The 72,089-nt window shown below is 37.1% G+C and overlaps 1 protein-coding gene and 2 long non-coding RNA genes across 5 annotated transcripts in view; all 3 read right to left on the bottom strand.

Annotated features, from left to right (window-relative positions):
• The window catches only part of LOC143689813 (uncharacterized), a 176,996-nt gene extending 159,126 nt beyond the window's left edge, over nucleotides 1–17,870 (bottom strand). Inside the window, exon 1 of the long non-coding RNA XR_013178922.1 lies at nucleotides 17,724–17,870. This is a non-coding gene — a long non-coding RNA (uncharacterized LOC143689813). The remainder of the gene's footprint in view (nucleotides 1–17,723) is intronic.
• Nucleotides 17,871–27,954: 10,084 nt separating this feature from the next.
• MGST1 (microsomal glutathione S-transferase 1) lies at nucleotides 27,955–42,926 on the bottom strand. 3 transcript variants are annotated; one of them, XM_077170214.1, is made up of 5 exons: nucleotides 42,783–42,926; nucleotides 42,633–42,673; nucleotides 37,590–37,740; nucleotides 35,280–35,374; nucleotides 27,955–28,571 (listed from the first exon to the last, which is right to left on the bottom strand). In XM_077170214.1, the coding sequence occupies exons 3-5, from the start codon at nucleotides 37,713–37,715 to the stop codon at nucleotides 28,325–28,327; spliced, it is 468 nt and encodes a 155-aa protein (XP_077026329.1). In that variant the 5' UTR covers nucleotides 37,716–37,740; nucleotides 42,633–42,673; nucleotides 42,783–42,926; the 3' UTR covers nucleotides 27,955–28,324. The 3 variants fall into 3 exon arrangements, with proteins under 3 accessions (XP_077026329.1, XP_077026330.1, XP_077026331.1); XM_077170215.1 differs by having other exon boundaries at nucleotides 42,633–42,699; nucleotides 42,783–42,919; XM_077170216.1 differs by lacking the exon at nucleotides 42,633–42,673 and having other exon boundaries at nucleotides 42,783–42,919.
• A 400-nt stretch (nucleotides 42,927–43,326) lies between these two features.
• On the bottom strand, nucleotides 43,327–58,182 carry LOC143689812 (uncharacterized). Its single transcript, XR_013178921.1, has 3 exons — nucleotides 58,025–58,182; nucleotides 46,869–46,958; nucleotides 43,327–43,454 (listed from the first exon to the last, which is right to left on the bottom strand). It is a non-coding gene; the product is annotated as an uncharacterized LOC143689812 (long non-coding RNA).
• Nucleotides 58,183–72,089: the final 13,907 nt, after the last annotated feature.

Genomic DNA, 72,089 nt, shown 5'->3' with positions numbered 1-72,089 from the left:
TCCTGTCTAGCTTCTGTCGGCTCTCTCAGCTCCTGGCATCTCTTAGGGCTTCTGCATTTCTAAACGTCTGTGTCTAGAGCTGCATCTGAGGTTTCCCCAAAATGTTTCCTCTTTTAAAGGATTCTAGTAAACTAATCAAGACCCACCTTGAATGGAAGAGGTCACACCTCCATCTAATCAACAGGTCACATCCACAATTGGGTGTGTCACTTCTCCATGGAAACAACCAAACCATTAGTTTCCACCCGAAACAACTGGTTTGGTCCCACAAAATTGGATCAGGATTGAAAACACAATCACTTTCCTGGGTACATAACAGTTTCAAACCAGTATACTTCCCTACCCCATCTTAAAGCATACATGTTCATTCCTAAGCATGATAGCTATCTGTACTAGAACAACTCCTGCTACATATCAGTAACTTCAAGGAGACATATTTAAGATCTTCCAATTAGCGACTTGAGCATGCTTTCCTTGTTCCTGCTCTATAGGGCCCCCTGTAACCTGCTGGGCAGCACGGAACACTACCCTGGACATCCTGCAATTGCCCAAGACCAGTTTCCTGGTCTGTAAGTTCCCTAATAAACTGTTACTATCTTGCTTTATGGAGTGGCCTGCTTCATTTTTTGGCCTTTAAACTCTGGCAGTACCTAGTTGGTAGGTTCACAGCCAGACAGTAAATAAAGTAAAGAGTAATAAGAAATAAGAGCTAACTTTATTTCAATAGTACAATTCCCTTGCTCTAAAAAAAAAAATCAGTATTTTTAATTGATAAAAAAATTTGAAAAATGATAGACTTTAAAGGACTATCCAAACACTTTCAGCTGCTTTTATCCAAACAATGTACTGGGATGAAACTAGGTTGAACTTAAAATACATTCAAACTTTGAATTGAAACTTGAAACTCCCTCTCCATTTCTCTACCAGATTCCTCACACCCAGGCTACTGACCGAGATTTTCACGTTTGAAAATCTTGGCATTCTTTAATGTTTAAAAAGTTGGTACAGAAAAACTTCAGGTGCCATAGAGGTGGGAATGAAAAGTATTTGGTAGAACTAAGGTTTCCAGAGGCAGAACAAAAATTACACCATGCAGGATATTACCCATATTGTTTATATGAGACCAGATGGTCATAGCTCTTATCAGGAAAACATCACAACACTTAGCTATTGATCCTATACTTTTCAGGAAACTTAAATCCACTCTGAGTTTTTTTTTTAAGTGTTTACAAGAAGAGTGCATACATATATTCACTCCTTTACTTTTAATTACTAAAAGTCTTCTATATGCCAAGAATCATATGCTGGAGATACCAAGGTTAAATAACACTATTAATTGCATAGCTCAGAAGTAGAAATAAATGTAAACAACTATTGTCAACACACTATGACAAGGTTTCTAGCATAGAAGATACACAGGCTTTCCTAAAAGGAGGTAATCAACATTTGCTGGGAATGTGGGGAAAGAATTAGCAGTTGAGAAGACATTTAGGGTGTTCCACAAGGAAATTTAAGAATTTATTTACCAAGCCTAGGGAGGGGGGTGAGAAATGATTTTTTCCATGTAATGGGTATTTCACCACCATCTTTACCCATCCAGATGTTGTTGCTGGGAGATTTTCTTCTCACCGAACTCTATACAACCACTGGACTGCTGTTGCCAGGTTTTACAAAGTGCCTGGGGCATTAAAAATTGGATGGTTTGTTTACAATAGGTTTGCTTGTAATGTAGCAAAAGGACAGTGGACAGGTGTCTTCTCTGCTGAGGAATCCATGGACCACCTGCAGGCAGCTATGTCTGTAAGGCTCTTCTTTGACAGCTACAGGCAGGTAATATGGCTCCTCAATACAAGGATTATGCAACGGTCACCCGTACGGCAAGAGAGCATCAGCTCAGCCCCCAACAGCAAACTGGTCTGGCAAAGGACAGTGATAATTGTTCTCTTGATGCTAATTTGCTAGCCTTGTCTACTCTCCTCTCTCCTCCTTTCTACCCAAGTGGCATTCATCTAGTCACCCCCAACTTCACCACCACCACCACCACCACCACTGCTATCAGGGGTGGGGGAGACTGAGGTGTTCCCTAGTCTCTTGCCAGTTTATCACTGTCGCCTACACTCTGCGCTCTGCTTCCTTCAGAGTCCTCCTTCTTGACTCTGAAGAACATTTTCTTCTCGCCATGAAAACTGGCTCTTCCAAATAAAAAACATTGTTTTCAAAATTACTGTTTTTGATGAGGGCTCTAAAAGCTATTTTGGAAGTCAAAACTGAAGCATTGATTGTTTCTTTCTCTAAATGTTTGCTATCCACAATTTCAATTTTCAAAACAATGGATGCATGCCTCTGACCAATTTCTAACTGGCATGAAAATTGAACAAAAATTACTATTTCAAAATACTATCTCATAACATTTGGCAGTATATAAAAATGGTGAAAAGGGAATGTTTATAATTTGAGTTTAGTATTTATATTATCTCCTATATTTGGTAAAAACAACTCTCTAAAGGTGTTATTATCCCCCACATTAGAAATATAATTGTTAAGATTCAGGTTGCGCCCATGATCACAGCAATTTCGATTCAAACCTAAACCTGATTTTGTGTATAGTGGGCTTTAAGTTTGATCTATAAAAGGAAACTAATCAAGAATAATACCATTCCTATTTCCATATTACAAGTGTATTTCCACATTGCAAGTGTTTGAATCAGAATTTGAAGAAGATCTGATTCCAAAGTCCATGCACTTAATGATTACACTACCTTTACAGTTCAAGAAAGTAAAATTCCAGTATGCCTCATCAGAAAGTACACATCATCAGAGAAGTCATTTGCCTTCTCTAGTTCTATCCTCTGTCACTAGTATTAGAAAACAACTCTGTTATGATGACAGTCATGCAAGGGAGTCCATGATCTAAATCACAGCATTTGTGTGTTCCCCTATCATGCCACATTAACTCTTACTGGAGCAAATTGCTTATGTTACATTATCCAAAGCATCATGTACTATTAAAGAAAACTAAAATTTTGAAAAACGTTTGTGGGCCCTTTAACTTGTAGCCATTGACTGCCCCAAAAGTCTGATAGAGTTAACACAAAAATATCTTAGGAAATATTCTCTATGTATCTTAAATTATTCCTTTGGCTATTTCACAAATGTATCATATGGTTATGCACTATACAAGAGTTCACCATTATAATATATGAGACTATTCAACATGTCTTGAAAATCCATTCTTTTATTTATTCAGTAACTGTTTTTTGAGTACCTACAATGAGCCAGGCACCAGTGTCAACTAGATCTTGAGGACTAGATAAATGCCAAATGGACATGTTCCTGCCCTCAGGACACTTAGAACCTGGAAAGGAACTGGACAGTAAATAAAAAGAGAAAAATATAAAATTATAACAGTGATTAGGTGCTCAAAAGAGACATTATATGCTGCTTTGAGGGTCTATAACTGAAGGTTTCGATGAGGGAAGGGATCTAAGAAAGTTTTGCTGAAGAAGTAACAATAGAACAGAGTGAAGTCTAAGTAGGTAGGAGTGAGGCAAGAGGAATAACACTGCAGCCAGAGGGAAAGGCACATGCAAAGGTTCTGTGCCAGGAAGGAGCTGAAAGCAGGCCGGCCTGACTGGGTTCAAAATAAAAAAGAAAGAGTGGATCTGGAGTGGCTTTAGAGAAAACAGGGCTACAACCAATAGGACTGCATGGTCTGTATCCTGTGAATAATGAGATGATGATATGGTCTTGGGGGAAGGAGGTTGGGCACATGACATGATTAGATTTATTAAAAACTTATTACTAGAGTGCGTAGAACTGGTTACATCATGTTTACTGATTTAGAAGGTGCAGCTAGGGGGCTATAGCAAAATTCACATGAGAGCTGGTGGAACTTAGACTAGAGAGATGGCAGAGGAAACAGGAAGAGAGCTGAGTACATTTGAGCAATATTAAGGAGATCTGTCCACAGGAATTCCAGAGATACTTTAGGCTTGGCCTTTCCACTAAACAATTAAAGTGACAAGTTAAAAATAATTTTAAATAAATTAAAATTTCAAAAGGCTAGAAAGATAAGCAAATCTCTGAATTAGAGAAACAGTGGTAGTCACCTTTATCCAGAAGATGTTTATTGAATATTTCAAACTTAAATTTTATTATTCAGAGTCTTGCCCATTTTAAACAGAGAAGGAAAAGCCCAGAGTTAAATCTGCCCCATTCAACCCTCACTCACCACCCACAAAATAATAAAATTTAGTTAGGCATTGAGAAGAGTGAAGGAGGGAGAGGGAACGGTTGCTGAGACATTAATAAACACTTGTTTTTATTTTCTCATTTAGATTTGCCAATATGCATTATCTAGGTGGTCCAAAGTATTTCAGACTCTTAATTCAATTTAAATGAGTTTAAATGGTTAGATTGGGTGTGCCTTCAGGCACCAGGTGGAAACAAAAATAAATAACCTCTGGAAGGACCCACCTGTTAGAAAACAACTTTCTATGAATACTTATATATTTCTGCATAGTCCAGGCTTTCTGAGCAAAGAGCAGTCACAAACCTGGTTAAGGGACAATTGAAGAGCATATGCTTTGGAAATGAGATAGAAGATTGTTCTGGAAAGGTTTAGAGACTTACCTCCCCAGGAGCCATTTGATTCCCTTCCAAGAAGGTTAAAATCTAAGGATATTCCCATCCTCTCTCATTCCCAGAAAAGGATTTATTTGTATTTCAGAGTAGAGGCCTCTCTCTCACTCTCTCCCTGGAGGAAAGGCGGAGCAGATATGTCAGCCACCCCATATAAACTCTGAATGTCATCGTTTCAGGGATCCTCTCCTCTGGTGCTACATATGGAGTAAGACCTAAAATTAAGGTTTGATATTGTGTGTTGCCTTGATATTTGGTAAAACTGAGAATGTGTTGGTCTGCCTAACTGCAAGTACCCTCCACACTCTTCTCCCATGGGTGAGGTCTCCTGGCCAAGCAAGCCTCCTTGCTGAGTGGACTAGACACCATTCCTACTTATCCCTGAGTAGCAATTCCCTGATATTCACTCCATGCCTCAAATAATTCCTACAAATAAATAAATTTTCCAATTATTTATTTATTGGAAAATCTATAATATTAAAAATCTACAAATAAAACATGCAGAAAAATAAGCAGTTTACATATTTTTTTGTAAACTGTTCAAAGAAGCGAGGCATCAGAAGCAAGAACTCAGAAAGAAAAATCATACCCACAAATATTTCAGACACAAATTACAAATACAGAATATATAATACTAATGTCTAGTTGATTAAAAAAAGAGAGACAAACTCAAAATGTGTTCAGAGAACAGAAAACTTTAGAGGATGTCAGTAGATTTCAGAAAGAAAAAATTCAAGTTCTAAAATGAGGAAACAATAATCACAATATAAAACTGAAGGGGGGTGTTTTAAAAATAATTGGACAAAATTGAAAAGAGAATTTGTAAATTGGAAATAGGTCAAAATAAATTACTAGAGTGCAGCACAAAAAATCAGAAAATATGAAAAAAAGGTGAAATGATATGAAAAATTGAGGAGATTGAGTAATAGTAAATAGAGACCCAGAAATAGGGAAAAGATAGAATTCAACAAAGACAATATTTGATAATATAATAGCTGAGCATTTTCAAGGACCAATAAAAGATACTGTGCTGGTTTGAAAGGATTGTGTACCCTAGAAAAGCTATGTTTTAATCCTAATCCAACTTGTGGAGACAGTCATTTCTTTTAATCCCTATTCAGCACTATAGTTTGGAAACTTAATTAATTATTCCCATGGAGATGTGACTCACCCAATTGTGGGTATTAACTTTTGGTTACATAGAGATGGAATCCACCCATCCCAGGTGGGTCTTGATTAGTTTAATGGAATCCTTTAAAAGAGGAAATATTTTTTTGAAAGAACAGCAGGGCCACGAGAACCACAAGACCCATGCAGGCAGAGACCTTTGGAGATGGAGAAGGAAAACTCCCCTGGGAAAGCTTCATGAAACAAGAAGTCTGGAGAGAAAGCTAGCAGACATCACCATGTTCACAGTATGGCTTTCCAGTTGAGAGAGAAACCCTGGAATTCATTGGGCTTCTTGAACTAAAGTATCTTTCCCTGGATGCCTTAGATTGGATATTTCTATAGTCTTGCTTTAATTTGGACATTTTTATAGACTTGCTTTAATTGGAACATTTTCATGGCCTTAGAACTGCAAATTTGCAACTTAATAAATTCCCCATTTTTGAAAGCCATTCTGTTCCTGGTATATCACATTCCAGCAGCTAGCAAACTAGAACAGAAATCAAACCACAAATGTAAAAATTTCAACAATTCCCAAGCAGGATAAAAATTCATGGTGAAACTGTAGAACGCCAAAATAAAAGAGGAGATTGTAAAAACAGTCAGATACAAAAAAAAAAAAATACTCTAAAGGAGTAACATTTAGATTGATAGCTTTCATCCCAACAACATTAACAAAAGTGAGAAGGTAATAGAATGATAGTTTTAACATGCTGAAAGAAAAACTTTGTGCTATAATTCTATATTCATCAAAATACCTTTCATGCACAAGAAAAACATTTTTCAAAAAAAACCTGAGTTTTTGCCACTAGTATATCCACACTAAAATCAGTTCTGTAATATGCACCTCAGACAAGACAAAATCAATCTTAGTTGGAAAAATTGAGACACATGAACAAATGAGGGGCAAATAAAGTGTTATATAAGGATATAAAGCTAGAAGACCATTGACTATTTAAAAGAGTAAAAAAAAAAAAAAAGAATTAAAAGAAATAGGAAAAACTGCGTAAGAGTAGGGAGAGGAAAAATAGAGTAACAGTTTCTGTGGTCCCTGAAATATCACAGAAAGTTAAAAGTATTGACTAAACTTGGACTTTCATAAGTTAAAGATGTCTAGAATAATTTACAGAATATTAAAAATATAAACAGAATGTATAACTTCCTAACTTATAGAGAGAAAAATTAATGAAGATGCAAAAAGAAAAACTGAAAATTAGGTATAAATACAAATATATCCATAGTTGCATTAACTATAAATGAACTAAATGCTTCAGTAAAAAGACAAAGATTTTCAGATTGAATTTTAATGGATAATTTGATTGTATGATTTCATTTAAAAAACAGATCTAATATATGAGGATTCAGATAAGTTAAAAGTAAAAGAATGCAGGTGCATGGGTGGTTCAGTGGTGGAATTCTCATTTTCCATGTGGGAGACCCAGGTTTGGTTTTGGGACCATGCACCCCCCCCAAAAAAAAGTAAAAGAATGTAAAAACATATCATGCAAACTGTGCTGTCTTGAAAGGATTATGTGCCCTAGAAAAGCTATGTTTTAATCCTGACCCCATCATGTGGAAGAAGTCATTTCTCTTTTGTTAAAATTTTTTTTATTGTATATCATATACAAAGCAAAGAAAGAAAAAGCAATAGTTTTCAAAGTACTCTTCACCAAGTAGTTACAGGACAAATCCCAGAGTTTGTCATGGGAAGGCAGCCATTTCTTTTAATCCCTATTCAGTACTGTAGGCTAGAAACTTGATTAAATTATCTCCACAGAGATGTGACTCACGCAATTGTTGGTATTAACCTTGATCAGAGGGAGATTGACTCCACCCATTTCAGGTAGGCCTTGGTTAGTTTGCTGGAATCCTTTAAAAGAGGAAGAATTTTGGAAAAGCCTTGAGATTCTGAGAGAGCAGAGCCATGACAGAGCTACAAGAATCACAAAGTCTACCAGCCAGCAATCTTTGGAGATGAAGAAGGAGACTGTCCCTAGGAGAGCTTCATGGAACACAGAGCCTGGAGAGAAAGCTAGCACAGCAAGCAGGCTTTGCAGCAGGCAGAACTCTCCTTCTTCTTCTTCTTCTGGTTTGACTGCCTCCTCTGTGGAAAATCCCCAACCCCCTTCTCCTAACCTCCAGGAATGGGTGAAACTGCAAGTAGGCAACATAAGACACATTCCTGGGAAAGGGACCCCCTCCCTTAATGACTCATCTGCTTCTGTAACCCAGCTTCATGCCCTTCTTGACTTAAACCAGCCAATCATTTACCTTGTCTTTAACATGTCATCCTGTCTATAAAAACTGATGTTAACCTTTTGTTCAGGTCTCAGACTTTCAGAGGCTACTTGGCTGAGCCCTATGGCCATAGACAATAAAACCTAATTCCTGAAACTTTGGAGCTTGGCTCTTGTTGGTTCTGTTTCTGTGTAACATTCCAGGAGGCTTGAAGTCTTTGTCCTGTTTCACACAACACTAACAGATGTCACCATGTCCACCATGTGCCTTTCCAGCTGAGAGAGAAACCCTGAACTTCATTGGCCTCTCTTGAGTGACGGTAACCTCTTGTTGGTGCCTTAATTTGGACATTTTTATAGACTTGCTTTAATTTGGACATTTTCACAATCTTAGAACTGTAAACTAGCAACTTAATAAATTCCCCTTTTTCAAAGCCATTCCATTTCTGGCATATCACATTCTGGCAGCTAGCAAACAAGAACACAAACACTAACTAAAAGGAAACTAATGTAGTTATATTACTATTATACAAAATGGACTTTAAGGTCAAAAGAATTGCTTGAAATAAAGTAACACTGTAAGGACTAAGGGTATAGCTCAAATATATATATTTTCATATACAATTTAGTACCCACTTAAAAACATGCCCTCAAAATACATGACACAAGTTGATAAAACTACAAGGAGAAATGGACAGCTCTACAATCATAATGTGATACTTCAACAGTATTCTCATAATTAGTATTTAAAAAATCAGGCAAAAATTTCTAGTGCAATTAAACTGTGATGTAGAAAGAACAATATAGTCAAACAATTGCAGAATACACATTCTTTTCAAATGCACATGGAACATTTACAACATTGACTATATAATACACCAGAAAGAAAGTTTAAACAAATGTCAAAAGATTGACACATTCTCTGAATTCCATGCTCTAAAATCAGAAATTAAAGACAGAATAAACAACAACAAAACCAGAATAAAGAAAAAATGGGAGTAAATCCATAAGTTTAGTATTTAATAAACACACATCTATATAATCTTTGGGTCAAAGAGGTAATTGGAATGAAAATTTAGAACATTTAATTGAATAATGAAAGTCAGACATATCAAAACTTACAGGTTGCTGCTAAAAATGTATCTATAGGAAATTTGTACCTTAAATATCTATATCAGAAAATAAAAATGCTAAAAATTATTGTCAGGCTCTAAAAAAATTAGAATATCATTTAATAAATATAAAAGGTAGAAAATAAAATTCAAAACACATCCAAAAAAGTAGAAAGGAGGAAATTGTACAGAAGTCAGAAATCAATAAAATAAAACAAACACATATTAGAGAGGCTCAACCAAGGGAAATGCTGGTTCCTTAAAATGAGGAAAATTAGATACATCTGGTTAGACTAATGAAGAAAAAATTTTCAAGCCACGAGTTAACAGAAAATCCAAACGAATCTATAGCATTAATAAGAAATTTAGGTACATGTATTAGATACAAAATGATATATAAAGCTTATTTGCATTTCTATACTCTATGAACAAACAGGAAAATAAACTCAGAGAACGATACTACTTATAATACCATTAAAAATATTAAGCAGCCACTTATAAATCTAGCCAAGGATGTATAAAATTCTATATGTAAATTAAAATAAAAAATTATGAGATATATCATAGTATATATAAATCAACAGAGAGGCATTTGTGGTCATGAATTAGAACACTCAGTATATAAAGATGTCAGTTCTTAGGAGAGATCTACTACTGACCTGTAGATTCAATGTAACCCTAATTCTGATCCTTATAGTTTCATGTGTGTGTGCTTTGGAACTTAATGATTTAACACTAAAACATATAAAACAATGCAAAAAAGACAAGATTTTCTTGCTGCAGAAGTTCAAGATAAAGGAACCTGCCCTGATTTACATAAAGAATGGTTTTGTAGCTATTTTAATTATGAAACTGTATTGTTGATGCTGGAATAGACAAACATACCTGTGGAACTGAATATACAGACACCAGCAAATGGCACATGCACATATTGCCACTTCATATATGACAGAAGTTATATTGCAGATAAATGGAAGATGATAAACTTTCAATAAATGGTGATGAGTAAACTGGGCTCCTACCTTACACTATACAAAAAATAATTTCACCTACAAATTATGACCTCAAAGTAAAAGATAAAGTTAAAAATCTTTTTGAAATTAATAGGGAAATATTGTATTAATGTTGCCTAGAATGCACCACCCATAAAAAGAAAAAAATGTTTAAATTCAATTCAAAAGACACTCAAAGAGAGGGAAAAGACAAGTCATCAATTGAGAGAAATAGTCTTTATACATAACTCTAACAGAGGCTAGATTTTAGGATATATAAAGAATGTCTATGAATTAATTAGACAAAGACAATTCAATAGAAAAAATGGACAAAAAAACCTTGAGTAAACACTTCCAAAAGGACAAAATTCCAATGGCCAAAAACATATAAAAAGATGCTCACCAGAAGAAGAAAAAATGTTGAAATTTTTCTAGGGCCTTTTCTCATCTATTCTCTAGTTAGATGATCTCACCTATGTCAATGGCTTCAATTTCCACTTTTATGTAGATAACGTTTTTAGCTCAGAAATTTTCTTTAAACTCCATCCTTGCATATCTAGTTATGTACTTGACCCATCCACTTGTTTATCTCCAAATATCTTGGATATCTTCAAACTCAATATGTACAAATCCAAACTTGCAATCTTTCCCTTAAATCTGGCTTTCTTTCTGTATTTTTTTTTGCCAAGGATGGCACCACTATTCATCTCGTTAGTCAATTCAGAATCCTTGGAGTCATCTATTACCAATAGATAATAATATCAATACCTGATACTGAATTTTTTTAAAGCAAACTTTGTGCCTCTTGTCAATTATATCCTCTTCCTTTCCCACCTAGAAGTAATCATTGTATTGGCTGTTGCATTAACCATTATCTGACTTTTCTTTATAGCTTTGTCACTTATTTTCATATCATTACAAAATATAGATAATTTTTCCTGTTCTTGAGCTTTATATTAATTGAAGCATATGGTATGGCTTTTATGTGACATGTCATGCAACAATATTTGTAAATATCATCCATTTTGCTTTGTGTGATATAGTTCTTTAATGGTCAATGTTGTTTTGAAATTTGTTATATTAATATACCATCATTTATCCAGATATGATCATTTGAGTTGTTTCTAGTTTTGCTATTATGAATAATGCTGCTACAAACTTACAGATACATGTGTCCTTGTGTTAATTACAAAATATTCTTTGGAGTATATACCTAGGAGACAACTACTGACTTGGAAGAATATGCATATTTTCCATTTTACTAAGTAATTATAAGCTGTTTTCCAAAGTAATGGTAGTAACAAAACACTTCCACCAGCAGTATATGAGAGTTCCTGTTATTCCATATCTTTATCAATATTGGGTACCATTAGACTTTTTATATTTGCCAATTTTTTTTCTTTTCTTTCTTTTTTTTTTTTTGTGGGACCTAAGTTATAAAGAGGTAAGCTTGTGCAATAATGGGATACTCACATGGAAAAAGAATGAGATGTGATCCCACCATACAGTGTACACACACACACAAAAGAGGTAAGCCTGGGGTTGCCAGTGACCATCGTTTACCAAATAGGAAGAGAGTGCCTGAAAATAAACTCAATACCCAGAACAAGGAGAACAGAGAGATGGAGCGAAGACATCATTATCGATAATAACTTATACAATTACATGTTTTCTGAATTAAAAATTAACCTATTCTTAATATAGAAAATCATTTCATACAATCATCACTTGAAGAGATAACAATAAAATTATGCAGTCAAAATATGTAGAAAAATTAGAGATGTGTCAGACAATTAAAAATATTGTGGTTTTGAATTTTGTGACACTTGTCAGCTTTTTAAAATGGATAATCCTTATATTCTCATCTAAATAAATATTTATTTTCATATCTGACTTTATATATTTAATTTTGTACTTTTTCCTGAGGTACCCACAAATTGGATATGCTGCAGACCCTATGAAACCTGGACCTCAAAATGAATACTACAGACTAATCTCCCTAATGAGCATAGATGTGAAAATTCTCAACAAAATACTAGCAAATTGAATCCAACAACACATTAAAAGAATTATACACCATGACCAAGAGGGGTTTATACCAGGAATGCAAGGATGGTTCTACACAAGAAAATCAATTAATGTAATACAGCACATTAATAAATCGAAAGGGAAAAATCACATGATCATCTCAATTGATGCTGAAAATCAATTCAACAAAAATCAAAATTCTTTTCAGATAGAAACACTTCAAAAGGTAGGAAGCAATGGTAACTTCCTCAATATGATAAAAGGCATATATGCCAAACACATAGCCAGCATCCTACTCATGGAGAGAGAGACTGAAAACATTCTTCCTAAGATGAATTAAGAAGATGTCTTGTCAGGAACAAGACAAGGATGCCTCTGTTGTCACTATTATTCAACATTGTACTAGAAGTTCCAGCTAGAACAATCAGGTAGGAAAAAGAAATAAAAGTTATCCGAATTGGAAAGGAAGAAGTAAAACTTTCACAATTTGCAGATGACATGATACTATGCATGGAAAGTCCTGAGAAATCTACAACAAAGTTGCTTTAACTAATAAACAAAGTGGCAGGACTAAAACATGCAAAAATCAGTAGTGTTTCTATACACAAGCAATGACCTGGAAGGAGTCAGTTAAGGAAAAATTCCATTCAAAATAGTAACTAAAAGAATCAAGTACCTAGGAATGAAATATATAGGAATGTAAAGGACTTGTACACAGAAAACCACACAATATTGCTAAAAGAAATTAAAGATCTAGATAGGTGGAAAGACATTCCCTGCTCATGGATAGGAAGGTTAAATATAGTTAAGATGTCAATTATATCCAAACTGATCTACAGATTCAACACTGTACCAATCAAAATTCCAACAACATACTTTGAAGACTTGGAAAAGCTAGCTACCAAATTCAACTGGAGGGAAAAAAACAAAACCTGGACCTCCCTAGCTCTGTGACATTTCCCAAAAGCAACATCTGCAACTGTCAGTCTTCCCTAGAGTCATCGCTCTGGGAGAGCATATTAAGAGCCTCTCCATTGGAGCCCTTGCTATGTCAAAATGAACATATAAGAATGAGCCTTACAGTACGGGATTTCTATCCTCTGATAGAGCTGTGTATGTTGCTCTCTACCTCTCCTCTCATATGGAATTTTTCTTTTCTCACTTTTTCATTTGTGTGGTCCCACTCGCCATAATCTTCCACTCAGTAATAACTGATCCTGTGTTTCTGGCACTCACCACTTCCCCTTTCCTTTTTCTAAGATACCTCAAACCTCACTCCCAGTCACCTTTGGAACCACAGATGCCCCAACACTTCTCAGTCATCAACATGGTTCCATACTTCAACCCCCAAAGAAACAAGCTAGGTTTCCACATTCCCTTCCTCTGAAATACCTGCCTCTCTACTGACCACTGCCATGAGGGACACATATCATATTGCTATCCCTATCAAAGCTAGAAAGGGCAGAAAAATTCCATTTCTCCATTGGCTACCCTGAGAAAGAGAGAGGCAGGAAAACCCGCTCACCAAAATTTGGAGATGGGATTTCAAGAGTTTAGAGAATGAGAGATGTTCTCTGCAAATATAAAAAACTATTAAACAAAAACATGGCTTAATTATTTTAATTCAATTGCTATCTGGTTCAAATGGTTTACTGTGAGCCAACAGGAAACTTAACCACCATTCTGAACATTGTTCGTTGGGCAAATCGTGCTCTTGCTTTACAAATAACTGACTTAATAAATGATTGTTGGGATGCACACTGCCGGCACATTGAGTAAACTGTTTCTTTTCACTTTGTGAAGCTAACTCTCTTCCACTATTTCTATAATCGGAGCTGGTTGCTGGGGAAGCCCTCACAGTTTCACCTAGATGTCACTACGGCTAATTATTAAAATGAATCCAAGTACATGGTATTTACCATCCCTACACCACGATATTTCTCCTCAAACATACCAAGTAGCACCTTATAAGAATCACTTAATTTCTCTAAGCAGGTTTGGAAGCTGCAAGAACATCATTTCCTCTCCAATGTTAGTACGTCCAGGGATCACCTATTTTTTTCTATTTAAAGTAGCCTTAATCTGAGACTCAGTGGCTCAAAGAAGGTCCAGGCTTGGCCAGGAAGATCTTTCTGGCCCTGTAAGGACCTATCTTCATTCAAGTCTCCTAAAGCTGCCTTGACCCTCTCCAGTTCCTCATGGTCTATTAGTCTTAATTGAAGGAAGTAAATGTAAGCTTTATGTTAGTGCATAAGTGAGTGTCGCGCAAAGTGTGGTCCTCAGACAAGTGTTGGCTGCAAACTATTTGCTGCTCGTCTGTAACAAAATAAATACAAAAACTGAGAGTAAATACTTAAAAAAAACTTTATAGTCCTCTGACGCTACTGGGACATCCAAGCTCATCATCAGTGAACTTATTAAATAGGAAACACCCACTTTGGGTGTTACCAAACTCACACAGCAAGTAGCATGAGGTGTAAGCTATATACTGGTCATGTACAGAAAGACTATGTATTGGTCTGTAAGGAATCAGAAGTCCAAAAAAGAAAGTTTTTTAAAGCCAGTTCTTCATGATAGCAGGTTACAGAAGCTATCAAGAGTGAGCTAGGAATCAGATAAAGTATAATGGATTCAAGTAGGAATGACCCCAGGGTCCTACATGGAGACAGTCGAGTTTCTTGCAAACTCAAAATAATTTTCAACTTTGTCATGCCCCTGTACAAGTTAAGGTGTACTATGGCCTGGCTAGGATGACATTCCACTGGAAACTGCCTCTCCAGAGCCTGCAGAGCATTTTCCTTCTTTCCGGCAGAGCAGAAATAACTTGCCATGTGTACAGCACTGCTGTCCAAAAGAAAAGCCACACAGGGACATCTAGTGGCAATGGGAAATCACCAATCTGCTCCAAAAGAGTACAAGATTTTCCAACTCACAAGCTGCCTGGGTGTTTCAGATTTATTTATTGAGCTTTAACTTACACCCTAGCAAATTAGTCACTGCATTCGAAGGCAAGCAGAGGTCAGAGAAAACTGCAGAGCCTGAAATAGAGTTGGACACCCTGGCCACAAGAACCCACACCTGCACAAGATACTGTATAGGTAAATGAAGCAAAGAGTGAAGGCAGTAGGCAGATTCTTCAGGCCACTGTGCACAGGAGAGATACAAATAGAAGGACACCCTTATTTTATGGGCAATTACTTCAATACTCTGTTTCAAGTTGGCTATAAAACAAACCTGACCCATGAGAGGTAGGGCCTCAGACGTGAAGCTCCAAAATCAACCAAATACATTAAGTACAGCCCTCTAAACTTACTGATCTATAAATTAGCATCAGCAGAACTCTTAATCAGTTATTTGTGAGCCTCTCAGTAAGATGCCAAAGCCAAATCAAAGCTAGCCACCCAGACTGATGAAACAAAGCTCTTAGAAAGAGACAGGCTTTCCCTGGGCTTTGATGGTAGGACTGGAGCTGAAATAGATACATTTGCATCAGATTTTCATTGTCTAAAAATGACTCACAGGCAGACAGATGTGCAAATAAATTAAATTAGAACTAAATTAGCCAGTAAAAATCATGGTGGATTTTATTATGAGAAAAATATCAAAAGCCTACAAGCACTCATTTTAGCTGTTCCTATGGGTAGCAAGGTCAAATTTTATATACTGCAATTCATGCAGCAAAATGTAGCTTTAAAAAATTATCGGATGTATGCTGCTCTCAAAATCCTTCCTTCAACGCATCTACCACCCACCCCATTAATCACAGAAGAAAATTCTTAAAACTTACCTTTTCACACTCACTCAATCTCTACTTCCCAGCAAAAGTCCAATAGGAGGCCACCTCATATTGCAATTAGAACTATTTATTAGATGTTTTTCTCCTTAAAGTTCTCCTCAAAATGAAATTGGGCACAAGAGGAAGTTTAAACGGGGGTGGTGGGTTCTGCTCCTGGGATGCTATTTTCCTCTGTCTTCTGCTTCTCTGATTAAGCTGTAACTTGTTTCTCCTGGTCACTGGCCTTAGACTCTGCCCTCCCTAAATCTACTCTACGTCCACAGCTGGTAAAAGCCATGGTCTGCTGATACCAGCTAGTGCCTAATAATAATGCCCCCTTCCCACCTGTGGTAGGTTGAATGAGGCACTCCAACAAACACATGTTCTTAATCTCAATCCTGCGCGTGTGAACCCATTGTAAATAAGACTTTGAAGATGCTATTCTTAGTTAAAGTGTGGCGAACTGAAGCAGAATGGGCTTTCATCCAGATTACCGGAGGCCTTATAAAGAGGGAGAAGCCAGAAGCTAGAAGTCAGCAAAACTAGAAGAACAGAGAGAAGGGAGAGGACACTGCCATGCGACAGAAGGCAAAGATAAAAGCCATGGATTGCCAGCGGCCAGCACCAGAATGCTACAGAAATTTGGGGAGAAAGGAAACCTTGTTGTGTTGATTGGGAACTCTTAAACTCAAAATCATGATTCAATAAACTCTTGTGTGTAATTCAACCCACTGTGTAGTATTGGTGATAGCAGCTCAGGCAAAGTAAGACACCACCCCACCTCTAGCTCCTTCCTTTGTTCTCTACCTTTACTGTCCAATTCCAGCCCATTATAACTCAAATTTGCATGCGCTGCCTTGGCATCCATCTTGAGTGGCTAAACCACTTGCCTCAACACCAACCTTTGTCCTTGTTTATTAGCATAATCCCCGCAGAGCCCAAGCCTGCGTCTGCAGCTACCACCCATACCTCCCACACACCTCACCCAAAACACACAGGTGGTCCCAAACGATAAGTTCATCATTCCCAGCACCCTTCACCTTTTGCTGCATTTGCTTTAAACTAACCAGTCCTTGACTCCTGCAGAAAATCTACTAACCTCCACCCCTTGACCACATAAAGGTGGTCCCGTTCCTTCCGCCAGGAGCTTTCCACCTGCTGGCTGAGACACATGAACCGACTGCACTTCCTGTTAATCCCTCATGGCCCCCCACCCCCACCCCAATCCTCACCCCCAGCCCCGTCTCGGGGACCTGTGAGTAACACACTCTCTGTCCTTATGAATTTTGGCTTCAGATTTCCGTTGCATCACACCTGATGCCTACCAGTACCCACATTTAAAATCCAATTTACTCATTTGTAACACAGCCTCTGCTGCAGTCACCTCATCACTGCATGGGCTCCTATGATAGGCCCGCTGGTTCTCAGCTATCAGCTCTATTCTGCAGTCTGCCAGCAGAGAGTGGGAACTTCTGGAGACTGACCATGAAAGCGAAACAAGGAAGACATGGGGATCCTGTCCCTAGACCCTCCCTTCCAAACCATATTAGAGGGACATTACTACTCTCTGGCCACCTCCTATTCCACTGAGTCACCCTGTTAGATGGATTCTTCCCTCTCTATGAGAGCAGAGCTCATCTTTCATTGGACTCTCTCTTCTCTCAAAAGTCCTGAGGGTAGTTTCCTTCTGAGGACCCAGCAGCAGCCCAATCCTAGATCCATTGTCTCAGAAGACCCGCCTATTCCCACCAGAAGGGTCCCTTCGTCCCACCTTTCTTCAATGAGAAATCTCCCTATATCCCATCTACATTCTTTCCTCTTTGTGAGTTTCTGGGTTCTAGAAGGTAATGACTCTCCTCTTCCCTGGGGAATAAAGCTCAGGGCATAGCATTAATGACAGAAGACTGTGTGGTTTAAGAGACTAACTATATAATTTGTGAACATATTTCAAAATTATTATCTCCATTGTACATACACAATACACACAGAGCCTGATATACCAGGATATTGGCCTCATAAGGCAATATCTTAACCCCAAAATTAGAGAAAAACACCGACTTGGAAAGTAATATAAAGTTTCACTATGTATAAAAAATGCTAATCACAAGCACCAACTAAAAATACCTTGGGCTTATACAAAACCTTCCTCTATACAATACAAAATATTTTAAAATATTTTTATAATAGGCAGCACTAATTAATTAATTTAGGCAGCACTAATTAATTAATTTAGGTGTTGATAAACTCTATTTACAGGACTTGGAAGAATTTGCTCACCTCTACCCTCTATGTTTTACCTTTGTTATGTTAGAACATTTCAGACATAAATAAAAGTAGAGAGAAGAGTATAATAATTCTCCAGGTACCTATTCTCCAGCTTCATCTGTTACTAATTCATGACTAACCTTGCTTCACCGTATATACTGGTACTCCTCTGTCTCTATCCCAAACCTGATTTTTGAAGCTATCGTCTACATCCCATCATCTGTAAACATTTCAGGGGTAATTCTAATAGATAGAAGTACCTTCTTTGAAATATATTCAATACCATTATCCCATCTTAAAATGTTAAACATAATTCTTTAGTATCAAATATTCAATGATTGTTCATATTTCCCAATTACTTGCCATATCTTACTTTGTTTTTTGAATTAGAATCTAAATAGCATCCATACATTGTATCCAAATGACAAATATCTCACATATCTTTTCTCTCTCTCCTATCTCTTTCTTTCTGTCTCTCACACTCCTCTCTGCAAGCGTTTGTTGACGAAACAAGCTTGCTTATCTTATAGTTTTTTGTTCAATTTGAATGTTCCTAAGTTCATATCCATGGTATTCCTTTTTTTTCCCCCTTTATATTTTGGATAAATTACTATACAAAATTACAGACTTTTGGAGATTCCAGTTGGCTTTTTGGACCAGACAACTTTATAAGTGGATTATACACTTCCCTCAGGAATAAAGAACTCCTGGTTGTCTTCTTTTTATGATGTTAACAGCCAGTGATGACCCTTGCTTAGATCCATTAATTTATTAGTTGTTGCAAAGATAAATGATTTCTTCAATTATTAGACATTTCCATCTCATCAACACTTTGGCTACACTGAGATGAAGTTCATATAGGAGGAGTAAGATAAATGCTTGGTTCTCTTTCTGAATTTAATGTTTTACAAGAAGAATGAGATCCTAGCATCCTTCAAGGAAGGCCAAATACATGTGTGTGTCTGTGAGTGTGTGTATGTGTGTATGTTTTTCATGAACTTGTGGATTTAGAAATCTTTGATGCCTGACAATCCATTGCAACTATTAACTTCATTGATCCTGTCTTTGGCATGACAGACTATTTATTTAGGCCTCTGAGTTCTCTTGCCATGACACTGGCACTCTTGAAGAGCTTTCTTATTTTCTGATATGACAAGTTATATTCAGGTTCATCTCACATTTTCTGCATCTACATTCAAGTTATTTTCAGTGGACATATGTAAAAAAATATATTAATCTTTGTTTTATTTTAGACAAAACACATTTTCAGTTCAAATAATATGTCCAATTTAATTCCAGAGTACAGAGGCTTCACTTAACCTAATTGATTTCATATCTGTACCTCCCTTCTGCCATGCCCCAAATTCTGGTTTACAATAACACCAATATAATTACTCATATGCTTTATTCAACACTAGATACACAGGGGTCTCAGAATAATATCAACACTACCATCAATAACATTACCAAAAATAATTTTTTCTTTAAGTTCCTTAGTCCCAGTAGGGATGTACAGTCAAATTGTTATGCTTTAAAGTCACTTGGGACTATGGGAGGTTGTGCCATCAACAGGATACATATTGAGGCTTCTTTGTTTTGTTTTAGTTTCAGTATTTAGAAATTGCTCTTTGCATTTAATTTTGTTTTATTGTTATGTAGGATATGTACATGATTCCAAACTTATATCTTCAAAAAAGGTATATTTAAAAAACAAAGCAACTTCTATTACTGTTATTTCCACCCTATCATTTTATTAAACCTATGGTTTATACCCTTTGATTAAGTTTTAAAATATAAATGCAAATACATACATGGAAATGTATCCCAGAGAGCATTCCCTACTAATAAATAGAGAATTTTCTCATTCTTCTTTATAGCTACCTAATAATCCATTGTGTAAATGTATCATAGTTTATTTGACTATTCCCTGTTGTTGAATATCTGAGTTGTTTGCAGTGTTTTGCTATTACAGATGAGGCTTCAGTAAACAGTCTCATACACAATATTTTTCATAATTTTGTCTAATGTATCTTTGGAATAGATTCCTAAAAATGTGAATCTATGTAATTTTTCTAGTTCATATTTTGAACTATATTTTAAAATTATAACTCTAAATTCTAAACACAATGTTTATTTATTGTTTTTATTTTTGATGAGGGGTTTTGAGGTGATTTGTGGATTAGCAGATTTAAAATTTGTTTGTATGGCTGAGCATTAGGAACTCATGATCCTCTTAGTGGAATAATATGCTGTTTCTCCATAAAACCATTATAAATTTAAATCCATCAAAGAAACTAGAAGCAATTTTACAAGCAATAACCATGACTATATTCTATGTATGCAATATAAAATCACCACCATGAGCATAAATGTCCCAGGAAAAAACAAAAATGTTAAACTAGACCTGTTAACTGTTTCTGAGTTCTCCATTCAGTTTCAGTTAGCCATACCTGTTCTGTTTTCTATTAGTGGTAACTACTTGAGGTTGGGTATGAAGTGATTAAGCATTAATGGTTTCAACTACTGTTTCTGAGAAATGAATGATTTAATGGTGTTACACAGAAAATGTCATGGCTTCAATGTGTTTACCCATAGGAGGTTCGTAGAGTCTTTCACTCCAAGCAAAAGAGACTTTTCCCATCAAAGAGGCTCTAAAACCTCAGTTTCCATCTCTGAAACCTCAAAAGTCATGACCTCATGAGAAAATTCAACTACCAGATGGAACACATACAGACTGAAAACATGCTGCTAAAAAGCTATGTTTTCATAGAGCTCAGTTAGCAAGATCTCAATCCTTTAAAAACTGTACTCTGAATGAATGCTTAAAAATGTCACCATAGGCGGGCCGCGGTGGCTCAGCGGGCAAAGTGCTTGCCTGCTATGCCGGAGGACCTCGGTTCGATTCCCGGCCCCAGCCCATGTAACAAAAACGGAGAAACAGAATACAATAAAACAAGAAAATGTTTAAAAAATGTTTCCCTTTCTTCCTTCCTTCCTTCCTTCTATCCTTCCTTCCTTCTCTCTGTCTTAAAAAAAAAAAAAAAAAAAAAAAAAAAAAAAAAAAATGTCACCATATACCAAACCACATAAGGCATAAGAATTTGAAGCAAAAATAAATTATTTGGATTAAATAAAAGCAGATCAATATTGAAATAAAGTGGTTTTCTTAGTCACATTGATTAAAATCTGACACTGATTAGTGAAAAGGAACTAGAGAAATTTCAGAATCTATTTATATCCTTTTAATTAAATTGATCAGGAGTTGGCAAATTTTTCCTGTAAAGGACCACAGAATAAATATTTTGGACTTTGTGGACCAAGAGGTAAAATCAAGTATGTTATGTAAGGAGAAAATAGGGTTCCACAATTTTTATTAATGAAATTCAAAGTATAATAACAACAATTGATGGCTTTTCTTTTTTGGTAATACAGTTCTGCTGGTAAGAAGTGTGGAATTCTTTTGGAGGCAATAGTATTTTGCTTAATTGGGTTTGAAGATAAAGTTCCCAATAATAAAATTGAATGCAAATCTTCATTAGTAAAAACCACTTTAAGCTCATGGACCATACAAAATGGACAATAGACCATGTTTGGCTCATGAGCTGTAGATTACTGAAACTTGTCATAGTTAGTCCCATTATAGCATGAATGCAATTATTTCAACAAATCCTTTTGCTTTCTTTATACACACTGAGTTAAAAAAAAAAAACTCACTAGAATGCAAGGCTCATCATCTGTCTATTCATTGATGTATATCAAGCATTTAGAACCATGCCTTGCACATGAGGCCCTTAGTAAATATTTCTTGCTTGAAGAAATGAATAAGTTATTTTTGCTAGTTTATTTAGTGATATTTGGATTAGGTGTAACCTACCTCAATTTTAGAGCCAAGATTCTGTGAGCCTAGAAAGAAAAAGACCAAATAACCCTATTTCATTTCTTCTGGTGTGCAATTTGTTTGTTCTACCTGCAACCAGTAGTACCAGTGATTGATATTAAATTGATAGCATATTCAAATGTCTAAAGAAAAACTAATGGGTGACAACTAAGTGAGAATAACTCAATACAGTTACAAAAAATTTTCTGAAAGTTAAGAAATTACCTTTTGGTTTTGGTGACATCATATGAGTGATTCACAGAAAATTCATTTAAAAACTACTATTCTAAGACATCAAATCCACAAAATGCTACTTAACCCATAAATTTAGCATTGACCTCATTAATAGAGGCTATAAACTTTCTTCTGTAATTATTCACATATCTTGTTATCCATGTTTTATTACTGGAAAAAGAACAGAACACCCATTTCTATCTAGAACAAACAGAATTTCTGGAGTCAGGGGATAATTTGAATATTTTTATAATTCAATGCCCTCATTCGAAATGTGGAGAAATGGAATGAGCAAGACTAGGTGACTTGATCATGTATCCCATTCAAGTTAGTAGAAAAGCTGTGATTAGAACCTAATTCTTGGATTTTGCTTTTAACTATATGGTCATGAAAGGTGAATTGTAAGGAAAAAATTAACTGCATTCCACCAGTTATCAAGTTTATAGTTTGGGATCTCAGACAAGGATTTAGAACTGCCCTTGTTTTCATGGTTAACACAGCCTATAGAAAAATATACAATTATTTCAGCAAATACTAACACAACAATTTTATATTTGGGCTAATAATATTCTCTGGTCTCCACTCAATATCCCAATAGTTGGAAATTGACTAATTTTGATGAAACTCTTGATTGGGAGCAGGGTGCAGACGATGATTTGAAGATAACAGACTGGGCACAGTCTGGGAACTAACTCAATTATAGAGGCGATAAGGCCATCCAAATATTTGTTCCTTGTCCCATCTGTCTTCCTGAGGCAGCACATTGTAGATAAGAGGGAGAAGGCCAAGTTCACTTACCCCATATTATGTTTTTGACTTTGCTATATCTATTGTTATCATACAGAACATATCACAGATTATCCTTAATCTGACAAAATAGTGACACATTAGAATAAATGCTATTTTAATGGCATAATGCTGTGGAGTTTATAAAATGCTCTTATATTTGTCTGAATTGAACTTCATGACTACCAAAATAGGTGGGCACGTATGGTAGATTAATTGTATACTTAAATTCTTCACCCCTCTGCACACCCACGCCCCTGTGACACATGACTGTGCAGGTCCTTTCACTGATGAGGTGGAGTATTTCCTAGCAACTTTAATTCTGAGGTCAGCCATGTGTTGTGCCTTGGCCAATGTACCATTCTGAGCAGATGTGATGTATGCAGTCTTGAAGAGGCCCTTGCACATTTCCACTTCCTTTTATGCTCCTTTACCATGGCCATAATAATGTGCCCAGACTATGCTACTGGAACAAGAGTCAGCAAACTCTTTCTGTAGATCAGATAATAAATATTTTCAAGTTAGTGAACGACATGGCATCTATTGCAACTACTAAAACTCTGCACTGTAGCAAGAAAGTGGCCACAGAAAATATGTAGACAAATGAACATACCTGTGTTTAAATATAACTTCATTTATAACAAGAGGCCATAAGATTTGGCCCACAGGTCATAGTTTGCAACCCTTGTACTAGAGGATGAGACACATGGAATAGAGCTGAGTCACCCTGGCAATCCCAGTTCAGGTCATTCTGAATCAGCAAAGCTCCAGTCAATTCCCAGATGTGCAAGAAAGCCCAGACACAACCTGCAGAAATGCCTAGTCAACCCGTAGCTTAGAGCAGACACATGAGTAAACCCAGTCAAGGTCAGCTAAACCCTGCAGTATCATTTGCTGAGTATTTCTTGTTTTAAGCCACTAATTTATGGGGTGGCTTGTTATGGAGAAGTATTGCGGCAATAGATTATTGATTCAGTAGGTAAAGTATTGATTTTGCCATTTCAGAAATAAAGGTGAAGTTTAAGAGGTTAAATACCTTGGACATTATCTCAGGCAGACAGAAAGTCTCAGATCTGAGACTCTGATATACATATTTAACAAATCCAGTATTCAAGTCACTACACCAAACTTCTTCAATCCTTTATTTTTCTTCTTATTTTGGATGGATTTATTTATATATAGATATAGCTATGCATGATTAAAGCTAAAAGATGAAGAATTTTAGGTAGCTTCTAACTCTCTACTGATTCCTTGCTTAGTGTTTAGCTATTAAAAAATATCATCCTGGCTTAAAGTCAGGATTATTTCTTTCAAGTTATTAATGCAGATATCTTTGTGGTATACCATAGTCTATACTATCCAGTTCATAATTTCCAAAACTCCAGTGAAAGGAAATAAGTTAAACGGCTTACTCTTGCACACAGCTCCTATCTCTCCATTTTACTGCTCACATTTTATGCGGGGCTGTCAGAGCTGTGTGAATTAAATGTGACTTTGGGCTTGCACATGCTGAATGAGGAGGCTTATAGGTCCTATAGCTCATCCACAATTTTGTACTTGAGCTGTCAAGTATGAGCGATTGGTGCCAAATTCAACCCAGCATAGCCCCTTCCCAATAGTCTGCCTTCGACAACTCCCCCTTGTCAAATCCAACAGTTTACATAGAATCTACAGTGAATAAAAGACTCTGAAAGATACGAATATAGAGGTGCTGCTTCTGCTGATAGCAGGAACACCTATCAGCTTCCCACAGGGCTGACATTTCAGGCTGGCAGGGGGGAGATGATCATAGGATTTTTGCGCTGCTGTTTCTAAATGGATTGTAGACTCCCAAGGCAAATCGCCTGAATTCCCACCATCTGCCTCCATGAAAAGTCAGTGTGATGCAACTACTGAATTCAAAAAAACTTTTATTTTTTTGTATTTATAAAGTGGACCCTTCGGGTTTATAGGGCTCCTGCAGAGTTCTCTAGTTTGGGTCTCTCCACATTCAAGTTTAATCCTTTGGGCACCAGAAATTCCATGCCTTTCTTCTCACTGCCTGGACGTACTTCTGGCCTTAGAGTCATTGACTGTTGGATGAGAAGGTAGCTCTTAGTAGTGTTTTGTGAGGTTCCCCTAATAACTAGGAACCAAAGGATGTACATTAGCCTTTGATAGTTAACGCAACACAGCATAGCTATTTCAAGTCACTAGTTCCCTAGTTAGTAAAGACCCAAGAGATAGACTACTTGCGTTGTAATATGGCGAAAGGAAGAATGTCTACTTTGAAAGAGATACTGATAGCTGAGAAAAAGAATACATTGACTAATCTTGTTTAAGACCCCACAGTGGAGAAAGGCTTCTGGTCATCAAACTTGTCTTGTCAGTCCCAATTGCATGACTGCTCCAATCTGTGGAGGTGAATGGGTGGTGCTGAAGGCAATGGACTTTGAGTAAATTTAGTCCCACACATAAGATCATTTCTATTTCAAGATGGATGTTTCAGATTTTCTTAGTCTAATGCAGTTTAGCGTCCAATTCATCGTACTTTCCTTGTTCTAAATCCAGGCTTACCAAGCATACTTGCTCACCACACAAGTCTGCCTACAACACTGTGCTGATCATTAGGCCATGCAGTGAGTTAGGTGCCTTTGGCAGTGCTCTCTCAGAGAAAATCAACGAAGGATCACAAGTTAAAGCAACTTGACCCCAGGGGCAGAATGGACTGATAACTGGGATTCAGATGACCAGGCCATGGGAGTTACAAATCTAAGTTTTGATATATTCCCTGCCATCTGGTTTCTACTCCAGTTTCATATATATTCTGATTCCTAATTATGTGTTCCCTGGCAGAGTAAGTCTCTGGGTCTTCAAAAGAGAGGGATTCAAATCAATTTGGCCTTGTTTGGACAAGGTTTTCTCATGTTTTTAAAACCAAAGACCCTCTTTAGATATATGAAAACCTCATAACCCATCCCTTTCCTTCAACATGCCCAAGTCAAATACCAGTGCATCTTAACAGGGTCTCCACCTGCCAAGAAGATTCTATTTTATGCATATGAAAAATCAATAGTTTGTGTCCATGTTACAGGGGTTTTTGAAAAAACCCACCATCCAACCTGATGAGTCACTAACCCCCTCCCCAACTATCAGAAACACAGATAAATTATTTTCTGATTTCTCCAGAAGGATCTTGACATTGTGATAGTTGGTTTAGTGTAAGGAAAAAGAGAGCAAGACATCAGTGAGGAGAGATGCTGAAGTTTGAAGAAATAATGCGGCCTGATTGCTAAGCACCCATATTGGTTAGTACTGGTGGCACTGGGTGTGTGTCTGTATACATGCATTGAATGCAAATATAAATAAAACACAATCCTGGCTTTCAAAGAATTCTAATTAAGTGACAGAAGCATGAACACATTCATCATATCTCTCATAGGTTAAGAGGGTTAACATAATCTGGACAATCTTGATTCCCCTATGTCTCATCAGTTTAAAATCACTTTTTTTAAAGTCATGAGTGCATACTGATACCTTCAATTCATCAAACACTACTGGTCATTCTTTGGCCAGTCAATATTTGTATCTCCTTTTTCCCACTGGGAGAAGCATGGTTTTCAGTGACATCAACACTTTTACTCATTAGTTCTGTCGTGTAATACGGACATGATCATTGCAGAATTACCACATCAGAACCATTACCAACAACTTAGTAAGCAAGTTCAAGATCTTGCAATCTGGGGGGCGCAAGGGTATTTCAGTGGTAGAATTATCGCCTGCCATGTGGGACACCCAGGTTCAATTTCTGGCCCACACACTTCCCAAAAACAAGCAAGCAAAGAAAGAAAAAAAATCAAACAAAAATACAGCAAATGGTGCTGCAATAACGGGGTACTTACATGGAAAAAGTGAACTGTGACCCTGAATATATAGCATACAAAAAAAAATCACTTACAATCAGACTTTCCTCTAGAGCCTAGTCTGTCATATGTCAGTTAGGTATTCCTTGGCAAAGGGGACTAGACTAATACATTTTTAAAATTATAGCAGCATCCTTTTTAATTACTACAGTCTTAATACTTCCAGGAAAACCAAATAACCTAATACGATATCAAATTGGTAACCACACACATGCAAAGGAAATAACTTTTGACCACACCAGTCCTCTAAACCAGGTGCTTTCATCAGTTATAGTCCACGGATGAAAAGCACAAAAAAAAGAGCTTGAACTTGCTTACTAACTTGTTGGTAGTGGTTCTGATGTGGTAATTCTGCAATGATCATGCCCATATTACAGAACTAATGAGTAAAAGTGTTGATGTCACTGAAAACCATGCTTCTCCCAGTGGGAAAAAGGAGATACAAATATTGACTGGCCAAAGAATGACCAGTAGTGTTTGATGAATTGAAGTTATCAGTATGCACTCATGACTTTAAATGTAAATAAAAATATATAATATATATTAAATATAAAAAATTGTATTAAATATAAACTTAAACACACACACATACAAATGTCTATATATTATATATGTATATCCAGTGAAAAGGCCAAAAAATGATGACACTTGAGGGGCAACGAACATCTCAAGCACCAAGACTGTGGTTTTTGAATAAGATTCTCACTAAAAGACTATTTTGAAATGTGTGCTGAATGGAATGTCATGATATCCACACTTATTTTCAAATGACTCAGAAAAAAAAAAAGTGTGCAATATAAAGCAAATGTGGCAAAATGTTAATATTTGGTGAATCTAGGTGAAAGGAACATAGAGGTTCATAGTACTACTCTTCAACTTTTCTGTGGTTTTGAAATTTAAAAAAATAAAAAGTTGGGGAAAAGAAAACCCCCCCAAAATTATTGTTTAAAGCCTTTATTTCATATGTTCATTTCAACAATATAGAAATGTAGCTTCATCCTACATGTAATCACTCTTTATAGATTTAAAGTATAAAATGAGCCAAAGTTACAAATTATAGTATAATCAAAATTCATGACAAAGTACTTTAGGAATAAGGCAAAAGACAAGAACTATTACGCTAAATTGCTAATGCAAACATAGAACAAGAATGAAGGATACTGTAGACGCTAATATTCAAAATAGGTTTTCCCCATTTCTTAATTTCTCTGCTCCTCTCTTTTCAAAAGCCTAAGAAAGTATTCATTATAACAGAAGCACAGAATTCTTATCAAAAAACAATCAGATATTCAATTGTATGACTCTCCTTTACAGGTACAATTTACTCTTCAGCAACCTGTAAGCCATTGAAAAAGTAACTCCAAATCCAACGAAAAAAGCCAAAGCTCGATTTGGCTGGGGAAGGGGTGTCAAATATGCAATTGTATGGTAGATCCGTGCTGCCACAAAGAGTCTGAAGTGCAGGAGAGCTGTAGAGAGATCTGGTTCACTCAAGGAATACAGAAGGCCAATACCAAGAAAAGGCACAATATTTTCAATGTCATTCAGGTGGGCTCTGTGGAAAAAAGATGGACTATTAGAGACACTCCTTTCAAAATCTGTAACAATATCCATCATTTTTCCAAATTAAATGTTGTTACTTGATCTTTAAGTTGCAAATGAAGATTCATCTTATTTCTTTTAAATTGTCTTGCTTCCTTACCCACATGACTTTTACTTAAAATGTCTCATGTTTTTGTTTTGATTTTTAGTACATATCAACAAACAACAGAGAGGCACTCTTCAGTTTCTAGAACATCAGAACTGCATCTATATAATAGAACTCACTTCATTTTTACATCTGAGATTCATACAGTAGAATTTAAGGTTCTTCTTATAAAATTTCTTCTTTCTATAGTGTCTTCAATAAATGCTGCTGAGAGAATAGGCTATCTGTGAAAAAGAATGAAAAGAGACCCCTATCTTACACCATATACAAAAATTAACTCAAAATGGATCAAAGACCTAAATATAAGAACAAGGACTATAAAACTTCTAGAAGAAAATGTAGGGAAGCATCTTCAGGATCTTGGGTTAGGCAATAGTTTCTTAGACTTTATACCCAAAACACAAACAAAAAAGAAGAAATAGATAAATGGGACCACAACAAAATTAAAGACTTTTGTGCCTTAAAGGACTTTATCATGAAAACCGAAAGACAACCTACTGAATGGACAAAATATTTGGAAACCACATATCCGATAAGGGTTAGGTATCTAGACTATATATCAAATCCTATAACCCAACAGTAAAAAGACAAACAACCCAATTTAAAAAACGAGCAAAAGACTCAAATAGATATTTTTCCAAAGAGGATATATAAATTGCTAAAAAACATGAAAAGATGTTCAACATCATTAACTATTAGGGAAATGCAAATCAAAACCACAATGAGGTACCACTTCACACCCACCAGAATGGCTACTATTAAAAAACAGAAGATTAGGGCGGGCCACGGTGGCTCAGCAGGCAGGAATGCTTGCCTGCGATGCCAGAGGACCCAGGTTCGATTCTCGGTGCCTGCCCATGTTCAAAAAAAAAAAAAAAAAAACAGAAAATTACAGGTGCTGCAGAGGGTATAGAGAAATAGGAACACTCATTCACTGCTGGTGGGAATGCAAGACGGTGCAGTTACTGCGGAAAACAGTTTGGCAGTTCCAAACAAAGCTAAGTATCTAAAATTACCATATGATCCCGCAATCTCGCTATCAGGTACATACTCAAAGAGTTGAAAGCAGAGATGTGAACAGATTATTTTCACACTGATGTTCATGTTGGCATTATTCACACTTACCAAAAAATAGAAGCAACCCTAGTGTCCATCAACCAATGAATCAAGACATATATACGTATAGTGGAATATTATTCAGAATTAAAAAGGAATGAAGTTCTCAGTCGTGTGACCACATGGATGAATCATGCAGATATTATGTTGAGTGAAATAAGCCCGACATAAAAAGACAAACATTGTATGATCTCACTGACATGAAATAATTAAAATAAGTGAATTCACAGAGTCAGAATCTAGAATACAGGTTATCAGAGGCTGGATTGGAGGAAGGGAGTGGGAATTAATGCTTAAGTTTCTATCATAGTATCTGTATTTGGGTTAACTGTGAAGTTTTCATAATGGATGGTGGCGATGGTAGCACAACATTGTGAATGTAAGAGCACTGAATTATATATGTGAATATGGCTAAAAAGGGAAATTTTAGGTCATGTATATATATTACTAGAATAAAACAAAAATGAGCTGTTGGCAAAAGATGCAATTTAGTCAACCACAAACAAAAATAAATTCTTCTTACAAAGGAAAAAAATCCTTTTGGTTACTACCTTTCCTAAGACTCTTTCCTCACTTCTCCTGGCCTAATAAAATAGTTATTGGAGAATCCTTGACTGTTCACCCAAACCATTATTAGGTTACCAAGAATTAATTTATCAATTTCATTCAAGAATTTCAAGCTCTTAAAATTCTAAGAACAGACCTAGCCTTTCCAATACGGGTAAAATTTTCGCCAGCCTGTCCTCAAATCACAAAAGAAATTAGTTCATTGTTATGGAGCCAAAGTACAAAGTATAACAAAATGACTGGCATTAAAAGAGAGAGAGGGTGGTGTTTCCTACATTTTATCTTTATACCACAGCTAGAAGAAATCATAAAGTGTAGTTGAAACACAAATTTTACTCCAATTCAGGGCATCTATTATTGACTTGAAGATTTTACAAGTGCTTGAGTTTAAAATCCTTCTGTACCTGTTTAAGTTTGCAATATTAAAAACTGCTTTAGAACACAGATTAGAAATCTGTGAGATTTATCAGCTATTGATATACATTTCAAATGAAAAATATTTAAGTTTTAAGTTGCTCAGCTCTTTTAGCATAAAATAAAACTAAAACATATTGCTGGGTTAAGGATCAGCATTCTCTTCCCCTGCTCTTCTTTCTCCGGGTTTGCTTAGATTATCTCTCAGGTTGCCTCCAAAAACGATGACAACATAAAGACATGCTATAGGCAGCCTAGATAAGTAACTGTTGGAAAGGTTTTAAACAAAGCACTACCTGCTTCTGAATAAAAGCAAGAGAAAAGTGTGAGTGTAAATTCCACCGAGGGCACACAGGTGCTCCCCCACCCAACATTCCTTGTTGTTGTTTTTTTTTTTCCAACATTCCTTTTAGAAGGACAGCATACGTTGGAGAATAAGCCATAAAAGGGAGACCGGAAAACCATGTCCATTTCTACAATGACTGAAATAGAATGCAATGATAAAAAGTAGAGAAGAAAATCACAGACATTAGAGGTCAAAGATGGTGTGACAGTGGAAGGAAGGGAGGTCAGGGCACAACTTCTTTTAACCTTACTGGCTCCTCTTGGTTTCTTTCTGGCCTCTCACTCTCTTGATGTTACTTCTCCTTCTCAGTATTTTTACCCTTCCTCAGCCCTCAAATTCTCCACTGTCCTTGTAAGATCTATTTTCAACAGACTCTCATCCCTGTGCTAACTGGTCCCTTTTCATATGCCCTTCCTTTCAGACCCCTCCCCCCAGGCATACACATACCCAGCTCTCTCAGTGAGACAGAGTTCAGCAGCACACTTCCACACTAGCCCTTTTCTTCTGCTCAAAGGAAGAGCCATCCCACAGTGGAAGCATCCTTCATTTCAAGACCATTATCAAAATCTATTCCCAAATGGCCATCAGTCTTTGCGTGTGACCACAGACCACATTCTTCCTGGGCCTCTCTCAACTCCCCCTCCCATGAGTCCATGTCCCCACTCTTTTTCCTCCTTGGGACAGCTGGCCTTTGGTACTGACTTGCTCTGTGACTGACTGTTCCACCACCCTGTTGTGTGAGCATGATGTTGGCTATACCTTGCTCCCTCAGATCAGGGTCTCAGCATCTGTTTGACCTGGCCTAGAGTTGGTACATGCCTTTTACAATTGTCAGGGGCTGGCCAACTACAACAGGAGTTTCACACCCGACCTCTCCTTGACTCCTTTATCTCAGCCTCAGCACCCCACCCCTTCACTCACCACTCAGCAGGGTGCCCAACCTCCTACCCAGGAATTTTCCCAAACTGACATGATCTCTCCCTTTCTCTTCCTCCTCTCAAATACTAATAATCTTCAAGTGCTCCTTTCGTGCAATATTCCTAAATGTCCTAAGACACTTAGTCCCTGTACCTACAACTAAACATCTATCGGAATACTGCATATAGCATTCTCTAATGACTACATGAATTTTGGCCTTATTTTCAGAGCAGGAGCCCAGTCTTAAAGCTCTTTTATAGCCTCCCAGTAGAAGAAAGGAGAGTAATCCATACAGAAAAACTCTCAACAAACACTTTGTTCACCCATTGGGGCCAGAAGAAAAGTCATCTAGTCCAGTCGTTAGCTTGCTTCAGTCCTTTCAGAGAATGCCCAGTGACTATTGTCTCAACTCCACTGAGCACTTGCAACAAAAGAGCATTTTCTACCTTTGAAGGTAGTATATTCAAAAACTTCTCCTGTCCCTAAGCATTAAACCCAAGGCTTATTTCCTTTTTTGAGCACCTCCCTTTATTTTTCCAGCTACCCTACTTCTTTCTTTTTATCTTTTTGTATTGAACACATGCAGTCTTGAATTCTTCTTGAAAGAGATGAGACAGGGTAAGTAAATAAATATGTAAAGAAATCCAACCATCACTGATTTCTATCTGCCCAGAATTCAAATAAAGTACTTTAAGCAACTTAGCTTGACATTTCAACATGTATTACTTCATACTTTTAATTAGTTTTTCCACTTTGTATGTTTTCATTTCCCAATATCGCTACTTGACAGCAAACTTTTCACTTCAATCCCTGCCACTGGAATATGCCAATAGTAACAGCTTTACAATTTCATGTTGAAGTAATGGGGGAGAGGGGGGAGAAAAAGAAGTCTGATTAAAAACACAAAGGGGAGATTCCATAAGCTCTCTCTGAAAAGGATCTCCAAAAGTAGGTTGTTATTACAAAGTTTTCAGTGGGGCAATAAGATCTCAAAAAATACAACTGGAAACCAGACACTTCGTCTTTCTTTGACACCCTCTCCTCTGGCCACACTGAAAAGCCAGTGTGGAATCACTAGGGGGCGCTGTGCACACAGTAGTGGAACGTACTCTGGGGACACTGACCCCTTTGAAAACTAGGGATCAATTGTCCTTACTAAGGTTAGTTCGTTGCTCATAACCTGACTAGAGGATCATCCTCTCCTATAAAAGGACGATTCCATGGATGCAAGGAGGGAGTGCAGAATCCAAAATCCTAAAATAAAATATTTATTGCTAAGCTTTCATACGTAAGACTTAGAATGATCTTCCTTTCAATCTTACTAGTACTACAGAAGGTCTAATTGTTAGCACTCTTAAGTACTAAGCGACCTTCTTAGTATTGGCTGTGACCAGCATCATGCACGTGAGCCTGCTCTAGAAGGGAAGCACAAAAAGGACAAGACAAAGCTTTGAAACAGCATTAGATCTCTGTGTGGTTTTGGTAACTTCATATCACTTTTTAATTTTTAGTCTTTCTCATCATACATAATATGTGCAGTTTTTCATTCATACTATTTGAAGTTTTCACACTGATTCTTTGTCCTAAAGCTATATTAGATATATATTCTTTACACAATCTATTTTCAAAACTGGCTGATTTACTCAACATAACTGTTAAATTAACAAGTACATAACTTAAGGGGAACAAAAGTTAATTTTTTTTTCTAAATATCTAGCACAGACTTCCTCTTAGATGAAGAATATTTCTGTTTGATAAACAAGTTGGGGTAGAACTTTTTTGCACCAGCAGGAAGGCAAATTTAATTCTGGCTCTGGGAGGGCAGAAGCCAACACGAGGTGAGAGAGGAGTCGGCAAAATGGTGTAAAGCTGGGTATGGTGCAAACTGCCCAGAGGGACGATGCTGAAGGACACTGAAAAGCAAAGAGGGCCAACGTACATCACATCGTTAAATGATGGTGTTGCAATAGTGTAATCTTCTCTCCACCCATTTCCACCTCAGTTTAGTCAAGTCTATTTTATTCACATTTCTTTTTAGTTGATTCGTGATGGGAACAGAGGAACGTGCTGAGTTTACATTCAGGATGACAAAATGCAAAATACAGAAAATAACCAGATCCAGAGTTAATCTTGAGAAAAGAAAACATCAGGGAATGTGCAGAAATTTTAGGCAGGGCTTTAGACTTTCCCAGGGGATCAAAAATGGGAAAATGTCAAGATGACCTATATGCTATAGGGACTAGAAATCCTAGCTAAGGTCTGAATTACAGAAGTAAAACTCTTTTCTCTTAGTCTCCATTTCACTCTCTGACCATACTCATTCACTAGCCATAGTCACTTGAATAAGTCTATTCAAATAGACTTATGACATTTCTTATTTTAACTATCTGGTACAAAACCAAATATCTTTATGTTCAAGTATGGTCACAAAAAAATCTTTCACTTATCTGTAAATTTTACATAATTATTGATTTCTTGGAATATGCCTAGAACTGCACAGTTTGGGTAAGATTTAGAAAATGTTAAATGAGAAGACGATATAAAATTTTCATATTTCATATGTTAGAAAAAGGCAACTAAAGCATTGGCAATAGTTTCAATATAAAAAACATTTGCAATTTACATGATTTTCCTGACAAGGATAAGAAATATACCTCCAGAACTAGAATTCAATGAGCTTTTAAAATAGCATATTATTTGTATGTATTGTTAGGAGTCTATGGAGATGGTATCTTGACTTATTGCTTTTTACTATTTATTGAGTTCCCAACATATTAACCATAATATTTAACAAAGGAGAGAGAGAGAGAGAGAGGTAGAGAGAGATTTTCCTACCTCTCCAAAAGTGTCAACTTTCATATTTTGAATTCTAAGCAAAAAGGCCTCTGGAAAAGGCTAACAAAATTGCAGGAAGTACCTTCGCTGTTCTATCTCCTGCCTGCCATTATTTTTGATATATCCCTACATAGAGGGAAGTCATTAACCCCAACAAAGTAGACATAAAAATATGGCAATGTTGGCAGTACGTACAATTGCAGTGATACTTACAGACTTCCCTAATTTATCTCCCATTATTATGGAGTAAGCAAGATGACTGACATTTTTTCCTTTATTTTCAAGGCCCCAGCTTCCTCACTGAACTACCAGACTAAAATTTTTGCAAAAGAAAACGATTTCAGGAGACAGTAATTTACCTGCGTACACGTTCCACTCTGTCATCTGTCCTTAGATACTTCTTGGCATTTTCTCCTTTGTCAACGGATGCGCAGTCTTCGGGGTTGGCAAAAACCTATTCCAAATACCAAGAAAAGTCACTAACAAGGGGATATGAGCTATCTGCATTTTAACAGAAGAAATAGAGGCATTCAGGTTGGCGTGTATGGAAAGAAAATTTGAAACAATAGACCAAACATAGCGAGAAGAAAGCATCAAAAGTTTAAAAATGAATTTTTATTGACAACACAAAATAAAATCAAAGAAAAGCACAAATAAAAACTTAAATAAAAACTAATGTATAAAATAGTATAAAAGAAGCAAAATGGAAAAGAAGATATCATTCCAATATGTCACTAATCACCATCATGGTGAACTGGCACACTTTTCATAGCACTGCTGATACACCTTCCCTTAAATGCATTAATATTTCCAACTGGTTGACTCATCCGAAAGTAATGAGTTTATTTGCCAAAGAAAGTAGAAAAAAGGAGAGAAGCATAAAAGAGGAAGGAGTGGAAAAGGTATTTTGTACTTTATTAGGATATGGGTAATGATAGTTCTGTTTCCTTGAGAACTCTGACCAACAAACTGTGTTTACCTGCTTTTCTTTTCTCACACTGGATGAAACCTTGGGTTAATAATAAACGAAACTTAAGAAGCAGAATTGCATTCCTATGAATAACAAGTATACGTTTTAGGTGATATATCATATTTTCTCTTGCAATTTTTACACCATTTGAAATGGTTTCCCCTTTCCTTGAAATTTGAAACGTGCATTTAAAAAACATATTTAAGTATGTTCTGCTGTTCAGTAATTTATAATAAGGAAAAGCAGAAACTATAAAATTAGTTTTCAGTTAAGCTTAAAAATCATATAAATATTATAATATTTTTCTTAGCGTGATATGAGCATTTAATCCAGACAAAGATATTAAGGAGAACTGACGGGAAGGGATGTCAGCAACAGCTCTTGAGGTCAGGTCTGTCTGTCTTGTTCATCACAGTGTCCTTAGCACCTAAATAAATGCCTGGCACATACTAGATGTTCAATAAATATATGTTGATAAATGAATGTGTTATACCATAAAGTACATGGAGTTGGTTTCAAACCAATCTAAATTTGAATCTCAACTTCACTCTTTACTGAAGTGCAACCTTCTGTAAGTCACTTAACCTCTCTGAGTTTCAGTTTCCCCATCTGAAAAATGGGGAAAATAACCTTCATCTCACATGATGATAGTGAAGATTATATAAAACAATTCAGTGATCTAACACATACAGAAAGCACCACAGCACCTGGCACACAACATTGGCACTCCATGGATCAAATTCCCATCTCCTTTTCTAAAGAGAGTACCTTTCTGTGATATTATGTTTCCAGAGGACAGTGCGAACCTGAGAGCAGACAGCCACTTTGTAGATCGCTGTTTCAACATATTACCCCACTAGGAGATGATTCCATTAGAGATAAACACATGGATATGTGCCCAATTAAAATGCAAATATCTTTGAGAAGGAATTACACCTGAGACAATAACTAGGCACTACCTTGGGGAGCACTGTGACCTTTAAAGGAAAAAAACGGCTCTGGAGGACAAACAGCACAGGCATTAAGAGAGAAACACAAATTGCTGAAAAGCTTCAAGGACTGTGTCAAGGAAAATCTTTTAACTTTGTCAAGGGAGCCTTGCTCTCCTATTCTTCATTGTGTCATAAACTTCTTGTGTTTTTAAAAATGGGCTTCAAAATCTTTCTAGCACTTTCCCCTTGCCTCTAACTTTAAAAAAGCATTTTACAGATGCAGAGAAATATTATCCACTTAAGAAGCAGGAAGTACACAAAATTCAAATGGCTTGTTGCCATTTTAAGAGGCTCTGCTGTAATTCTCAGACTTGTTTTTTGTTTGGTCCCTAAAATCATACCCTTCAACTGGCTGAAAATACCAGTTAACTGTCTGAAAAAATGATGATTTTCTAAACTAACTGGCAAATGACTTCAAAATCACAGAAAGTTTCTTTGAAAACTTTGATACTCCAGAGACCTACTATACTAAGCAGGATGACGAAAGGTGAAAGCTGCCATGGAAAACAAACAAATAAATTGCTAGTTTCTGGGGGAGAGCAACTGCTCCATAAATATGTTGGATCTAGGTGCACCAAACAACCACATACTTCATTTATAGCATTAAACAGTGTGCTACTGGGCTTAAAAACAAAGTAAGTTAAGAAAATTAATTTCCAGAATTCCAACTTTTCAAAGTAGGAAAATACTATCTCCAAATTCTTTACCTTTCTTGTCATTCTATAAAATGCAGTTATAGTACTCATAAGCATCATTTTTGAAAGAACAATCGTTGTATACGAGGCAAATGCCATGAATACTTCATTCTCCATTAGCTGGCGGAGGTCAGTCATTTTTTTTTCAATTCTGGTCTGGAATCTTAAAAAGAAAAATAGACAAAATGGGAAAAAACAGACATAGATACCTGAACAACTTTCAACGTTCACCCGGTGTGCTTATATTGCAGCATTCTTTAAAACTCTTAGCTTCTTTGCAGAAGAAATGGCAGTTAATTTTGAAAATTTTAACTAATCAGAATTATGTTTACTCTAGTTCCATGTCACTAAGAATGAAGACATCTAAACTAACACTGAAAAAAAATGTAGGGAGTATTACAAGAAAAATAAATAGCAAAAGTGATCTAGGATGGGCTGAAATTATTTTTTGCATCAAGATGAACATTTTGGACACAAAAGACAAGAGATTATAAAGTGTTCTCTATAGAAAAATCAAGTGCTACATAGTAGCTAGTACCACTGATGTTATATTAGAAATGCCTAAGATCTAAAGTAGTCCTAACTTAGAAATCCAACTAATAACTTTTTGTCATTTCAACTGTATTCAAAATCTCAGGCTCCAGTGTTTCAGTTCAAGAACCACCCCTGGAATTTTAACTTTGCTTGAGGGATTTCACCTGTAAGACAGATTTATAAGATGCAAACAGTAATAGCTTCTAACATATTTAGCTGTTATCAGGGTTTAATTGACATAACTTGTGGAATGTGCACAGCATGCCTGGCCCATGAAAAACCCTCAGTATAGTTTATTATGTCCTTATCATCATCAGCATTAATACCAGCACAGGTGAGGAAGGAGTAGGCTTGTAAACGCAAGGTAAGAAACAAACAGTTTGGGTATTTTCACAGAAAGAACAAGGGAAGGAAGATTAGCTTTATACGATTTTTCATTTATTTCACAGTCCATATTTACATACATCTCAAAGACGTCAAAGGTAAATTCAATGAAACTATTTGATTCTGGAGTTGGAAGTAACTGGGAATATGGGTCAGGAGGCAAGCTAAAGCCACAATGCCATATTGATGATGATGAAGTCAAAGTGGGTAGGAATTTAGAGTAAGGCTTAAAATGTAAGCTTCCTATGCCATCTGGTAGTCATTCTCTGCAGCTTCCTCTTGTAATATCAAGAAGAAGAGGATATCCTGCTTCTTCTACCTTTTCTTGCATATCTTCTTTCACACCAAGCTTAGAGATTATTTAATTCTTTTAGCATGGGGTGCTTTCTCTTCCAGACAATGTCCATTCCTGTCTTTACAACTCATCTGGCATCTATCAAATTCTGATCACTGTACCTATCTATCAATAATCTGTAACTCTTATGTCTTTGGTATTTGCCATACAGCTAGTTGTCTATGTTTCTGTTGAAAAGACATATGAGCCACATAACTATAGTATATGCCTCATAACTATATTCATTTTGCAGATGAAGAATATGGAAATCAGAGTTGTCAAATGGCGAAACTTGGACACAAAAAGCCCATCCACTTACGATAATTACACTACCTCCTTCAAGAGACTGTAAACTCATTCATTCTGATTCACCTAACTTAGATTAAATGCTCAGTGGCTGGCACTATACTGGGTGCCTCTTTCACCTGTTATCTTCTTTCATCTTCCAATTATGCCATAAGGTAGGTACTATTATTCCCTTTGTGAAGATAAAGAAACCAAAGCTTCCTAGTTAAATCTCTGTTCTTATTTGCTTAGGCTAAAAATAGACTCCTTGGATTTAAGCAGATATTCCAGTTACAAAAATAAACATATATGATAGCAAATTAATCCACCTCCACCAATCAGGAATCTTGAAAGCACTGTGTGTTGGATATTTTCTCAGTGCCAAAATAATACTTTTAGTAATTTTTAATGTATCAGCTCTTGTTGTCAATTATTGGGGGTGGAAGGGAGGGTAAATCATGAACAAGCTGCACTGTCCTTCCAAACTCATGTAAAGGAATTAGTTTATAAAGGACCCCTAAGCCCTATGCCTCTTGATTGAGATCTAAAGAAACACAGCAGGGGTGATCATTAAAATAATTAAATAAATAAAAGTTTATCAAGTAAAAGTGTTGCTATCTAATTTTAAAAACTAAAACAGTGTCTACTAACATTTCCAAAATAATGAAATATATTTAGCAATGGAACAAATGAAACCAACTATTGAAAGGGTAGTGAAAAAGTGGGAGCCTCCTAGAGCCATTGGTGAGAAAAGAACACAGAGGTCAGCAATCGGGGGAAAGAGCAGTGGAAGACTTTTTCTTCAAATGTGAACACTGCAAAGTAAGTGTGCCCTCCCCCAAATTTCTCTTTTTCTTAGATTATTTCTTCCTAATTCCTAGAATACTTAAACCACCTAACATTTTACCCTCCTGATTGTTAGTGCTGCTTTACTGCTCTCCTCCCTCCTGGTGACCTTTCCTAGAAAAAAGGCTTTCGGTCATTTTTTCTTTGCCTGCAATACCCCACCATGGTAGTAGCTCAAGCTGTGTGCTGGAGGCTCAGGGTGACTTACTGACAAATCAGCTTGGGAAAAAATAGCCTGAACTAGCATTGCCTTAAACCCTGCTATAAATGACCCCTATTTCTTAAATCTCTCACTTTTACTACTCATCCTCCAGTGCTCTGGCACTCAGAAGTGGATGATGTTGTTCCCAGAGGGGCAGTTCACAGACATCAGGGCATGGTATCAGAGGCTCATTTTGGTCCCTCTCCCAGCTGCCCTCTAAGACAAGTAAACCAAGAAAATTTGCAACCTCGTTATGAATTATAGAAAATAAATTATTACAATGATACACTATATCAGTAAATTGGTGTGTTCATTTTATTATCCATTTCTTGGTTGAAAGTGTAGTACAAAATACTCCACCGTCTCACCAGAGACCAGGGCTCATCCCCTAATGCGGAGGTCACTTTGGCAGGATGCAGAGCAGAGTGGGTGAACTCAGGTTGGAAAGCAGGGACTGGTAGTAGACTCCCTGGGAGATCCGACTCTGCCCCTTACCAGCTGTTATTGAACTTCTCTGAGACCCAGTGACCCTACCTGGGAAATCAGGTTAATAATAATTCCTACCTAACAGGATTCTTGTGAGGATTAAATGAGTTACTATACACATAGTGCTATGAACACTCTGGGACATTATAAGTGGTAAATAAATAAATACACTTTACGCTCTTACTATTTAAGCATGGTTCCAGGCGCTGAAAATACAACTTTAAAGTTTTCAAAAAGCTTTCACCTATTTTGTCTCCCTTGATCTCAAAGCTCCAAGTTAGTCAGACCAAACAATCTCTTTCTTTATCGTTTATACATAAGGAGACTGAGGCCCAGAGAGTTAAGAGTGACTAATTTGACCCAACTTCACAGTAGAGGGAACCAGACTGGAATGCAGCTTTCTTGGGTATTAAATGTGCAAGCAATTGCCTGATTAGGCTAAAAATTCTGGACTGTTCTAATCTTCTAAGCCTTTTCCTATGAAATCCCATTTTTGTCTTGTTCCCCCACCCCCGATTAGCATCTATCATTGCAGAATCTTAATGGTCGATTGAGAAACCTTTCCCTTCCCAGTGCAGGCTCTAGGTGAAAAAGAACAAAGCTCTCTATTTCTCAGCTGCTACATGACCTATCTACATAGATGTTGTGAAAGACAAGGAAAATCTGGGCACAGATCCCCAAGGCCATGACTCAGCAACTCTGTACCTTCTGAAGCAAAGGGAACAACACTCCAAATGTGATAACAAGAAATGATAACGCAGTGGCCATGTTGCTGTTCAAATTGATCCGATCTGGGATTTCCCGAAGCGGTTGTGCTAACTGCAAATTTGACTTTCCCTGCAGTCTTGTTCAAAGAGCCCAGGGGCTGGGAGGAAAACGTTGATGGGTCTCGGGCATGTGGTGGCCTGAGCACTGACCTTTCTCAGCCTGAGGGATTAATAAACTAGCTCTAAAATAGACCCTTCGAAAATATTGACTTCTATGCCTCAGAGAGCTACGTTCAAATCTGGACTAAAAATGATTTGCCTTTTAAAAAGTGACCAAAGAAGGTCTCCACACATAGTCCTTACTTGGGAAGCAGTAGATGACACCAAAGCCCAATACCACCCTCATTTCCAGTACAGCATGTCCCCGGGGTGTGCCAATGGTGGGTCTAGTAACTACTCACAGCAGGCTAGGGCCCCAAGAACTTGAGGCTTGACTGGCTTAAATGCCCTTAGCTGGGGATAATGGCAGTTTCCATCCCCCCATTCAACAATGCTTGACGGCAGCCCAGTGGACACTGATTTGGAGAGAAAGTAAGGAGAGGGAAGAGGAGAAAATAAAAGTGCTGCTCCAATACCAAAAGGCCTCAGAACTATCCAAAAGCAGCAGGAGACTGGAAGACCTGCTTGAACTCTCTACATCACCCCAGCCCAGCAATAGCAAAGCACTTCGGAGATTTCAACTCCCAAAGTCTCTTTGGATCTCTTCCTTACTCTCCCGCATATGGCTTCTTTTTCCAGAAGGAGGAAGTGGAGGGGACCCAAAAGCCTCCCAAGGAGTCTTCTTCCTTAGCTCTCCAGTCATCTTCCGCCTATAATAATTTCCTAGGGCCAAATCCACGTCCGTTTGTACTTTATCTGCCATCACCATTATTATTTCTATTATTATTTTTAAACTCCCTGAGGTTTCTCCTGCCTATCAAAATGAACCGACCGGAGCAAGTCCTGCCTTTCAACAGGTACAAGGCCCACGAATCTGTGAAACTGAGCCGCTGCAGGACCTTACAACCTTGCGATGCAACGCACCTTTTTAAACTACAGCAACTTCACACACCACTACAACTGGCAAGCACATTTCACTCCCCCAAAGTTCAAGGAACCCTTTCAACTGAATGCTGCTCTTTGGCTTGAAAACACGAAGTCATTAAATCACGATTTTAACATAAAGCACATATTCTCTCAAGTTACACTTTTGGAGTTTGACAAATGGGTAAACTTACCCAGAAGTTAGCAGGCACACAGTTCCGTTTCGAAAGTGAGACTGAAAAGCAAAAGTGTAGCAAGAAACTGAGCAAAGAACTTTCAGGCTGGCAGGGACCTCTCAAGCTTTTCTCCTTCCCTCCCTCCGCCCGCTGCACGCCCTCTCCTACCTCCACCTGTCCCCGGGCACGCGCGTGGAGTCGGAGGAGAAAGGAGGCAGCAAAACCTGTCTGGGGAAGGCGGGAAGCGCGGGCGCTGGGTGAGCTTCTCCGTGCGCCCCGAGCGCAGGCCCCGCCCCTCTCGCGTTAATTTCCCACGAATTCGCTCTCTAGATCTTAAAGCAGGAGTCGGCACCTCGCCAAGCCCCTCCCCTGAATTGCCTGATTTTTCTGCCCCGGAGTAACCACCTCCTGACCGCTCCCTTCCTTGAACCGCTGCTGCTTGGTGTCCGTAGACGCTCTGGTTCCCCTCTTGGGTGGGAGAGGACCCTTGCGATTGCGTAGGACCTGTGTCCAGAGCATTTTAGGACGGGGAGTGGGGAAGGAAGGGAAAGGAGGTTATTTTTATTTCCCTGGAAATAATTTAAAGGATCTGAATAATAAGTTCAATTTTGAAAGCAAAATTTTATGAAAATTTACATTGCTTTAATAGAAAATTAAAATTTCTGGGGAAAAAGAAATACTAGTTAGGAGAAATTGGTAAGATTACCTTCCGTTGAACTTCACTGAAGGAATGTAACTTTTAGTAAGTTCCCTTCCTTCACCCATAGTAATCCAAACTCTGGGATACTGGACAACTTGCTTTGTCACTCTGTCCTCACAAGTTCAGGATCCAACATGGAACTGGAGGAAAGTATATTGGATCAGTTCTTCACATGATTAACTTACTATGTTTTTTACAAGGACATTTAGGGGAGAATTTTACTCTAGCATCAACATCTGGTTAGAGATATTTCCTAGTATCTGCAATAATTTTTCTGGATCTGTCTTCTATGGGTTTGTCTAAAAAAATTTAGGGTTTATGTTTTCAGTCTATATTAATTCACTTATGGTGAAACTTCTCTTACAGCTACCACCAGCAATGTAAAATATTTGTATTTCCTTCTTTTTTGTCCTAATTTTACCTCCTGATTGTCCTAATTTCTACTGTCTTCTGGTTAGTGTTACAGCCAGGTTTCAGTGTACTTTAAAGAAAAATGTGACTGAATATAATTTTCAAAAGATGCAGGCTTGAAAATTAAGTACTAATGACTTCCGATGCAAGATTTTCCAATACTTTTACTGGTATGCTTATGTAGAAATTGCCGTCGGCCTGTGGTTAATTTCTGTTTCTTAAACTGGTTCATAAATAGTAGAAATTGAGATGAAATAAGTCTGTTCTGAATTCTCTCCAGAGAGTTTAGTTCTACGAGTATTTAAAAGGCTTATTTTCATTTATTAGGAGGTGATATAGTCCAAATCTTAAGGATAGCATTACAGAAAAGATACAGGAGAGCTATTATTTAAATAATTTGATCTGCAGACTGTCAGTTTAGCAGTTCTAACAAATTTAAAAAAGAAAAGAGCAGCTGATTCATCTAATGCCCTAGTTATAAAATGTGTTCAAACTATTAACCAATCAATGCAGTAAGTATTTACTGAAATAAATATTTACTGTTATAAAAAAATCATGAACAATTGTTACCTGTCTGGTATATATAGGTCATTGCGTTAGATACAATATAAGCATTTGGCTGTAATAAATTTAAGTCATTAACCATTTATTAGGTGAGGCACTTGATTTGATAAAAAATCTGAAACTAAGATAAATAGCCTCAATTATTCATCCTCAAGGACTTGAAAATCTAGTAAACAACAAAGGCCAAAAATAAATAAATAAATAAAAGGAAAATGCCACCACTAAATTTGTAGAAGAAAATATTTCAGTTTAGAAATGAAAGTAGTCATTGGGATATGGACCAGGGCATTAAGAAGAAAAAGCTTGTGAAATAATTTACACTTTCTGTTCACCCTAATTATATGTTCTTAAGTGATTAAGTTATTATTCAGCTTGGTTAGGTAAAGGGAAAAGCCCAGACTTTCAACCCTTCTCCGCACTACAATTTTAAGCCTGTAATGAAATCTTTAAGGGAAACTCAGTCCAAGCTTCAGGATGAGTAACTCCTTGTAAATATTAAAATAGTTAAAAGGTCAATGCCTTAGGGTGGGGAGAGCAAAGGTCATTCAACAAAGAGTAGAAGCCACAAGAAAGGAAAGGAAAGGAGCGGCCTGTTGAAGAGACAGAATCAGAAAGATCTGGAAGAATAAAGTGTTGGAAGTCTAGCATTTCCTGCCATTTTGGAACAAACAAAAAAGAAATCTCAGAAAGGAGTGATACCACTGTCTTTGAAAGGGAGGAAATCAGGTGTTCCTCTCTCCTTTCAATTTATCTTGGCTGTCTTTGTTTTCACCTAAATCCACAGAATAGGTGCCCCCCACAATCTGAAAGAGTGCATGCCCTTCTTGAGATTTCAGTAAACATGCATGAGAACATGTTTTAAGATTGAGGGAAGCAAAAAGTGAAATAAAATAAACATTTTAAACACAAAAATGTTGTTTTATAATTATAATGTGCTTTTAAATGCCCTTCTCCCAACAACCCTATAATGGACTTCTTGTTTTCCCTGTTTTATGTGGACACACTGAGATCCAGGGGAGCTTGCAAATTGTATTAGCTTCTGAAATAAACTCTGAACCTAATACCTGCAAGAGGCTAAAGTAACAATACTCAGAGGAATAGGACAACGAAATTATAAAATTCATGAAACTGATCAAGAGAGTATGATAAAGGAGTAAGGAGAAACAGATGAAAAGCACAGAATAGAGTCCAGAAATAGAACCACACTTAAATGGTCAATTAATTTTTAACAAAAACAGTAAGCAATTCAATGAGGAAATATAAGTTTTCACAAATGAGGCTGGAACAATTGAAAGTCATGTACGAAAACATAAATGTTGACTCCTAGCTCACACCCTAAGCTAAAATTAATTCAAGTTGGATGGATCAGAGACTTAAACCACTAACACTATAAAGCTTCTAGAAGAAAATATAGAAAAGTCTTTTCATAGCTTTGGTGTCAGCAAAGATTTCTTAGATCACAAAAAGCATTATCTATAAAAGAAAATAATAAGTTGGACTTCATCAAAATTAAAATTGCTCATCAGGAGTCATTATTAAGAAAATGAATAAGCAGCCACAGACTGGGAGAAAATATCCTCAATACATTTATCTGACAAAGAAGTTATATGCTAAATACATGAAGGACATCTATGGCAATAGTATAGAGACAGAAATATACAACCACAAATAGAAAGAAAAATGCAAAAGATTGGAACAGAAGATATTTGGCTCCACAAAAGAAGATATATGAATTGCTGAGAAGCACATAAAAAGTGCTCGATGCCATTAGTTTTCAGAGATGGGCAAATTAAAACCACAAGGAACTTCTTCACAAACATTAGAATGTTGAGAATTAAAAAGACAGACAAATATTGATGAGGGTGTGAGATCAATGAATCTCTCATACATTGTCAGTGAGACTTTATAATGGAATAGCAACTAGGAACACTGGTAGTTTCTCATAAAGATAAACATAGATCTCTGCTATGATGCAACACTCTTTGGTAGTCATCCAAGAGAAATGAGGACATATGCCACATAAAGGTTTGTTTAAGAATTTTCCTATAGTTTTGCTCATAATTGTCCCCAATTTGAAAAAAAACTCACCATCAATAGAAGATTGGTAAAACAAATTTTATATACTCATGCAAAGAAATGTTAACTACATTACAATAAAAATAATTAACTACTGATACATTCAACAACATGATAGAATCTCAATTATTGTGTTAAGCAAAAGAAATCAGACCCAAAAGAGTACATACTGCACAATTTCGTTTAAATGGAGTTCAAAAAAAAAAGGCAAAACTAATCTACTGGAATAGAAATCAGAAGACTGTTTCTGGTGAGGTGAGGGCGATGTTTGGAAAGAAGCATGAGAACTTTCTGGAGTGATGAAAACATTCAGGGTAGAGGTTACATGGGAATATACATTTGTCAAAACTCATTGAATTGTATGCTGAAAATCTGTGCTTTTTACTGTATATAAATTATACCCCAATAACAAATTCATTTTAAAAATTCATAAATTTTGCCAAAGGCAGCAATAAATTAAAACTAAAATAATCACATATTTACTTACTATTAGTTCCACTTACTATTAGATTGAGAATGTTGAAGTGAAACACAGGTAAATATGATGCAGAGGAGTCTGTGAAATCCCAGTTTATTTCTCTGTTTCTGCTCATCTGTAGAAATGATAGTGATTGTTTGTTTTTTTGTTTATTTTTCCCAGCAGAGGACATTCTTAAGTGCAATTGCCTGCTAAGGGTTAAGATGGACATTATCCTTTTTATTCAAATCAGTCAAGCAGCAACATCTAATTTTGCCAAGTCAACATTTCAGGCAACATGGAAACAAAATTCATTTATGGGATTAATATTGACTTTTCCTGGGTCCTCCTGATATATCACTATACTGACTCATGGACCCTACTAAAGGTCCTAAGGAAGCATCTTGCCACTCCAGTCCCAATAATTTAATTACAAGATATCTAGGTTAATTTAATCAGTTCCTTCACTGTAGGTGGTGTATTGGGGGATTTATAATACAGAACTCATAGAAGTAAATCTGAATATATTATTTCAAGTTCAGTACTTTGCAGCATTTCCTAATATCTCCATAATTGCTTTTGTTTCTTTGACATTATATAAACTTATGGACAACAATTACCAGAGCATACTAAAACACCTACTCTCAGTTCCAACATGGATCCTCTCTTAGAAGTATTCGAGCCTCCCATGGGATGAGAGAAATCACTTGCTAAATCTTGTATAACCTATTTTTTTTCTGCCAACCTTGTTTAAAACTCTCCTTTTTCTCAGTTTTGCTTTAGTAACTTTAGATGTCTGCATTATGTTGTGTTTTGCACAGAGCTATTGACTTCAGCTAAGGAACCGTGAACAATAATTATTTTGCATGACTAAGCTCTGGTACACCATTGTCAGACAGGCACTTTACAGTACCACTAGTTTCAAAATTTAGAACAGAACTGTCAAACAAGCAAATGCCTACACCAAAGACTTCTATTTTCAAGCTACTGGCATGACTTTATGATGAGCAATAATAGAGTAAATCTTTGTATTTTTGTGAAAGCTCCTGATTTGACAGTCCTGGAAATGAAAGCCTGTTTCTTTCCAGAACAGTATAAAAATGGTAGCAACAGTATGCAATTTTTCAGGCAATGCTGAGCTAAGATATTAGTGCTGGAAAAGGGAGACTCAGGTACTGGAACTACTAAATGTTATTAAGAAGAATTGTTTTTATGGTATCAAAGAAACAATTTAACCCAAACTATGAACATCTGGTTTGGCTCACCTCTGTTGGATGTCTTTCCAACCATTCAAGACAATTTTTTATGGCGTTACCAACTTAAAATTTTTAGGGTAGAAATATCATTATGTCCCAACATTTTGCAAAGCCCAAGAGTGGAGCACATTTTTAGCAAATAGCATTGGTATAAAGGAAAATACATTTTATATAAAGTGAACACTATTTATCCTTTCAGTACTGCCAGGTATGACCTACCTAAGAACATAGAATTAAACAATTTCTGCTCATAAAATTGGTCCGAAATTCCTTTATATTTTTATAGCACCTTGATTTTTTCCCTCAAATGTCTTGTCTTCCACTGATAATTTGACCTGCAAAACAATTCCTTGGGACAAGTATTATCTTCATTTTATAGAATAGGTAATTGAAGAACAGAGGTTAAATGACCTTGAATTGTCATATGGCAATTAAGAAATAAAGGGGCGGGAGCATGGCTGACTAAAACATAGATTGGCTGCAGATGCTAGCTTCTCATGTCTGTTTCTTTAAATATTAAATAGTTGATTTAATATTAAATATTTGGAATAGTTTAAATATTTCTGTTTTATTAGCCCAAGTAAGCAGTCAGGCTCTTGAGAATGATTTCACACTAATATATTTATTATTGATATTCATGAATTAGAATTATTTTTAAGCAAAAAAGAGAGTGCTGCCTTTCCAATGATTTCCAATGATGTCTCCTCTACAAAATATTCCCTTCCTATGGGAAAAACCAGATAAGAAATATCAGGTTGTCCAGAACAAAGGGAATGCTTCATCCAGACTGTAGTAGGACTTGGAGAATTATCACAGGTTCCCTTTAGAGAACATCTTTTAGTGACATTAGAAATGTTACCAAAAATTTCTAACTGGATTCTCCATTTTTTCCTCTGTCCCCACCTACCCAGCACTGCCTGTTTGTGTTTTCCCAAGCACAGCTCTGATCAAGGCACACCTTAGAAACCCTTAGTGGCTTCCTACTTAATGTCTAGAATTTAATTCTTTCAGTAGGTCTACCTTTCCTATTTTTCTCTAGGATGTGTCATATTTCAGTAAGCGCAAAGTATTTGGGAAATGGAATGGATCTTCTTACCTGGTTTGGTTCACTTCTGGAATATCAAAATCTTGACTGTAATAGTGAGGTAAGATTTACCTACACTCAGTTTTAACAGTACCTGAAGGAGTTATCTAACTTGAGCTTCAATCTATAAAGAGTAGGAAGAATTTGTTGAATATCACTAAACAGACACTTTGAAAATAAATTATATATCTTAGTGCACATATGTTAAATTTTAAATTTGTATCATGGAAGATCTGTTAATTGCAATTTCCTGGTACCCTCAAAAGAAGATAGTTACTAAAAGAGAGGGAGTTTCAAAGCTCTGTAGAAGATAGAAGACAGATAAAAGGAGGGGAGGGTCAGCGGAGGCATCATTGAGCTTCAGGAGCCAGAGGGAGAAGGGCTGCTAGAGCAACTAAGAGACAGTTTGGAGAGCGATGAGAAGGCTGATGAATAAGGGCAAGTTAAGAGGGAGAACGGATGTAGATAGTAGGGATTTTCATAAAGTTTTCCAGCACAGTATATAATGTAACCTTCCTCTCCATTTTCCGTACAGTTGTCAGTGAAGTATCTAATTCTCTCTAAAATCTTAGGAAGTTAATTTCTTCTCTGGGAAACAAGAGAAATGTTGAGCAAGGCACCAATATACAGGTTGCTCCCTTGAGGACAGCTATGTTTTGTTAAACAACTAATATACAATAAACATACAGAAGACTCTGCTCATGGTTCCAGTTCTTCCGTGGAAAGAAACCAGTAATAATTCAATAACTTGATAACTGGCAATTATTTGATTCAGAATGGATTTATTTTTCCCATGCATCCTTCTCTATTTTTGTCCAATAAAATTTATGCTGCATCCAAGGGGGAAAAGAAATGGAACAAAATAGAGTTTCAGTGACTGAGAGATTTCAGAAAGAGTCAAGAGGTCATTCTGGAGATTACTGTCATGCAAGCTTTAACCAGATGTTTCTAACTACCACAGTATGCCAAGCCCCAACCAACAATATTTCAGAAAGCCCTAAGGAGCGTACTGGACTCTACCTAAGTCTCTATAAAAGTTTTCCTTAGTAAGTTTCTTTTTTCAGAAACTTAAACCTTCAGATTGATTCTAGTCCAGATAGGCGCTGAAACCCAGAGGTCAACCTGCTGTTCAGAAGAATCAACCTGTTGTCCTTCTTCTACTCCAGAAGGTCAGCACCACTTTTCAGCACGAAAAAGTTAAAATGATCTTTTCCAGATATCCCTGAAGATTGAAAGATCAAATGAGAAGAAGGAGGTGTAGCTGAGAAAGTAGGATTTAACAAGTGACTACTGACTCATTATATAGATTTCTTTTTAGAATGTTTTGAATGTTTTAGAAAGCCAGAAGGAAATATCTGAAGTTGTTGAACTCTAATCCAGTAGCATTAATCTTTAATAATGGTTGCATAGTAATATTGCAAAAAAAAAAAGAGTCGGTTGTCCATGTCTGTGTGGAAATACTTCTGGATGTTTTGTTTTGTACCTCTGACGCCAGCCACATGACTTCCAAGCTGACAGAGGTGACCCAGATGCTGCCTTTCCTCTGAGAAGGTATCCCCTTGTTGGTGCTTTAATCTGGACATTTTCATGGCCTTACAATTGCAACTTGTAACTTAATAAATCCCCTTTATAAAAAGCCAATCCATTTCTGGTATATTGCATTCTGGCAGTTTTAGCAAACCAAAACATGTGGTAATTCTATTTTTAACTTTCTGAGGAATTGCCAAACTGTTTTCCACAGTTTTCTCAAGTCAGCATAGATAGTTTGTGTGTTTCTAGGAATTTTTCCATTTCATCTAGGTTATCTAATTTGTTGTCATATACAATTGTTCATAGTATACTCTCATAATCCACTTTATTTTTGTAGAATTGGTAGTAATGTCCCCCTTTCATTGCTGATTTTAATTATTTGTTTCATTTTATTTTCTTTTTCAGTGTAGCTAAAGGCTGCCGATTTTTTTTTTTTTTTTTTTTTTTGCACGGGCAGGCATTGGGAATCGAACCCAGGTCTCCACCATGGCAAGTGAGAACTCTGCCACTGAGCCACCGTGGCCTCCCCCATTGTTGATTTTATTGATCTTTTTAAAGAACCAACTATTGCCTTCCTTGATTCACTCATTTGAATTTTTATTCCCTATGTCATTTATTTCTTCTCTAATTATTGTTATATCCTTCCCACTGCTCACTTTAGGTTTAGTCTGCTGTTTTTCTAAATCCTCCAGTTGTGAGATTAGATTTCTAGTTTTAGATCTTTCTTGGTTTTTAACATAAGCATTTAAAGCTATAAATTTGCCTCTAGCACTGCCCTTACTGCATCCCATATTTTTTGTTATTATCTCTTTTCATTTCCACTCACCTCAAAATATTTCCTAGTTTCTGTTTTTGTTTTTTTTTTCTTTTCTTTTTTTGCATGGGCAGATACCAGGAATCTCCAGCATGGCAGGTGAGAATTCTGCCACTGAGCCATCATTGTATTGCCTTTTCCTAGTTTCTATTGTGATTTCTTCTTTGACCTTTTGGTTGTTTGGGAATGTGTTTTTAAATTTCCACATATTTTGAATTTTTCAGTTCTCCATTTCTAGCTTCATTCCATTGAGGGCAGAGAAGATACACTGTATGATTTCAGTAGTTTTTAACTTATCATGACTTGTTTTGTAATCTAACATATGGTCAATTATAGAGAATGACCCATGTGCTCTAGAAAAGAAATTGTAATTTGCTGCTATTGAGTGATATTCTACATATATCTGTAATATAGTTGGTTTTAGTTAGCTTGTAGTTTCATTCAAATATTCTATTTCCTTCTTAATCTTCTATCTAGATATTCTATCCATTAATAAAAATGGTGTATTGAAGTCTCCTACTATTATGGTAAAACCATTATTTCCCCTTCAAATCTGTCAATATTTGCTTGATACATCATGAGACTCTGTAATTAGACACATATATATTTATAATTGTTATTTCTTCTTCTTGAATATCATGAGCTTGTCTCTGATAACAGTTATTGACCTAAAGTCTATTTTATATGATATTAATATAGATACCCAGCTCTCTTTTTGTTACTGTATGCATTTTATATATATATATATATATATATAGCTTTTCACTTTCAACCTACTTTTTTCTTTGAATTTTTAAGTGAGTCTCTTATAAGCAGCGTATTGTTGGGTCATACTTTTTTATCCATCCTGCTAATTTCTGCCTTTTGACTGGAAATTTTAATCCATTTACAATTAAAATGACTATTGACAATGCAAGAATTTATTGTCATTTTTGCTATTTGTTTGCTATTTGTAAATCTGATATATTTTTTGCCTATCAATTTTTCCATTAATGCCTATTTTATATTTATCTCATTTTTGTAGTGTAGCCTTTTGATACTCATCTCATTTCCTTCTGTGTGTGTGTGTGTGTGTGTATTTGGACATTTTTCCTGGTTACCATAGGAATTAAATTTAACACCCTAAATCTATAGCAATCACATTTGATTTGATACCAACTTAATTTTAAGAGCATGCACATGCACTGTTCCTATACTTCTCTGTCCCCAATTGCATTTTAAAAACTGTAAGATATATAAACTGGAGCAACATAACAAAAAATATGATCCAATAGTAGTGGTATTTATAATTACTAATATCATTACCTTTACTGGAAGTCCTTATTTCTTTATGCATTTTGATCCTTTGTCTAGTGTTCTTGATTTCACTCTGAAGAATTCCCTGAAGCATTGCTAGTATGGCAGGCTTTGGGGTAATGAACTCCTTCAACTTTCATCTGGAAGTGTCAAACTTTCCCTAATTTTATTTTCATGCATGTCTTTATTTTATTACTTACCTACCCATATACTGGATAAAGGGAGTGCCAGTCACAAGGTTTTTACAATCACATGATAAAATCTATATAGTTATTCAATCATTATCAAAGATAAAGTCTCCTGGATTGCAGTTCAACAATTTTAGGTACCTCTTTCTGTCTATTCTGACACACGAAAAACTAAAAAGAAATATCTATATAATGAGTCACCAGTCATAATTTCTCAGTTACACATCCTTCCTCTCATTTGGTTTTACTCCCAATCTTCAGGGATATCTGGAAATGACCATTTTAACTTCTTCATGCTGGAAAGGAATATTGATCTTATAGAATAGAGAAATGAAACTGGTTGATGTTCTTGGAGAGACTGGTTCCTCTGGGTTTCAGAGCTTTTCTGACATGGGAACAATCTGGACACCTAAATTTTCTGAAAAAAATAAATCTACTAAATAAAACATTTATAGAGTCTTAGGTAGAGCCCAGGATATATTTTATTTTTCAGGTATTTTTTCAGGTATTTTTCAGAAATACCATTAGGGTTGGGACTTGTATACTGTGACAATTTGCGATGTTTGGCTGAAGTTTATATAAAAGCAACCTCCAGAATCACATCTCAACTCTATGTGAAATCTCTTAACCACTGAAACCTTCTTTTTGTTTCATTTTTTTCCTCCTTTTCAATCTAGAAGGTATTGTCAATCCCACAATGCCAGGGCCAGGCTCATCCCTGGGAGTCATGTCCCAAGTTCCCAGGGGGACTTAGACCCCTGGAAATCATGTCCCCCTTAGGAAGGAAGATAGTGACTATATTTGCAAAGTTGGCTTAGAGACAGAGGCCATTGAGCAACAAAAGAGGTTCTCTGGGGGTGACTCAGGAATAATTATAAGTAGGCTTAGCTTTACTATTGCAGAAATAAGTTTCATAAAGTCAACCCTCAAGATCAAAGGTTTGGCTTATTAAAGTGGGAGTCCCTAATGCTTGAAAGAATATCAGGGATTCCCCAACTGGAGAAGTTTAATAGTTCCATGCTTTTTTTTTTTTCTCCAATCCCTTGAGGGACTGAAAAAAATAAAACTTTTTTATTTTCTGCCCAAAATACTCTGGAATATCTCAGGGTATTCTCTTAACCTGTACAGAGTAACAAGATCTCATTTCCTACCCAAGGTTCCGTGTAATTAGGTTGTTTAAATAAACTGACCAGAGAGGTTAAATTAGATAGTATGCTACAGAAAATTTAAATTTTGGACAAAATAAACATATTTTCCCTTGGTCTCACACAGAGGTTGAAGTTATAAAATACAGACAATATCATCTTTTACCCTGTATTTTAATTTACCTTAGTCCTAACAAGATCAGCATCATTAATAGCTCTAATTGAAGTATGATCTCTTTTTCAGCTTCTTTAAAAGTTACTGTGTGGAGTAATGCTGACAGCCTAGAGCTACGGAACTCTAGCTGTGAGTCTCAGGTGATGCACAGACACCTAAAGTTCCATACCGAAAGTTCCAGGGAACTACAAGGTTATACACAAAGAGCTCAGCATCTCAGAATTTAGAAATAGCAGTTAAAACTCAGGAATAAAGTGACTGCTGTAAGAACTTACAGAGAATTTTACAATGAGCCTTACTGAACATTCTGTACTCAGTAATCATTGATTGCCTAATCTCTGCCCCACTTTCTATCTCCTGATAACCTGTGCTCTCAAATTCAATCTCCAGAGTTTGCTCATTATAGTTAGTTTATATTAGTGAGACCATACAATATTTGTTCTTTTACTTCTGGTTTATTTCACACAACATTGTGTCCTCAAGTTTCATTTACCTAGTTGCCTGTCTCATGACTTCATTCCTTTCTACAGTCACATGATATTCCATTGTATGTATAACCCCCAGTTCATCTTCTGTTCATCAGTTGATGTACCCTTGCGCCATTTCCATCCATGTCACCATTGGCAATCATGAATAATACCACCATAAATACCGGTATGCAAATGTCTATTCCTGTCCCTGCTTTCAGTTCTTCCAAGTACATACCCAGTAAATGGATTACAGGATCATATGAAAACCATATACCTAATTAGCCTCCCGTGGAAACACGAGACTGCCCTCAAGAGGGGCTGCACCATTCTACTTCTCTACAAACAGTTAATAGGTATATAGCTCTCTCTCCACATCTTCTCCAGCACTTGTATTTTTTTGTCTATTTTTTAACACCATATAATTCATCCTAAGTGTACCATCATTGGCTCCTGGTGTAATCACATGACTAAGCATTCACCACCACCATCTACATGAAAACATTTCCATTTCTCCCACAAAGAAAGAAGATGAGACAGAAAAGAAAAAAAAAAAAGAAACAGCAACAGCCCCAAATCCCATACCCTTCCCTTATAATCCACTCTTATTGACATTTAGCTTTGATTTATTGCCTTTGTTATACTTAATAAAAGAATATTACAATGTTACTGTTAACTATAGACCCTAGTTTTTATTAGTTGTATTTGTTCTATATACAATCCCAGTTTTAAAACCTTGCAATGGTGACATACATTTGTTCTCCCTCATGTAAAGACTTTCTTATATTTGTACATTTAATCACCATCAATATCCACTCTAGTTTTCACTAAGTTATACAATTCCAGTTTTTACCCTCTATCTTTCCTTCTGGTGTCATCCATGCCCCCTAACCTTCCTCTTTCTACCACACTCACACTCAGCTTTGTTCATTTTACTTACAATATTCTGCTACCATAACACAGTATTGTGCTATACATTTCTGAATCTTAGCAATCCTGTTAAACATTCTCTAAACCTTCAGCAGCAAATGCCCAATCTCTACCCTCTTTCTGTCTCCTGATAACCTATATTCTCAGATTTAACTCTCAGAGTTTACTCATCATAGTTCATATTAGTGAGGCCAAACTGTATTTGCCTTTTTGTTTGTGGCTTATTTTACGCAACACAATGTCCTCCTGTTTCAACCACATTGTTGCATGCATGATGACTTTATTTCATCCTACAGCTGTGTAATATTCCATTGTATATATACCACAGTTTGTTTACACACTCATCAGGTGATGTACATTTGGGGTTTCCATCTATTGGCAATTATGAATAAAGCCACCACAAATACTAGTGTGTGAATGTCTGTTTTTGTCCCTGCTTTTCGTTCTTCCAAGTAGATACCTAATTATAGGATTGCTGGATCATATGGCTATTCTATGCTTAGCTTAGTTGTTTGGTTACAAAATCTTCCAAAAGTTTGCCAGACTTTTCTCTGCCCCTTGTAAAATAAGGTGGGTCTTGATTAGTCTACTACAGTTCTTTAAAAGAAGAAACATTTTGAAGAAACCTCGGAGGCAGATGCTTGGAGAACAGTTGCTCCAGATCTGACAGAGATATGGATTTGGGGGGATACTTGGGGGGTAAACAAGAGAGAGCAGATGCCTAGCCACAAGCAAAGCCCAGCAAATATCACCATGTGCCTCCACATGGGATGCTAAGCAAGCCAGAACCCAGAGTTGTGTCCCAGAGGAGCTAAATGAAGACCTGCACACGCTTAGAGAGGAAACTACTGGCATCAGAAGTGAAAGCAACAAACTGCAAATAAGAACCAGGAGACACCAGCCATGTGCTTTTTCAGTCCACAGAGGTGTACAGACCCATAGGCCTTTCTTTAGTGAAGGTAACCTATTGTTGATGCCTTACTCTGGACATTTTCAAGGCCTTAGAACTCTACACTTATTACATATTAAATTCCCTTTAAGTTGTTCCATGTTTGGTATATTGCTTTCCAGCAGCATTAGCAAACCAATACACTCAATTACTGAAACACTTTAACTGTTTTCTGGAGTTTTGAGGAAGAGGGCCCTGCCTGTTTTTCTTCGTTGTTCAAAGATTTGTGGGGAAGCAGCACCTTTGAGCATCTTATGACACCATCTTGGTAGTAGGAGTCCTTTATAGGGGATTCTTACAAGATTACTTTTCATTGGAGCTTTATAGAGTGTAATAAAGTTTTTTGATTGCAAAACCTGCAAGATTTCTGGTTTTGATCCAACTGCCATATGACCACATCCTTCACTTTATTTTTACTCATTACATGGACCTTAGGTGAAACTATGAAGTAGACAATAGTTCTCTGGCACAAAAAGTCTGCAAAACTTTTCTCTGCCCCTTGAAAAGCATGAAAATGTCTACAGTGCTGTTCTGGATACATCTAATAGCCAACTGCCATGGCCCTTTTTATTTCAGAGCATGTAGCTGCTGATAATGAGGTTGAATCTAAAAATCTTTGGACTTTGCTCCTACCTAACTTCTCTTTATATATTTTCTAGAACATCTATGTTGTAAGAATCAGAGTATCCTAGTCCAATTCAATTAAAAGGGACTTAATGTCTCACATAATTTGATAGATTAGGTCTATCTAGCCCAAAGGCTTGGATTATGTTTCATAAGATAAAATTAGGATTTCTTCCATTTCTCTCCTCTGCTTCCTTAATATTGGCTGCTTTCCAGACAGCCTTTCCTCTTATATTCACAAGATAATTCTGTCTTTGGAAACACATAAAGTAACAGAATTTAGATTTCTTGGTCCTAAATAGTCTTAACCAGATTAAGTATACATCCTTAAACTGTCATTAAATAAATGAAATACACTGAATGGCTTACACTGGAGGAGTTTGTCCCAAGAATTGAGAATGGGAGCCAACATCATCCAAACATTGTCTGGTAAACTTAGAAATAGTTTTAATAATGGGCAAGGGAGTTTGGCTCCAAACAAGAATGTGAACAAATATCCACTATTATTTGGAAATGGATTGACTTCCTTGCTTCTTTTTATGGCTTATTCTGGAGCCAAATGACTGGGTTTGAATCTCAGTTCTTATTAGATATATGACTGTTAGTTTGTAAGCTGCCAGAATGCGATATACCATGAAAGGAAAGCTTTTTAAAAAGTTGCAAGTTTATAGTTCTTAATTCGGAAAATGTCCAAATTAAAGCAAGGCTATAAGAATGGCCAAATAAAACATCAGGGAAAGATACCTTGGTTCAAGAAGGCCAATGACCAGGATTTCTCTCTCATCTGGAAAGGTACATGGTGACGTCTGCTAGCTTTTTCTCCAGGCTTCTTCAATGGTTTCCCTGGGGCTCTGTCTGTTCTGTTGGCTCTTGTCAGTTCTGGTGGCTCTTGTGGTTCTAAAGCTTTTTCCAAAATGGTTCCCTCTTAGCAGGTTCCAGTAAGCAAACCTGACCTTGAATGGGTGGAGACACATCTCCATGGAAATATCTAATCAAAGGTTACCACCCATAACTGGGTGGGTCATATCTCCATGAGAAAGATCAAAAAGATCCTTCCCAGCAATATTGAATGAGGATTAAAGGATATGGCTTTTCTGGCATACATAATAATTTCAAACTGGCACAATGACCTTGGTAAGTTACTTAACCTCTCTGTTCCTCATTTTCCCCTTCTTTAGAAGTGTGATAATAATAGTACTTACCTCATGGGTTGTTGTGATAAATAAATAAATGTAAAATGCTTAGCACAGGTCAGATAGAAAGGCTTCTTTTTTTTAAACCTTCATCATATCATTGTATTTTAATATTTTAATTATTTTAATATTTCAATAACCACAGATGAGAGATACCTATTTCTTCTTTACCATTTGTTGGGTTTCCAGTGTCTCCACATTACCTTGATCAGGGTCATCAACTGAGCTTTCCTAGCTTTGTTTCTCCTTTTGGCTCCTTTATTGCCAGTAAGATTTTGATCAGTACATTCTTTCCATAATTTGCAAAGCTGACCAGAAATTTGGAATCATAGATTCTTAGAACTAGTAGGTACTATAGAGATCATTTAGTCTAGCAGTTTCCAAAGTAGAGTGCACAAGAATCTTGATCCATTTGAATAAGGTAAGAATATCTGAGAATTCATATTTCTATGTATTTTATAGCCTAAAATTTAATAAAGAAATGAGATTACTATTTAATGAATGGATTACCATTGTGTGTGTGTGTGTGTGTGTGTGTGTTTGTGTGTGTATAGGGCATGCACAAATAATTTCTTTTTTTTACTGATAGAACAGTGTTTCACCAGAATGAGTTGGCTTTCTCATTGTAGATTCATTAGGTCACAAATGTACAGTTCTAAGGCCATGAGAATGTCCAAATTAAGGTCAAGAGAAGGAAACATTCTCTGGGGAAAGGCTGCTAGCATCTGAGGTTCCTCAGCTACGTGGGAAGGCATATGGAGATGTCTGCTGGTCCTTCTCTCCTGGTATTGGTTTCAAAATTGACTCTCTCAGCTCTTTTGGGTCCTTCTTGCTTCTCCCTAGCATTTTCTTTCGAAGCTTTCTGGGCTTCTTATGTCATTTATCCTCTTCACAAAGGATTCCAGTGAAGGATTAAGACCCACCTTGAGTGGGTTGGGTCATCTCTCAATTAAAATAACCTAACCTAAAGGCCCCACCCACAATAGGTCTGCACCCACAGAAATGGATTAAAAGAACATAGTCTTTTCTGGGGTCCATAACAGATTCAAACCAGCACAGAAAGTATGACTGAAAAAATTGGGAGACCAGTGATCTTGCCTACTCTTTTTATTTCACAGAGGAATAAGGTGATTCCAGAGAAGGGAAACGACATAAGCAAAATCTCAACTACAAGTAGAAGAACCTGGCTCTCACTGGTAGACAGTGTGAGAGGAGTGGGGTTATTTCACCCCACTGGATCTCAGTTTCCACATCTGAAAATGGGAAATAATAAGCTCTATATAATAAGATTTTTGTAGAGTATTAAATGAGGGCATATTTAAGGAGGATAGCACAGTGTATGGCACAATTTATGGGCTCAATTAATGTTAGTTCTCTTTGTACCATGCTTCAGAGTAGAGGTCTCTCTATTGAATAACACTGAGTCTCAAAAGCTAGAACAAATATGTATAATTTTATGTTGATGATGTAATGTGTTACTAAGTAGATGTTTTACATTTACAAAATTTTTTTAAGGATGAAAACACTGCCAAGGAAAAAAACAAACCTACACTCCCTTCAAATGCCACAGTAGACTCGTAGCTGAGAGATGTAGAGGTTAGGGGCTTCTTTGCCACCCTTCCTCCAAATCAAAACATTAGTTCAACTCTCTTGTTGGCACCAGAATTCTCTAAGGGAGGAGTTTAGGGCAATGATCTGTTTGAAAGAGGAAACCAGGGATTTGTCCTTAAGCTGATTGCATAGCAAGTATGCTGTTTACTTAGATTGTGTGTTTATTTGGAGTGGTATTTTTAAGGGGTTGTTATATTGTCGTCCTGACCCCCCCATCACTGGTTGCTGCCACTGATTGTCACATATGCCTGCATTCTTAGCCCTAGCAGTCTTTCCATTCCTTCTCAAAATCCTGGGCAAACAATTGTAAATCTCCCTTGTATTCATATCCGCTCTAAATAGCCACTATACACGAACTGTTCACTTTCAACTTAATAAGTCTTCTCATCCCTAAATCAAAACTAATTAGCTTTGTTTTTCAAATTGCTGACACTGGGGGTCTTCGCTATAACAAACCTGTGTGTGATTAGTGATATAAAGGCTGGTGCTGAGCTTGGGCAAATATTTATAGAGTAATCATATTGGATAGGGTTGAATAACCTCTTGGATTAAGTGTGAGCTTCTGCCAGGCAATGCTGCAAAATTGTGCTAATTTAATGGTACAGTCCATTGTTCTGTCTGCTGATACAAATATAATCAGGGATATTAGGGCACAGTATGGCTTCTTTATTGGCAGTCCTGGCAGTAATTTGCCAAAAGAATCCAAATATCTCTCTGTAAATATAAAGTATGTGATAGGTAAATGGGAGCACAGTCCAGAAGAAAATCAAATACGTACACACCTAGCCCAGGAATAAACCTAAGGTAAATTGTTACTAGATAAATAGCTGTTGTGCTATAGTATATTAGACACCAGAGGAACAATTTCACTTTTGTTTACTTTCAGAAACCATAAACAGATCTTAATTAGGCAAATCAGTACTAGCATTACAGGAGGATTTCTCCCATATCAAATAATATATATTGATATTAACTCCAACTTCCTACAGAGACACAGCAAATAAAATATATATACACTTAAAAATATACACTTAAGTCTTGATCTATAGTTCTTAGCCCGTAATTTTGAAAGGAGACTCAAACTCTGGGAAAAGAAGGATGAATGCAATAGTTTTTAAAGGTTATGCAGTTAAGCTGTGGCCAAATGGAAACTAGAAATCGTATCCAGTGCTTACCCAACCAGAGTATAGAGCCCTATTTAAAACAAATCATAATATCGACATACAAATGACTATAGGAACCTGGGTCATTTCCTTATATATATATTCTTTATTCATATTATTATACATTTTTTAAAAATTTAAAGATATATATATATAACAAGATCTTGAGATTTTATTTACATTGATTAATTGCAATTGTACATTTTTTAAAAAATACAGCTTAGCTGTCTTTCTTAGACACTCCAACCAGTTAGCTATATTTAGATGTGAGGAGGAGGCAGAGTAATTCTTAAAGAGTTCTATGTTTCTTATAACTGACTTGACTGACAGTCCTTAAGTGCTATTCCTTTCAAAGCAAATATGACTCAGAGCCCTTAGGTAGAATGTGTACACAGGCTAGAAATATTGATCTGTCCATATCCTAGAAACATTAAAACACAATAAAAAAGAATTTTTAACTTAATTCTGAATAATGAAACATATGAACAGCACACAATTGACAATGGTAATCTATCTGTAATATTTTATAACGTCAAGGATTTAATTTAAACTCTAAAAACAGAACTATCTTTCCAGCCTTAACTCACCTTCTTCAGGCTAACCGTGACAGTTCTTAGAGCAGTAGGTGCCCATAGAAACTTATTTAAGATATAAATAAATATAGACAATTTGAGTCATCAAGTACAAGCTATCTACCTTGTAAGTAAACTCTGTCATCAGCTCAGAAATTAGAAAGGAGATTAACCTGGGGACAGTTTTGTAAGACTTCCTTCTGGGGGTTATCAATAATGGAATGAAGAAGCGTTTCATCGTTTTCCCTTATAACACTGGCCAGAGCTAAGTGGACGAAGAGGCAAGTTGTGAACGCTGCCAATAGATGGTCTCCCTCCCTTGTGTTTCCTGAACTACTTGGAAACTCCTTTTTCTTCTTGTTTGCCCCTGGCCACCCTTCTTGCTACAATTATTTCTCATTCCCATGAAAGACGGCAGAGAACAATCAATAACGCTGTGGGTTACAAAAACACACCGAGTTCTCTCAGTTTGGACTCTACTGGGTCTCACAGCCCCCTGGAGGCACCAAGGGCTGGATTCCCCTTCCTCCTAGTAGGGCTTCAATCATAGACAGGGCTGAGGCTATATGGCTGTTACCACCATATGAGTTGTCCTTTTAATAATCATTTTTTAAAAAGTTAAGCGCTCTACAGTTGGCTCTGTTTCCATTTAATAAATGCATATAATACTTTCCTATGGCACTGCAGATATGATTCGATGCAACAAAATTATTTTGGGAGAAAAAGCCAATGGGTGTGAGAGAAGTGGGCTAGAGGCAGAAAGACCTGGTGAGTGTGGGAAGAAAAAGACAGGCATGCCACCGACAACATTGTCCATGCCTGCTGACTCTTCCCTTTCACCAGGTCTGCTCTACATGAAGCATTGCTTTATTGTCCCAACAGCTTCTTTCTCAGTTTCGCAATGATACGCTTGGTTCTTCCGATATGAATCACTGACTTACTTGGAGAAATGCCTACTTAGTTGAGACTTGCCCCATACCATGAAATCAACCCAGGCAGAGGAACTTAAGGGTTTATATTTAAGAAGTTTTATCTCCAAGTTAAATCAGTTTGTTTGCTATTATGACACTATGACTTGTGCAACCAAGTTTCCCCAAGGTTGGTTCCTGGCTATCTTTATTTCCGGGGCCCCCACCTAATTTGTAGCCCATTCCTATGTCTGGGTTCTTAACATCTACACTTGAATATCTGATTACCTCCCTCTTTGGATCTTTGCCAGTTGCCCACTTGATTAACCCCTTATTACGATCTGCTCCACATCTATTTAAGTGACACCTAAGATTCACTTTCACCTTGGTTTACATTACATCGGCTCCTTTCCCTTTGACTCATCTCCCAATCTGAGATTTATTTTCTATATTCACATCCTTGTACTCCCATTGCTAAGTCTGGGGGTGTCTATGGGCTCTTGGTCCTGACCTCCTGAGATCTGAGTCAGCTCCATACCCCACGTATAACAGGTACCACATAAATAATAAGACAGCTTTAATGATAAATAGACTTCCATTTGTCGAATGCCTGCTAGGTGCTAGGCACTGTGTTTCCAAGCATTATTTTAATATCCATAACCACTCTGTAATTTATGCAACGCTGATATTCAGCTTTCCCAGTTGCAAAAATACTGCAATATTTTCTCATGGATTATTAAACAGCCACTGTCCCAGCCTACCAAATGCCCCCCACATGACTCCCTGACTTCCCTAGGCCCTCTTAACAGCCACCCACTCTAAAGCAGAGACTCAAGCCCTTAGCTGTGTCTTCATAGGCTGTTGTCCTTGGCCAATACAAAATAGGTCATCAAAGATCCTAGAGGGGTGTTACCAAAACTTGTCTAATGGTAAGTACGGTTTTGTTAAAATAATAAGCTCCCAGGACCCTCCTCTAGAAATTCTGATACAACTTATTCTCATCTAGTTTGAGATGCTATCTGAATTTTAAGGAAATGATTCTCATTGTAGGCAAGATTTGGACACAGCACTAGGGCATTTGCTTATCAGAGTACAATTTGAGACTAACTAGAAATATTTTGATATTTCCATATCTTAAATCAGAAAATAATGACTTTTAGCACAATGCCTGAATTGAAGGGAACATTTCTCAACAGAAAGAGTTATGTGTCTGGGACGTCGGGTACTTCTTGGTTCTTTTAGATGGGGTAATGCAATTCAAAAGCAGAATCGTTCTTTGACAGGTTTGGAAACATCAATCAGTGACAGCTAAGGATTACGATGAAGCAAGGTTACAGTTTACAAGTAGGTCACATGAAAAAGATAAAGCATAGGAGCTAAAACAAAAGTAATTCCATGAACCCTAGAAAGGAAGCACTGAGTTTACTAAGGAAAATTTTCTAGCCTTAAAAACTATCAATTTACTCAAAAAAAAAACCATTTCAGAATACTTTTTTTGGAACAATAACCTATGAAAAAAGAACTTTAGAAAGTTCAGTGTATGGTGTTATCAGTGTGGCTGTTGGATCCTTTCCCTCTGCCATTTCCGGCATTCTGCAGCTGTGTTTTTTTTCTGTTAATGTCTGACAATATGGTTTGTCACATAAAACCTTTTCAGTAGCTTCTCCCTTCAGACATTCTCTCTTCCTTTTCTGCTGTTTGCAAAAGCTAGTCATGAAACATAGAAAGGTACCCTGAAAAAGGCAAGTATCACATATTAACTGCCCACAGCAGGTTTATAATGCCATTCTTTTTCTCATGAAGGTGATTAAAAAGAAACAAGAAGAAAAAAAGCAAATTAGATAAGCAACTGTCTCTAGTTGGGTCTTGTAATGGAAGCTGATTTGCTGAATATTTCTGGGGAAGGAAGAGTTCTCTAACTCAGTAGAAGCTCTTAAACACTCTTATTGACATGTGTAAATCATGGATGAGGGAGAGAAGCCGCTGTAGCGGAGCTGAAATTTACTACCACAACACATGACCCAAACTAGGCTGATTCTCTTCCAAGTGACAAAGTCTGCCAAACGCTTAAACACCTGCTGCAGTTATCAGCACTCATATTCCCTTAGACAACCGAGAAACAACTCACTGGATAAACCAATAAGTAAAATAAAGTGCCAAATATACCCTTGGCAGGGGCTGATAATATAAAGCATTTAAATAAATTTAACTGAATACTTCCAAATGGTACACCTGACAATGAGGAGAATGCACCGTAGGGGGAAACTTAGAGAAAAAAAAAAACAATATCCAGCCATTTTTTTCATAATTCTAGAAAGCCAGACCCATATCTAACCCCACTCTCCTCATCGGAAAATAATGCCACTTTCTCCCCTGGGATGAATAAAAATGAAATAAATAAAACAATAGCAACAACAATGATCCTTAGAATTACAATATGCAAGGGACTTGGAATAAGGAACGCTCTCTTTCCACTGTATTTAACTGGCTAAACAATGATGTTTTTCTTCATTTGCTTGTTAGATTTGTTTTGTTTTGTTTTTTAACTCCGGTACTTAACACCTGTATGAAAGTCCCTGACTCAAGAGGCAGGGCTTAGTTAATGAGGTGTGGCCACACTATGGGAAGCCCATTTCTAAATGAAAATTGCACTGTGCAGTGAGCACAATCCCTTCAGGTGGAAGAGAGCATTTATAAAGCTGCAGGGGTGGTAGCCAGTGCATTCTCTGTAAGAGGCCTGTAGGGTTACCACAGCTGGCAGAGAAGAGGCTGACCCAGAGCCACGGGCAAAGGTGATAATTCTCCTCCAAATTACTCATATTTCTCCAGGTTGCCATAGTAGACAATGAGTAAAGGCAGATATAATCCCTTTCCTAATTGTAAACCAGCACCAGCCTAATTATATTCCCATTTACCCCAGATACTCTAAAATCATAGGCTTTCTGTTTGCTAATTCCTCTTATTCGTGGTTTTATGACTCCAGAGGAGACTTTGGGGAGTACAAATTGAAAACCAGTGCAGTGAGTTCGTTCCGCATAGGCATTAACTATGAAAAAGTAATGGCATGGGGGATAAAAGGGGGTGGGCAGAAAAAAGCCTCATGTTTGGCTTACACTGATTTTCAATCACGTCGCCACGGTCAGCATGGGCACCGTGGAGCTCAAGGACACAGTTGGCGAGTACAAAGCAGCGTTACAGCCTAGCTAGCCCGTCTTCCTTATCTATTAAACAACCAGTCTATGATAAACTCCATTCTCTTTGTCTCAGAAAGTGTCTTAAATTTACCCTAATTGATATGTAATCTCTATGAAACTCTGGGTATTTTTATGTCAGCTTATTAAAACTAGCCTGGGGAGGGACTGATGCACCAAAGCTTTGGAGTAATGCTGAAGGTCGTAAGATATCAGGTACTGAGGAGCAGGACAAAGGGTGAAGGTTGCAGTGGCAATTAGAGTCATTCAGATATTTCCAGATAATGTTACCATCATACTCTTTTCCCCCATCCTCATCCCATATGATGTGTGCAGCTCCAGTTCCAGTTAGCGCTCCCAGAATGCTAAAACTGGAAGATTATGTAAAGGTATGTTGGGGTAGGCAGAGGGAATCTGCATGTGTGTGAACATGAGACACGGAGAGAGAGAACAAGCTACATGATTCTTGATTGAAAATGAACACTCTTAAAGCAAACTTAAAATGTTTTATTCCTCTGTGGCGTTTTTTGTGCAAGTAAATAATAAAAATCTTTCAAGTTATTGTCAATCAGAAAACCTTTATCTCTTAAGGTACCCCGAGGTTACAATGAAAAGGGGGTCATGGCGCCAAAATTATGACCTCTCTGTCATGGATGGTCTCTAGGAAAGGAGAAGGTCATAGTTTGCCAGGTCAGCACTGGTTCACACAATAGAGGAGAGGCAGGCATCAAAGTTGCACAGGTGCCAAGGGAGCAAGTGCTCTGAAAAGGAAGGTTTATGCCCTTCCTGGAAATGTGGGTATTTCAGGTAGAGACACATTTTCCCAAGGAAATGGGGGTATAGGGCTTGACTCTTCAGTTCTATAGGTCAAGGAATTTAATGGTTAACTTCTCCAGGTGGTTTAAGGTCCACATTTATACCAAAATGAAGACACACACACACATACACACACACACACACAAGCTTACCTCACTACTAGGTGAGTGAGTTGAGAATAAGGATGATGCCTCAGTCACCCATATGCAGTACCCCCAGCCTAAAGAGTTCTCTGCATAGAGGAACTGCTCAAGCAGCATTGATTGAATTAGCAAGAGACAGCAAATCTAATAATGTTCAATAAAAATTCTTGCTTTAAAGCACACTGGTTGTTTGTTTGAGTTTTGTTTTGTTTTTTTATCTCCCAGTTCTTTCTTATCCAGATCAGGAAACACCGAGAAACTGAATTTAAATTTGGAAGTTGCTTTGGTAAATATGGAATCAGAGAAACGGAAATTGCATGGCCTCAGGAGATATTTTGATCGAGTTATGAAGCCTGATTCCTCTCCACTGAAGGGTTATGTCTGCCAATTTAATCATATATTTGTGCTCCTTGTGGTCATGGGCATGGGCTCTGGAACCAAATTGCTTGGCTTCACACATGCCCTGATGCTCGCTAGCAGTTTGACCCTGAGCAAGAACTTACCAAACTCCTTAGTAACTGTTTCCTCGGCTACAAAATGAGATTATTAATGTTAATTTCTACCTTGTAGGGTGTGGTCAGAATTAAGTGGGTAAGTTTCAGTAAATTTCTTGGCACAATTCATGGCAAATAAGAAACAAAACGTAAGTGCTGGCTATCACTATGCTCTGCTTCGTCAGCTGTTAAAAATCTTCAGATTTCCTTTTTCCCGATCCCCCACAGGCACAGCTGCACCTTGCACAACATGTGAATGGTCTTTGTCATCTCATTTTTTGATCTTGTTAGTCATGGGGACATGGATAGGCAACATGCTTCCTTATGTTCACTCATTTGTTCACTAGACAAATACTGAGTGCCTACTTTATGCCAGACTCTTTTAACATTAGGGATATAAAGATAAACAAGATAGAAATAAGCTTCCTGACTTCATGAAGTTTATGGGCTTATAAAAGAAACACATACTAATAAAAAAAATGACACAGTATAACTGCATATTGTGATATAAGATCTATGAAGGAAATGAAAATGGTGTTGTGATGGCAAATTATAACAGGGAGACCATTTGCATACAATCATGATACATTCTGAGCTGGGATAGACTATTTCAGGCTGGAGAGACTAGTAAAAAGGCCCAGGATCAAGAAAGGGCTTGATATATTGAGGATCACAAAAAGATCCTGTGGCTGGAGCACCAGGGGATGCATGATAGCAAATTATTTGAGAGATGTGCCAGGAGTCTGCTTTCACGGCACCTTGAAGGCCATGGCCATGGATTCTTCTCTATGCAAAAGAGGAATCCATGGAGGGAGGAAAACAGATTGTAGTGGAGAAAAATTGAAAGGCTTATTTCCATCACAAGGTCACTGCTGTTGTCAAGGCCATGCATGTGACGAGAAGTGGAAAATTTTAAATATATTTTGGTGATAAAGCAGACAGTGTACCTTCCAAGTAACTGAGTGAGCACCTACCACTGAGATGTTGCTTTCTCAGTGAATCAAGAAATGAGGCAGGTTGATGAGATTTCCAGGGGTGGAGGGAAGGGATTGAAATCAATCTGTCTGTATACATTCTAAAGTACATGAATTAAGAGAAAAAGGGTATCTCAAATCTAAATTTACTTACAAATGATCATACAGTATCCTTTCCCAGAGAGAATATAAATTAGGTGATGTCTGTCTTTGGCATTAACATCTGCACCTTAAAAAGAAAATCATTGTACACATAATATAAACAAAATGCCCTTCATCTATTTAATTTCATTCACACAACAGTTCCTTAGGCATTTACTATGATGATGCCTAATTTTATAAATGTTGTGAAACTGAGTCTCAGTGACTTATCCAAGGTGAAAGAGCCAGGGAATGCACAACTGGGGTTAACCCGGGATAACTGTTTTGAGAACCTGAGCTCTCATCCACTAAATGAACTGTTTTTGAACACCACTGATGGAACCCCCGACTTGCTCTCACTCTCTTACACCACGCATACACACACACATCTTACAATCACAATCTCCCCTCAGGAAGAATCTGTGACTCTTAATCACTACAAACCAACTAATGATCTACAGAGTTTTGATTAATTACCTCTTTTGCTTTAACAACAGAACCACAAATTGTTAAAATCAAGCTTGAACAAAGACAGTAGAAGAGATATTTCCTGAGACAGAGCAGACTTACTGGTACTTCTGATAGCACATCATAGCCAGCTCTGAGGATAAATGTGGCCTTAGCCAGGAAAGGATAAATGATAGATGATTTGGAACAAATAAATGACAAGAGAGTTAAAATGTTTTAGGGCAAGGGACATTCAAATAAATGCTATTGGGTGATTTATTTTCCAAAAGGTGTTATATTCACTGCTGAAACACACCTGCATGTCTGCCAGAGATGCGGCTGTAAAAATGTGTGTGTATAAAAAAACTTATACTGTCACATGCTGACCACAACCTTTCAGCTACTAAAGCCACCACTTAGCTCCAAGTACACATTTCCAACATCCTCGTAGACCTCAACACCTGATGTCCCACAACTATTTCAAGCACAATGTATTCAAAGTTCAGCTCATTAACTTCTCTCCAAACATTTAATATTTGCATCGTTTTAGCAGTTGCCAGTGCTAATAACTTCAAAGTTTTCATAACTGTCTTCCTTACCCTCAGTCCGCACTCCAATGGTAATCCTATGGAACAGTGGATATGAAAAATTCTTCTCCCTGATTATCTCACACGTCTACCCCTCATTACCATCCCCACTGCTGCTCCTGTAGTTCAGGTTTTCAACATGTTTCAACAGTTATGTCTTAGCTCAGGATTGCTAACATTCAGAGCTTAAGACAAAATGTAAGTGTTGACTTTTTATTTAAGGGATGAATGAGGTGAAAAGAGAAGCGAGGAAAGGAGGGACAGCAAGTAAATATAAGATGCTCTGTTACTGAACCAGCCCCAGGTTCTCAAGAAAGCACAGGCAATTCCTTAGTTCTGAAAGGCAGAATGAAAGCACTGCTAGGAAGAATCTATGAAAAGAAAGGAAGGGCAGGCAGATTATCTGCTGATCCTGTCTCCTGGCTCTAATTGTTCAAAGACCATGAATTGGGGTTTTAACTCTCCCATACCTCCAAGTCAAAAAATTACCTCTTCCACTTTTAAAGACCCTTGTGATTACATTGGACTCACCTGAATAATCAAAATAATCACTCTATTTGAAGATAACTGATTGGCAACTTTAATTCCATCTGTAGTCTTGATTCCTTTTTGCCATATAACTAACATAGTCACAGGTTCTGAGGATTAGGACATGGACCTCTTTGGTCAGGAAGCATTATTCTGCCTACCACACCAATATCCAGAGTAATGTATGTGATTGAACCACATAAAATCTTCATTTATCTAGGACAAAAATAGTCAAATATGACAAATTCATATGCTTCAATCTCATCAGTTCTGGTAAGGACGAATTACTGCCACCTCCAAGATGGAAGAGGTTCAGTATAATTGACCTGCTACCATGAAGCTGGTTGTTCTCTCCTAGAAATGGTGCCATTAGAAGGCTAAATGTTAGTTTCTGCCAGTGATGAACTATGCTTTCAACAGTGCCAGGAGCTACATTAGCTTACTCCTTACTACATTAGTAGTAAGAGGGACTCACTAAAGACTCCATCTCTGTGACCATGGCCACTCTATTTTTAGGCTCATTAGAGAAGTACTGGGTACCAAGAGCAGAGTTGGTTGATATCCACAGAATGGGGCAATTTATCCTCCTGGACATCAATGGCCTGTGCTGTGGTAGATGCTTTCTTGTGGGCACTAATATGGAAACATTAGGTTTACTCATTGTGCCCACTCTCAGAGATCCATCCCCAGATTTTCTTAAATCTATTTTATTACTGGGAGGTCAGGTTCCTCCCAGGCCTCTGACCAATTGGACAAGTCATTCACAACTGCCAGGAGTCAATGACTGCCCATAACTCAAGCAACCTTCCCTCCAAACAAAGTGGCCAACCAAGTGAACTGCTCACAGTTCTGCCCACTGTGAGGATTTCCTAATAACAGTCTTTCAGGACCATTCCTGAGTGGTGCTGTAATGTAAAGAGTCCATTTTTGTATTAAACCAATACAACTTGCAACTCATCTGTAAAACAGGCCAAAGTTTTCTTTTTCTCCTCATTAGGTGGTCATAAGGAAATCCCATGGAGCCATCCATAGGAATTGAGGGAGAGGCATTGGAACATCAGAGCTTAGTGACATGGTACTGTGAGCCCCATGTATTGTACTAGTGATCTGAACCTGCTCTGACCCAGTCCTGAATGTACCGCTTCTATCCTACATGGTTTGCTGCTACACCCATTTGGCATTATGGTGTATGGAATCCAAACACACTCAATTCACGACAGGTAGTTCCAGTTCCATTCTTATTTGGTGTCTTTTGTTCAGCCACTCAGTCTCTACCACTACCCAGAAGCACACAAGAAGATAGTTTTCTAAGGGTGGCATAGGTCTTCTCTGAATCCTGAAGATCTACACTGGGAGTCTTCCTCGGGGCCATCCTTATTCAGCATGATGGTTACTTCCAGCACTATTAGAACTGCTGGGTAATATGGTTCAAATGGAATGACAGCTTGCATTGCAGCCTAGACCTATGGTAGAGACCATTCTTGCACTAGCCCAACTATAAACTGGCACCTTTCCAAGTCATCCTGATAAATGAGTAATATTTGCCGCCTTCAAAATCCAAAATGGCCCACCAAGTACTGCATCTCTTTCTTCATGATAAAAGGTACAAGGCACAACAACTTGTCCTTTATCTAAAGTTGTCCCAACATGCCTCAGACCACTGAGTCCCTAAAAGCTTCACTGTGTCTCAACCCCCTGAATCTTCCTGGGATTTATATTTTGTCTTTGTCACACATGTGTTTTACTAGCACAAATAATGATTTGCCCCTCCTTGCTCAACAGCTAGCATGATATCATCAACATAGGTGAGCAGAGTGACAGTCTAAAGAATGTCGAGATGATCAAAGTCCCTACAGACCATACTATGATAGCAAGCACAAGAGTGGTACTGAGCTACACAAAACAGAAAGAAATCACTAAATCAATAGCTGCATATCATGTACCAGAATCTACGATGATTTACTCCAGTAAAGAGTATACATTTGGCCCACACTGCAATTGAAGGTCCAAATTTGTGGAGGTCCTTTCCATGTCATCTTTC

Source organism: Tamandua tetradactyla, chromosome 7 (genome assembly GCF_023851605.1).
Source record: "Tamandua tetradactyla isolate mTamTet1 chromosome 7, mTamTet1.pri, whole genome shotgun sequence".
NCBI classification, from domain to species: domain Eukaryota; kingdom Metazoa; phylum Chordata; class Mammalia; order Pilosa; family Myrmecophagidae; genus Tamandua; species Tamandua tetradactyla.
The sequence above is the reverse complement of the archived record's forward strand: the minus strand, read 5'-3'. Positions and strand labels throughout refer to the sequence as shown.

Excerpts from the sequence above, each read along its gene's own strand:
- MGST1 (XM_077170214.1), bottom strand. The coding sequence starts at position 37,715 with ATGACTGACCTCCGCCAGCTAATGGAGAATGAAGTATTCATGGCATTT. Across the intron at positions 35,375-37,589 it reads TTTATAGAATGACAAGAAAG|GTTTTTGCCAACCCCGAAGA; the intron begins GTAAAGAATTTG and ends TATTTGGAATAG. Across the intron at positions 28,572-35,279 it reads AGAGTGGAACGTGTACGCAG|AGCCCACCTGAATGACATTG; the intron begins GTAAATTACTGT and ends TTTTTTCCACAG.